The 66,567-nt window shown below is 38.2% G+C and overlaps 4 protein-coding genes across 6 annotated transcripts in view; 3 read left to right on the top strand and 1 right to left on the bottom strand.

The window, feature by feature from the left end:
- The window catches only part of LOC102226072 (lipoprotein lipase-like), an 8,361-nt gene extending 2,470 nt beyond the window's left edge, over positions 1 to 5,891 (top strand). The window contains exons 3-10 of the mRNA XM_023339901.1: positions 25 to 204; positions 674 to 785; positions 1,500 to 1,742; positions 2,163 to 2,405; positions 3,017 to 3,137; positions 4,189 to 4,371; positions 4,461 to 4,568; positions 4,667 to 5,891. Of these exons, the coding sequence (XP_023195669.1) occupies positions 25 to 204; positions 674 to 785; positions 1,500 to 1,742; positions 2,163 to 2,405; positions 3,017 to 3,137; positions 4,189 to 4,371; positions 4,461 to 4,568; positions 4,667 to 4,718 (1,242 nt within the window). The 3' untranslated portion in view covers positions 4,719 to 5,891. The remainder of the gene's footprint in view (positions 1 to 24; positions 205 to 673; positions 786 to 1,499; positions 1,743 to 2,162; positions 2,406 to 3,016; positions 3,138 to 4,188; positions 4,372 to 4,460; positions 4,569 to 4,666) is intronic.
- Positions 5,892 to 14,343: 8,452 nt separating this feature from the next.
- LOC102225809 (lipoprotein lipase-like) lies at positions 14,344 to 21,577 on the top strand. 2 transcript variants are annotated; one of them, XM_023339396.1, is made up of 11 exons: positions 14,344 to 14,439; positions 15,131 to 15,248; positions 16,151 to 16,344; positions 16,459 to 16,638; positions 17,764 to 17,875; positions 17,976 to 18,209; positions 18,827 to 19,069; positions 19,274 to 19,394; positions 19,633 to 19,845; positions 20,743 to 20,847; positions 20,925 to 21,577. In XM_023339396.1, exons 2-11 carry the CDS (start codon positions 15,149 to 15,151, stop codon positions 20,944 to 20,946), a joined length of 1,524 nt encoding a protein of 507 aa, XP_023195164.1. In that variant the 5' UTR covers positions 14,344 to 14,439; positions 15,131 to 15,148; the 3' UTR covers positions 20,947 to 21,577. The 2 variants fall into 2 exon arrangements, with proteins under 2 accessions (XP_023195164.1, XP_005806436.1); XM_005806379.3 differs by lacking the exon at positions 14,344 to 14,439 and having other exon boundaries at positions 15,028 to 15,248.
- Positions 21,578 to 21,862: 285 nt separating this feature from the next.
- Positions 21,863 to 52,879, bottom strand: LOC102232731 (disintegrin and metalloproteinase domain-containing protein 10-like). Of its 2 annotated transcripts, XM_005806407.2 has the most exons (15): positions 52,649 to 52,879; positions 51,998 to 52,145; positions 51,151 to 51,269; positions 50,687 to 50,839; positions 43,510 to 43,589; positions 42,596 to 42,715; positions 39,701 to 39,793; positions 39,296 to 39,464; positions 32,603 to 32,766; positions 28,989 to 29,160; positions 28,765 to 28,909; positions 27,844 to 28,027; positions 25,773 to 25,872; positions 25,273 to 25,493; positions 21,863 to 23,885 (listed from the first exon to the last, which is right to left on the bottom strand). In XM_005806407.2, the coding sequence occupies exons 1-15, from the start codon at positions 52,707 to 52,709 to the stop codon at positions 23,745 to 23,747; spliced, it is 2,070 nt and encodes a 689-aa protein (XP_005806464.1). In that variant the 5' UTR covers positions 52,710 to 52,879; the 3' UTR covers positions 21,863 to 23,744. The 2 variants fall into 2 exon arrangements, with proteins under 2 accessions (XP_005806464.1, XP_023195163.1); XM_023339395.1 differs by lacking the exon at positions 51,998 to 52,145 and having other exon boundaries at positions 52,649 to 52,878.
- A 4,752-nt stretch (positions 52,880 to 57,631) lies between these two features.
- LOC111609664 (zinc finger protein OZF-like) lies at positions 57,632 to 60,138 on the top strand. The gene is made up of 2 exons (XM_023339177.1): positions 57,632 to 57,746; positions 58,159 to 60,138. Exons 1-2 carry the CDS (start codon positions 57,683 to 57,685, stop codon positions 59,700 to 59,702), a joined length of 1,608 nt encoding a protein of 535 aa, XP_023194945.1. The 5' UTR covers positions 57,632 to 57,682; the 3' UTR covers positions 59,703 to 60,138.
- Positions 60,139 to 66,567: the final 6,429 nt, after the last annotated feature.

Genomic DNA, 66,567 nt, shown 5'->3' with positions numbered 1-66,567 from the left:
CTGCTTTTATGTTTTTCCCTGCAGGTAACAGGGATGTTTGAGAGCTGGGTGCCCAAGCTGGTGTCTGCCCTGTATGAGCGCGTGCCAACTGCAAACGTGATCGTGGTGGATTGGCTGACTCGCGCCAACCAGCACTACCCCACCTCCGCAGCCTACACCAAGCTGGTTGGCCGAGATGTGGCCAAGTTCGTTACATGGCTGCAGGTGAGCTGTTGGATCACCCTCTCTGCATTAGTTTTTTGAGTGCTGTAAATATAACATGTGACTATGATGAGTTCAGATCATCGACTAAAATCGGCCACCACATGGCCTCTCTTTCCAATGAGGCCATGTGGTTATGCTTGTCTATGCTATGAGATTTTAAATGGCTATAAACACATTTTATAGTCATGTCTGCGGCTATCGTTGCGAGGCTTAGTGTTAGCGAGGGCACGGCTTTTGCAACAGCCTAAAGCTTTCCCTTTATTTACGCAACTTCAAACTTTAAAAGCAGTCTAGAATTTGGCATAGCATGAAATTGCACCAAATCCTTTTTCTGGATTGTTTCCCACATCCTTCCTTGGGCAGAATGCTTCAAAGCCTGGCCAAGTACAGCTTGCATTTCTGCAGGCCTCCCTTTTGATTGTGTTAAGGCGTTCTTTGCACACATCTCACCTGTTTTGTTGCTTTGCAGAAAGAGCTGCAGTTGCCCTGGGAGAGGATTCATCTTTTGGGATACAGTCTGGGAGCACATGTGGCTGGCATTGCTGGAGATCTCACTGACCATAAGATCAGCAGGATCACAGGTGACTCCTGCTAAATGACTACCAGGATTTCTGTACAGTTTGAAAAAGTCAGCAGTTTGATATAAGGGTTTTGCAGTTTAGATTTAGTATCAATCCATCCGTTAATGACATAACTTCATATAAAGTATTAGATTTATGCTATTTATATGCTAAAAATGGTTAAAGGCGGCTGAGAACTTTGAAAAATTGACTGGGAAATAATTCAATTTTGACATATTAGGAACCTTGGATTATAATCTAAATTTAAAAAAAGACCTCAGTAAAGTTGTGAAAATGTTGCAACTCAAAATTGTTTTAACATTCTGTTTGGTTATTTTAGTATTAAATTGAGTTTTTAAGGTTATTGATGCATACTTTCATGTATATATGTCTGAGTCTGTCAGCCTCTCCATTCCAGGCCTCCATTGTGTGTGTGCATGCAGCCAATTTGTGTCAGATTTAGAGCTCCAATTTGCTTCTATAAAGTTGATCCAGCTTTAAAATCTCTCTGACCTCCTTCAAATAATGGTGTGTTTACTAGATCTGAGAGCAGTGGGCCATTAAGCACCATCAGACTTGTTTTCTTTTTTGCCTGCACAAATCAGAAGGAGGTCAGACTGAGTACAGACTTTCAAGCCTTTAATGCTTTGAAACATACGTGTTGCAAATGGTAGCATTTTATCTCCAGTAATGTTTATCTCCACAGCTAATCGATTGTTTTGTTCTCGTGCCCAGGTCTGGATCCCGCCGGTCCCACCTTTGAGCACGCAGACGATCAGAGCACTCTGTCCCGAGGCGATGCTCAGTTTGTGGACGTTCTGCACACCAATACCAGAGGCTCTCCAGACCGCAGCATTGGCATCCAGAGGCCAGTGGGCCATATTGACATTTACCCTAATGGAGGAACCTTCCAGCCGGGTTGTGACATCCAGAATACCTTGCTGGGGATTGCATCAGAAGGGATCAAGGGCCTCCAAAGTATGTAACTCAAAACCTCCCAGGCTTCTAGAGATAATGAGATGTGCATAAATTAGCTTTTTTTAAAAGTTTACCAGTCTTAGGAATACTATATTGTTAAGAGATTTTTGTCTCTTAACAGTTTCTTAACTTTGTCAGAAGTCAGTGAGGTACTTGCTAAAACAAATGGTTGCAGGTTAAAGTGTTTTTGCCTCCATTCATAACATTCCAAACTAAAAACACAAAGTGAGCAAAATATCAAGTGTATTTCCTCGATATTTTGTTGCTTCATGCTTTTAGAAACCAGAACTTTCCTTCTGGGTCCTCTTTTGTGACTATCTATGAATGAAAAAAGGAGAACAAACACCAGGAAGTAATTTTCTGCCTTCACCAGCATTTATCTGCAAAAACCAAAGAGCCTTCTTGCCTTCTTGTGTGCAGATATGGATCAGCTTATCAAATGCTCCCATGAGCGCTCCATCCACTTGTTCATCGACTCGCTGCTGAACACCCAGCAGCAGAGCATGGCCTACCGCTGCAACTCCAAGGACGCCTTCAACAAGGGAATGTGCCTCAGCTGCAGGAAGAATCGATGCAACAAGCTTGGCTACAACATCAACAAGGTCCGGATGACCCGCAGTGCCAGGATGTACCTCAAGACTCGGGATATGATGCCTTACAAAGGTAAATCTCCATAGAAACGGTGTAAAACTAAAGTAAACCTGACTTTTTCATGGAGAGGGAAATTTGTACTTGAATGTTGACTGCAAGTACAGAAAGGAGATCTATGTAACACCTAAGAAAAGTAGAAAAGTCTTCCTGGATTTACATTCTTTAGTCTGCATTACTGGGAGTTAAATTGTGCACATGCCTTCATTAAAAGTAATCCTCAGATTATTAGCTACCACGGCTCGATACGGTTAGAGTAAATGCGTCTCCTTGGACCTGACAGTGATTGTGGAAACTTAATACAGCTTCACAAGGACAGCAAGCTCAGTGCATTCATGAGCTCATGGGTATTTTAGTTGCTAAAGTATGTTGAAGTAAAGTGGTGACTTTGCATGACTTTGGCAGTGGAAAAGTTTTACTTTTGAGAAATCACAAATCAGCAAATGTGTAAACATTTACTTGATAAATAGCAAGCTGTTTCAAGAGCTTTTAAGGGTCTGCACATGCATGCTAGAAGCCAAACAAGAATATACTAATCTGTGTTTAAAGCTCTAAACAAAGGTGAAATAAAGCCTAAGTAAGAATATATAATTTCACTGACAGTGAATCTTCTTTCCATCTTGCAGTTTTCCATTACCAAGTGAAGGCACACTTCTTCAGCAAGGACAAACAGAGCTTCAGTGAGCAACCAATCAAGATTTCCCTGTACGGAACCCACGGAGAGAAGGAGGACATCCCGCTTGTCCTGTACGTACATGAGGCTGAGCATACAACACAGCGTCACAGAGACATGCGACTTAGCAACAGTGTTGTTCATCTGCATATGTTGGTGGAAATGAGGGACTGAGACCGATTTCAGGTTTTGTGAGAACATCCCAATTCTGGTTTTAGATAATTTTTGAAAAACTATGAGCAGCTTTTTTACCAAGAACACTAAACTGAACTCGCAACTGTCCTAATAATAAAACGCTCATGGTAAACTAAAATAAACAAAATTCTCATTTGCATCATTGAAAATCCACAAACATATTGTGGATATATGTTTGTGGATAAGGGTATCTATAAATAAAATCAGAGCAAAAATAATACAAAAAAAGTGTATTTAATTTACTCCTTTACATACAGATTATAGTTTGCTAATAAATTTTGTATGCTTCAAAATACAGAAGTGGACTGCAACAAAATATATTCCTTTCTTCCCTCTATATTCATTTAAAACAAATAATTGCTGTTTTAACATTAAAAACAACTTAATATTTGAGAGGAAAGAGATGTGATCTTACACCTATGTTAGATAGTAAAACTGCTCTTTCCTTTAGCAGTGTTTCTACGGTCGATCATTAATAATGTACAGCAGGACACCAAGGGGGCGAAACAGTGTGTTAGTTAGAGAATGGGTGATGTTTCACAGTTAAACAGGATTTAATTAATATCATCAAACAAAGACAAAAGGATTGCAGAAGGGATAATCTAAATGGTTTTCTAGCATCCTCTGTTAGAGCGACTATCAGAGTTATCTTGGTTAGCATAACAAAATGCAACCAGTTGTCCATTTGTTTTCCCTGTAGCAAAGGTACACCCTTACTTTACCTAAGCTTCCTGCAGCTTTTAGGCCTTTTATGACTCCAACAACTCAGTGGGACTAAAAATAGCTAACTTTCAACCTCCTTCCTTCAGTCACTACTTCTACTGTGAAGAGAATTCTGGTCAGCAGCCAGTTTCTCAGTGAATCTTTACATGTAATAAAACTAATCAAATTTGCCAATCTCTGAACATATTTCCTTCTTTAACCTATCAGGCCCATCCTTGATAGCAACAGCACCTCGTCCTTCCTGATCACCACCGACGTGGACATCGGTGACCTGATGATCGTCAAGATTCGCTGGGAGAAAGACGCACTTTTCAGCTGGTCCGACCTTTGGGGCAGCAGCAAGTTTCACCTCCGAAAGCTCCGCATCAAATGTGGCGAGACTCAGTCCAAGTGAGTTCTATGTCTTTATACAAACATTCATTTACTCAAGAATTAAATGTTTATTGTTGACTGAACATATATTATCTGTGTGATTGCAGGGTGATCTTTAACGCAAAGGAAGGAGAGTTTGCTTACCTTGTTAGGGGAGGGGAAAATGCAGTCTTTGTCAAGTCAAAAGAAGACACACTGAGCCGTAAAGAAAGACAGTAAGTTACCGTCACTCATCTCCCAACAGACTCAATCCTGATGAACCTAAGCCTTGATCAGCATTGAATTTGATGTTTTCATCTTTTCTTCCCGTCAGGATGCACAGACTCAAGACGCAGGGTAGTCTCTTTGGTCAGAATGAGGCTTGAAGAAAACTTGAATCCTCATCCATCTCTAGTTGCGCAGCCAAAGATGGACAGCACACAGAAACACTCGGGAACCATTTGAGGACACCTGGACACTTAGTGAATGCTCCTGTCTTCCTACTTCTGCCCTGAAACCAACCAAACCTCATCCACAGTTTATGAAATCAGTCTTCTTCTGACTCCCTGTGTTTCTCTTCAAATTCTGCTGCAGCAAAAAAGTTACTGGTTTCAGTTTTGAGGATGTGCTTGTTATTTTTTTTTTAAACAACTGTCCATTTTAAGTAGCTACTGCTGCTTTGTAATCATTGTTTATGCTTGTGTATCGTGTATGAGCTGTTTTTATTCACTTTGATGTAATTTCAGAACCCTGAAATGTTGTGTTTCCTTTGCCTATGTGAACTGGGATTATTGATAACCTGTAAATGATTCTTAGTGATAGGCATGATCATGGCACATTTCTGTTTGTTTTTTAATCAACCATTTTGTGCCCACAGTTACTTTTTTTTAACCACTAATTACCAACAATCGACAGGGACCAAAGAAACTTTTGCTATCTACTGAAGTCGATCATAGTGTTCCTTGTAAATACTGTAATCAGCATCAGCGATCTTTTCCTTTTGAACATGAGCCACATGCTAACACCTAATCTCTTGAAGTGTTGTTTGTTCTTTGATTTTGCTGCGTTTTGTGTAATTTGTCAGCATTTAAGATGTCAAGAATGGTCAAACTGCACCGTATTAGTGATTTGCATTCTTTCATTTCAGTATTTTTAAGTATTGTAAGTCACAGCGATTCATTGAATTATCCAGAAACAGAGTTCCAACTCATAGTTTACGCAGAACCACAAATAGAACCTAAAAGAAAAAAAAAATCACCAAGCAAGCCTTAATGTTCATCATACATTTCAAGAAGACGACTTCACACTGTATTTATTGATTGTACATTTATATATTTGTATATTGAAGCTGTAATATATGTTGGCAGGCTGCATTGCTGCTTGTATTTCTATAAATGAAGCATTTTAAAATGTTTTTGATGGAAAAAGCTTTGGGAGCGTTGGTTAGACAGAGCCAGCTGTTGAGAGCAATGACTTTTTAAATGAACCGGAATCCGGTACACTGTTTCACAGAAAGAGCCCAGCAATGGTATAATAAAGAGCTACACCCCAGATCAAGATATTTTCTCCTGCTCAAGTTGCTTTTGAAAAATGATTGAATTTATAAATACGTTGGACTGTGGGCTTGCACAGACGTTTGCCTAGGGGCTGTGTAAGTGGTGTTTTCATCAGGTGGATCCTGATTTTCTTCCATATTTGAAAAAACAGGCTCTAAATTGTAACAAAATATGAATATACATGCCTTTTCAACTCACCTCTCAACAATTTGACAGCTTCTGCAAATCTGAGCAAGATAATGAGGGTAAGAGCTCTTATCCAGTATCAGGAAATTCGTGAAGACAATTTCATGTAATCTGTAAAATAGTTGAGGCTGTGTAGCTATTGACCTCCAAACACCAATAATAAAATTCACCAAGGCTTGGTTCATGAAGGACTCCCTGAAGATACTAATGTGGCCATCAGTCTCTTCCAGAGATTTCAAAGGTGGTTGCAGTATGCACACAAACTCATAAATATCTAGAAGCTTTTTTCCATTTCCAGCAGGCCAAGATTCTGAAACGAACCCAAAACGGGTGTCTGGCTAAGAATCGCGGGTCAAAACAGATCAAATTTACTACAGGAAGTACTAAAGATCACTATGTGCAATATGGGTGAACGTTTCTGAGAGCCTGGTTCCAATCAGAACCAGATATTAATTTCTATGTGCAAATGGCTTGATTTTGGCATTTTGCTAACTGGTGTAGAGCTTCTGGGTTATTCATTTCAGCTGCTCAATGACATCCATTTCCTCGCAGTCAGGACAGTCAGTACCATGTGTTGGTGTCCGTAGCTGGTGCCAAGTAAATAATGGGTTAAAGTTCGACTGGTTCACAGTTATGTTAAAAATATGAAAACATCAATGTTAAGCAATCATCATTTCATAAGAAGCAAGACCTGGGGTTATTTCATTCCAGCTTTCCACTCAGAAGAAAGTCTGAACTTAAAAAAAAAAAATCTCCCTCCTCAGTCACGTGATACATGGGTTATTTGAGGTTATTTCATGGTTTGGTCAGTGCTCAGCTTCCTCTTGACAAGGGTTTGCACTTCATATATGAAAACCATCAATCCATTGCCTATACCCACTTCTCCATGTAAGGTCACAACGGGCCCAGTGCCTTTCTCCTGGTGCCTGGAGAAGTCACCAGTCCATCACAAGATAACACAAAAAAACATAAACACACTTACAAGGAAACAACGGAGAGAGACAAGGAAACCTAAGATGCAAATATCTGAACTGTGAGAGAAAGTCTGAGTCTGAGAAAGAACCTACAAACCCAGCCTAGGGATCAAACCCAAAGCCTTCTTGATGCCAATCAGCTGTTTTAAGAAGTGCACCACCATTCAAGGTTAATTTTAAACATTGTGACATTAATTGTAAACTTTGCTAAATAGATTTCCATATCTGTTTAATATACAAAACTATATAACAAACAATGTGAATAATAAAAGACTATTGATAGACAAAATTACTTGCAAATAGGACAAACTATGGATGATACAAGACAAATTAAAAACTTCGTGCCCACAGAGAAGACTGCAGCTCTACCATGCAGCTCCCAAATAAACCAGGAATAAAGGAAAGCTGGAAAATGAAAGAAAACAAGAACATGAAACAAAAGCACTAAGCAGAAATTATGATGAGCTGCACAAAAAGACGGAAACAAGCCCAAATATGCAAAATCATGAAAAACGGAACAAAACCACAGAAACCATAAAAAACCCATTAAGACCGTAACAATCTCAAAAAACCAAACCTGCATGTGGCTGGTGTCACTGAACTCAACTAATTTGGTTAATTACAACTTATTTATGATTTACCAAGAGTGGTGACTGCATTTTCACATGGGACCAGTTTAACGCTTAAATAACTTTATTCCTTTCTGAAATTAAATGATGATTTGTAAACCTTTAGTATTTATTTGGGGTATATTTATCTGATAATTTTTTGATGATCATTTAAATGTGACAAAAGCGACACTGTGAAGAAAAAACAGAAAATCTGTAAGCTGACAGATCCATTGCAGCACTATTTCTTAAGAGATGATTTTTGTGCACCTAAAGCAGCATAAAAAACATGAAAGCTTACGTTTTTAGCTTTTGCTTGGTGCAGGAAGCTTGAGATGCTGATAAAAGGCTGCTTTTCCAAAGGCCTGTTGACGGAAAGACAATGCCATGTCCAACGTTTCATCGCTGTGGTCCAGAAAACCAATTCTGTCTAAAAGTAATGAACTGTACCATGACAAATATGAGTGGGAAAAAAAAATCCTGAAACATAATTTGAACCTATAAAACCAGATGAAAGATTGTCTAACTCATTTGGTCAGTAAGGAATGATTAATTAATAATTGTGGGTGTCATCAGCGTAGCGGCTGACATGTTTATCATGTTCCCTGAAAATAATACAATCAGGAAACCAGAACAGACAGAGCAAAAGTGCATGGTCCAGAATCCTGTGTATCAACAAAAGTAAAAACATGTTAGGTAACTGATGGACAACATAAAAATAGACCAGAAAAAGCAAAAAGAAAAATTCTGCAAAGTTCAACCAAGCACAAAAGAGGAGTTGAGGCACTGCAGGGACAATAATAGACTTAACACCTCTAAAAGTTATAAACACAACATGGCATTCATAAAAAAGAATAAAAAGACAAATTAAAAAAAAAATCTAAGAACATCACAACTCAGGCAAATAAATCAGGGAAACACTGTTAATAGCTGTCCAAATATCACTTAAAGTTGTGATTTCAAGCTTTGTGTTTTTCCAGCTGTGGGCTGGAAAAGATTGTTTTTTACTTTTCCCTGAACAACATTTGATTGGAAAAAGTTTACAAAATAAGTGGTGTTAAGTGCTGAGTTGTTTAACAACTCTTAGTCACACCAGGAGATAGTAGGCCTTCGGTGATTCATGTCGTCACGATCCTGAAACATCTGGGATTCATCCCGGCCCATAAATAGTTGAATTAGTTTCAACAAATTGGTCTGGGTTTTAAAGGATTTGATATTAAAAATGTTGCACCAGGGGAGAGTTTTTAATGAATGTGAAATAGACAAGAACTTTGGTCAATTTATTTTCCTGTTTTTTATTGTTAGGCACTATTGTTTATTTCCAACAATTTGTGACATATAGCAAAATTGTAAAAAAAAAAAAAATAAAAAAAATTTAATAAAAATGCATTTTTGTCTGTCAAAGGCTGCTGCTCTTATCACAGAAACTTTTATCACTTAATGTCTGATAAATGTGATCCTCTTCTCTACTTTAAGTCAAATTTAAATCTCATCCAAATGTTCAACTATGGCCAATTTTTCATATATTTTGTGAAGTAACTTGATTTTTCTCCTGTTTTGTCAGATGGCTTCAACACCACTTTTTTTATTTTTAGTTTCTGGAATCTCACCACAGCTTTGAAAACAAATGGGCCTTAAATTAAGTTTAATGCAAAAAAGGCCATATGAAAACCCAGGACTGCTGTCAGCCATTTTCTCCTGTTGAAGAGATTTCTAACGACTTGAGATAAAACTGGAAAGTTGGGAACTGGATGAAGTTAATGAACTGAAATCAGTTGGAAGAGTCTTAAAAAACTTATTTACATTGGCAAAATGTGGTGGTCAGGCACCTCAAAGTCAGATCCAACCTTCAGCTGACAGATGCTTTGGAGCTGATCAGATCCTCAAGTGAGAATATGATCCAGACAAAAACATTCACTTGGACTGACAAGTTTTCCAAGCCTGAATACTCAGGAGAGTAAATCCAAAATGATAAAAGACATCTGGCCATGTCGTATTATCAGCACTGAGAGATTTACCATTGAGTTATTTGCTTCTTTCACTCTTTATAAATCGGGATTTTATCAGTTTATAACATTTCACAAAACATTGCCAGACAATAAACACCACATAAAACCCTTATCTGTTCATCAAAATCTCTACATGTGAAAAGAAAGAGCTAAATTCACAAACTCGCTGCTCAGAAGTAAACATCCACAGTTTCAGAGGAAGGAAGCTGAAGTCAGTCGAAGAGAAAGCTGGCCAGAAGATGTAAGCCAAACATATTTTCAGGCTGATTATACTCATAAAGATGCAAAGATGCTCGAGTTTTTCTTCCTTTGCCCTCTAGTTGACTCGCATGCGTCTCCTCCAGCAACAGGGATTCCCATCTGTCTCTATGGATGTGTGCTTCCAAAAGGCAGTGGGACTAAAGGCTTACTGGGCCAAATGGTTTCATCTCCTTGTTCCAAAAGGTTTGCATAGACCAACCGCAAACAACAACTATCCCACATAAAGAAAAAACTTCTGGAGATTCAGTTATTGGCCCGAGTTAGTGAGCAACACCAAAGCTTTATAAATTTACCTCAAGTTGCGGGCAGTTCATTAGTGGATGCCATAAAAGACCGTAAGTTGCCGTCTCCAGTGAGTGCAATGCACCCTTGTTAATCCTGCATAACAAAGAGTCAGACGACAAAGTATCATTATTTTAAACCACCATAATGGGATTCAACAATGGAGGATTTTTCATTTTGATCTTTCTTTACTCTGGAGTCAGAGATGGTGCAAAACCTGAACCAATCATCAATCTATTACAGAAGCTGAACACAGACAAACATTCACACATGCTCATGTTCTCTACTGAACTACCACAACAAGACCGGACTGAAAAATTACCACGTGTACGGAAAAGTTCAAGCTGTCTGGACGGACCGCATCAACCCCGAAAGACTGTTGACCTGTTTGTATGCTTCAGACATGAAGTTGATCTTAATGTAATATTTATGTTTACATCATATAAAGCACTTTGAATTGTTACTGAAATATGTCATACAAGTTTGTTGCTCTTAATTGCAACAGCAACAAGTCTTCTGAGCAAAAATGTCAATGAGTAAGGAGTAAAACAGTGACGTAAAAATATCTCTAATGTACATCAACAGTGCAGAGGGGTATGAATAATTCTGGGCTCAACTGCATCTGATTAAGAAAACCACATGAACTAAACTTACAGCTGTGTACATGTGAGAAATGTTTAAACTGGTTTCTTTCTATAAAGTGTTTGTGTGAAATAGCAGGATGAAACCCATAAATACTGTTTACTTCTCCTTGGTCTCTCTGTATCTGATTTGCGCAAAACAACACCATAAGCCATTCCTAGAAATAAGATTTGGAAATAAGTCCTGGAAGATCATAAAATCAAGAGACATTTTCTGCAAACTTATGAGAGCCTCTCCAGGAGCCTGTAAATCTTCGCCGCGGAGCTCTGGCGTCGGATTCACGCTCCTCCTCGGCTCCCTCTCCTCTTCAAGTCAGAGTCTCTCCCCTGCAAAGCCCAGAACCAATCGGATCTGAACTGCAGCACCAGTGGTGGAAAAACAAATGCTGTCACTGCTTTTCGAAGAAAGTGTTGACATGTTCGAAGAAGGATAACAGCTCTTCAGCCAGCTGGCATTCACCGGGAGCAACATCTCAAAAGCATACTTACTTACATTAATGGAAGAAGGCTGCCCTGCATTTGTGAGCTGTACTTCTTCAGGTGTGAATAAAATTGTGTAGGACTCTCGGTTTAAAGAAAACTTTCTTTCCATTAGCCAAACGAAACCAAGCAAACATTTATTCTGTGTTGACAGCATGGTAATTATTTCAGGCTATAACAGCCAAAGTTACAAAGTTTACTTTCTAGGATTAACATCTCAACAAACTCACACATATTTTTATTTGTAAAACAAAATGTTTCATGTAGTCAAGTTGTAGGTTCCCAAACCAGACATTGTCTTCATATCCAGGCCATGAACTTCTCTGTCAGCCATGACAGAGTCCAGCTCACATTCGGTTGATGCCTGAATGAAATGGATCCTGGATATAAACTGCTGAAATCAACTCCTTTCATAGGTTGACTGGCCTTATCAGTGCAGATGGGGTAATTCACTGGGAGTTTGCATCACATGAAGACACACATCTCTGGAGGCTTTCAGGGAACCCTTCAGTTCTGGACCTGAACCAGAACTTTCTGAAGAGAACATTAATCTCCTCTAGACTGTGAACACCTTAGGATTCTCCAGAATAAGTTTGAGACAAATGTCCTTACTGGACATGAGAACTTCTTTTGAGTTTCCGTTTAGGGTTTGGTATTTTGCAGTTTTTCTTGTTTATATGTATTTTAGATTTATTTACGTAACTCTTTAAGTGAGCAAATCTTTTTCTGCTCCCACATTTCTTATGACGTTTACATTATTAGTCATCTTTCATTGGTTTGTCTCAGTGTTTCAACTCTTTTCTCCCTTCACAGCTTTTCTGCATCAGTGCATCAGTCACTTATTCATTGTTCTAATCGTCACCTACACAACACTTATATATTTATATTTATTTTTTGCCATTTCAGTCAGATCTTCCTGTAACTCTCCCAGTGGTTTCTCTCCTACTTTTCCTCTGTGGTTCATTCAGTCTGTATCATTTAAGTTCTTTTTTGAGCTCACTAAAAATCTCTTCACTGTCTTCTTATCACTTTGTTGGTGTGCAAACCCTATACATAAAGACTGATGTGTCTTATCAAGGACACTAACTGGCAGAATATCACTTTCTAATCATTCAGTCATTGTCTAAACCTGTTTAGTCTTGCGTTAGTGCAGAGAGTCTGGTGTCTATTTCCAGCAGTCATTGGAGATGAGGAGTTCACACTGGTCAGGTTGCAAGTCCATCGCAGAATATTACTATAATGTTCTTAAATAAAACATAGCAATGTGTATATAAAATCAAAATGCTGTGGTTAAAACTATATATATTCATCAAAGCTACTATTCAGTGTAAATGTGTACAGTTTTGAGTAATGTGAGATCCTTTAAACATGTTCCTTAAAACCTTGATATTAACTAAAGCTACTTTGATTCTTAAACTACTGTTGCAGGAGAGCAGCTACTCCATTGGACCAGCAGATGATTGTCAAGCCAATCAGATGTCGATGAGCCCCACCTGCACCATATAAAAGGCTCTGGTGGCTAGTAGGAAGAGGTTTTGTTAAACTGTCCCCCAACTTTGATGCTTGTAACTGCTTTTAGGCAGTTTTGAACTACACTGCTCAAAAAAATAAGGGGAACACTTAAACAACACAATATAACTCCAAGTACATCAAACTTCTGTGAAATCAAACTGTCCACTTAGGAAGCAACACTGATTGACAATCAATTTCACCTGTTGTTGTGCAAATGGAACTTTGTACAGAACAAAGTATTCAATGAGAATATTTCTTTCATTCAGATCTAGGATGTGTTATTTGAGTGTTCCCTTTATTTTTTTGAGCAGTATATTTTGTTTCTGCTTGTTCAGTTAAGCAGTTTGTGTCTGCTCTAGATTGTTTTGACACAAGCTAGAAGCATTTTTTATGTGTCTGCCCCTGAACCGCTAGACCTTGGAGGCGTAACAACTACACATTAATACATAGTGGGGTTTTTTGTTGTTGTAATTTTAACTTGTTTATTCTGTTTAAGTCACATGAAGGCTGTTTCCAGCATGTAGGCGTAATCATGAGAACTTTAATGTTCAGCTGAACTTTGGACCAATAACTGTGGGACCTCAACCATCACCTCATTGGCCTCCTGCCCAACTTGTCTTGCATCCAGTGCCAGAACTCTGGGAAACGAAATTAGCAGCAGTGAATTAAAGTGCCTTCACTCATCTGTGAGCATGTTGTCTTTCAACAGCATGCAACTACATTTAGCCTTGAGTAAAATGCTATCTGAAGTAGATCAATGGTCTCAGGTTGTAAGTTGATGCAAACTAGGAACTACAGCTGTTTTTTAATCTTATTCACTTCAATCAACCTGGACTTTAAATTAAATAAAAATCTGTATCTGTAATGTGGATAAGCTGGGATCTTTACCTGCTCAAAGCTATTCATACAATGAGGTGAATTATTGACAAAACATTCAGAAAGTAGAAACAATAATCAGCTTGCTGGTTTGGAGCAAAATGCATCATAAAAACAACTTTTACACTGGCAGTTTGTTGCTGTTGTGATTTTGCCCTCATTTTCTCTCAAAGAATGTGTGTGGAAGACAAGCTGAATGAAAACCTTCAAACTGTCTATTGTGCAAACAAATTGAACTGGAAAATAAGAAAAACATTTAATTCCTATAGCTTAAGTTTGTTTGATTATAGGCAGATAACAGCTAGGAAATGAGAGAATGTGTTTGATTTATCAAAGATAATATTCAGGTGGACGATTTGAGGACCCAGGGAGACAAGCGGGGAGCGTGGATGATCTCTCATATCTCATGTTGTTCCCTGCCAGATGCCGCCCTGGGTGGTTGCAGAATCGTCACTGTCAGGAAGTGACAGATAAAAGCAAATGAGGATCTGATTTGATGCCAGGATTTTTCTGTTGTCCAGACTCACCACCAACAAACTGTACAGAGCCAGTGATTTACATTGAGATATCAGACTGATGACATGCATTTGCTATTTGTATTGAGTCATCTGGATTATATAACACTGAGTCCCTAGAACAGATGCTTCAGAGAGCTTTGTTTGTCCAAATGGAGGAAGACTTTCAGTCTGGAAGAGGGATACTATGTTTTCCCCAACATGCAGGTAGTGTTGCATCGCCTGTTTCTCTCCAGAAAATGTGCGTTTGTGATTGTTGCCATCACTTTTAATTGACACTTTATTAAAGAGTGTCAAAGTATCTCTTTAAAGTGTGCAATTACAATTCTTGTAATTGCACACTACTAAAGCAATTACAAGAATAGTCTGAAAGGTTTTAAAATTGAAACTATGTTTTGATATAACTCCATTGTATTCCTGAAACATGACCAAACTTTTATTTAAGCTAATCCTACAAAAGCAAGGTTGTCGTTTCTGCAAACAAATGGTGTAGTTTCTGTATAATGTATACGGCTCAGTGTTTATCTAATTTACATGTGAAACTGCAAATGAGCATAGCTGGTAAACAATCCCGAAATGAAATAAATTCCTCACGCCTGGCCTGTTTTGTTGCTGAATGTAACTTAAAACCTTGACTAGCAGCTATTTTTCATGAAGCTACGGTCTTTATGAAATTAAGACGCTCGCTAAAGTCTTCCCATGACGCAGCCCAATCATTTACCTTCCGCCCGGAGGTCCGCAGCCAATGACGAGGCAGAAGTTCACAGGCGCTATTTAAGACGCTTTCAGTCCCATGTGGCTCAGATAACAGCGCTGTACGCCCACCAAGACGGAAACTGTAGTCTGTACAACCAGCCGCGGCGTGGGACTCACATTAATTAGAGGTTTTCTCTCAAAGGATTTGCGGCTGTAAGAGATGAGAGCCTGGCAACTTTGGTTTCTGTGCTTCGTGGTGTTGAATGCGGATGCGCAAAAAGTGACTTCCCTGGAAGAAGATCTCGCTGATGCTGCGTTTGGTGAGTTTACGTTTACTCTGGTGCATATTAACGAGTCTGCAGAGCAATAAAGCATACAGCCCAGCAATCATTCACTCATTAAGTAATGATTAAATGTCTGTAGGATTGCGTGCTACTTTATCGTGCAGAAAAGTTTAACCGCGTCTAAATCAACTTTTTATGCCTAAGCAAATCCTTATCTTCATCCTAATAACTTCAGTGTAGCGGGCATACTTTGTAGCAAACTGCAACAAAGTAAATCATTCTGAATAATTCCACATAATCTGAAATGTGGGATGTGCTTATGATCAGGTCCCTTTACTCCAATAATCCTGAAAAATAACATCCAGTAAAGGTAAATTAACTAAAATAACCTAATTAATTAATTTTGTAATTATGCTCCAAGATAAGGTAAGATAAAAAAAAATATTACTTGCTTTGCTGACATCCAAGAAGCTGTGCTGGTCCAAGTCACTCTGTGGACACCATCCCCACTGTGAAACATGGTGGTGGCAGCATCATGCTGTGGGAATTCTTAAGAAGGATCAACGTCTGGTCAAAGAAGGTTAATAATGTTGGAAAGCTCTGATCAAGTTATTGAAGTCAAGACTTTACCTACAACTGTCTGAGGTTGCTGTTCTGAAAATCAGCTCAACATGAGCTGAGTTGGGTAAAATGAGCATACAAGTATCTCTGCGACCAAAAAAGTAATTATAGCCTGAGACAGCAGGAACAAAGGTGGGGAAAAAAATTGAGAGAATGTGGAAGTCTGTCCAGACCCAGTGAACCACTGTCACCCCACAGCTCCGATTTGATCTAATCTAGCAACTCTGTATTCTGGGACTTTTTGTAGTTAGTTATTTAGTTAGCCTTTCTGCCCTTATGATTTGCTGAAAGTAAATCCTTTTAACCTTTTTATTCAGGCAACTTCCTTGACCCTCTGAAAGATTTGTTTGACGAGGATGAACATCACTCGGCTATCGCAAAATTCTCCCTGCGTAATCCGTCCCATCCCGACGACGACCTCTGCTACATTGTTCCCGGAAAACCAGAGACCCTGGCGGCCTGCGCCTTCAACAGCTCATCCAAAACCTTCCTGGTGATCCACGGATGGACGGTGAGCACAGCAGCTTTTAAAACACATGCTAGAAATTACTTAAAAGTTACTCATTTAAGTAAATTTAGACTTATTTTAAATTTTTTTTAAACATTTGAACTGTTCTGCTAACAGCTGAGCGGTATGTTTGAAAGCTGGATGCCGAAGTTGGTGTCTGCGCTGTACGAGAGAGAGCGGACGGCCAACGTTGTTGTGGTGGACTGGCTGAGCTCGGCTCAGAACCACTATGTGGTCGCAGTTCAGAAAACCAAAGCAGTGGGAAGAGAGATTGCACGCTTCATTGACTGGATCGAGGTGAGTGGTCCTCTCTTTCTTTTTTACACTTTTTTTTAAAATGATTTTTGCTTTGTGAATAATTCATTTGAAAATATTTATTATATCAATTGAAAGATGTTGAATAAGTACTCCAATAATCTTGATTTAATTTCTCACCAGTTTAAAAATGTTCAGTGTTTGGAAAATGTATTTTCTCATTTTCTTCTCTTTTTGCTTTTTTTTTTTTTTTTGTTAAACTGGAATGTTTCAAATGATTAAATAGATTTTACTATCAAAGGAAAATCACTAAAATGCAGACATTAAATAATAATTTGACTTATTGAATGGAAAAAAAGCTCTTTGGCAACCTGGTCTTGAGTAACCTTAAATATAATGGTTGAGGAATTTTAGGCCAGTTTCCTTGTTTTGAGGCACATTGGAGGGATTTGAAGTCTCATCAAGTTTATGCTAAGATTTAAGTCTGAACTTGAAGTAGGCCACTCCGAAGCCATGTTTTTTTTTTTTTACCATTCAGAGGTGGAGTTTCTGGCGTTTCTCTAATAATTGTCTTACATTTTTTTAGCTTTAAATAATCAGTTTGATATCCAGACATTAAACCCTTTTGCTGCCAGAGAACAGAATTCATGGTTCCATCAACTCCAAGTCCATCATAAATCTATTTTCTTTAGCTGTTGATGATGTTTTTTTAATAAACTGTATTTGTTTTGCGCCCAATGTAATGGGATGCACATATACCAAAAAGTTCCTCTGTGTCTTTTCAGTCTATAAATAAATATTTTCCCAAGGTGTTTGGGAATCTTTAAGGTCTCTTTTGGTCTCTCCTTGATGTAATTTGCCTCATCCATCTTTTTGTTGAATAACAAACACTGACCTTAACTGAGTCAAGGGAAGCCTGCAAAACTTTAGACATTGTTTTGTGTTTTTTTTCCCTCTTCTTTTGTGAAGATGAGTTGTTGATGATCTTTTCCCTCTTGTAGTCTTAGTTCGCTGTCCGCTCCTGAGAAGATTGACCACTGTTCCAAGTTTTCTACATTTGTAGATAATGTCCCTCATTGTGATTTTTCTTGAGTCCTAAGCCTTAGAAATGTTTTTGTAAGTCATTCCAGACTGATAGGTTTTTATTAAATATTTATATTTTCAAAGGAAACCACCAACCTGCCTCTTGACAAGCTGCACCTGATCGGCTACAGCCTGGGGGCGCATGTGGCTGGATTTGCTGGCAACCATGCCAGCAACAAAGTTGGACGGATTACTGGTAAACAACTAAATTACAAAAAAAAAAAGAAAAGATGAGCAAAGTGACTAAGTGAAATCTTGCTAATTCCACTCATTGCATTGCTTTTCCTTTTCTGAAGGTCTGGATCCAGCTGGACCTGACTTTGAGGGCGAACACGCCCACAGGCGCCTCTCTCCAGATGACGCCCACTTCGTGGACGTCCTCCACACCTACACTCGGGGTTCTCTGGGTCTCAGCATCGGGATACAGCAACCCATCGGCCATGTGGACATCTACCCCAACGGGGGCAGCTTCCAGCCGGGCTGCAACATGAGGGGCGCCTTGGAGAAAATCGCTAACTTTGGGATATTTGGTAAAGATTCTGTTGATAGTGGGGCTTTTAAAAACACTTTTGTCTTCAAAACAATTTTGTTCTCAGTAAGACAAGTTGACATTGTATGCCTTGGACAGGAAATACAATATTAAACTTTTTTAACCAGCCACTAAGTTTAATAGAGAAATTTTACGAGACAGACCAACTTCTACCAATATACATATGAAAGGTGTGGTGTGCGTGTCTATTCAGCCCTTTTGTTCTGATACCCCAAAATGAAATCCAGTGCTACCATTTGATTTTTAGAAGAGTTAGCTAACAGAGTCATCGTGTTCAATTTAGTCTTAATTAGTTTTGAGAAATTAATTTGATCTAAATGTATTGTATTTAGGGTTGTTGTAAACAAATATGTTAGTAATCAAGTGTTCTTGACCATTGTGGTGGAGATTTACCTTCCAGTGGAGCATCAATCCAACATATTGAACATTTAGACCAAAACACAAGCATGTGTACTTCACACATTTTCTGATATTTTTTTTTCTTACTTGCTTTCTTTACCTTCCGTTGTCTGTCAATAAAGCAAACTGTCTTTATTTTATCGTTTTATCTCTACCTGTTAAGACGTGTTCCTTTATTCATTCTCATTTGCTCCTCAGCCATCAATGATGCGGTGAAGTGCGAACATGAACGCTCCATCCATCTTTTCATCGACTCCCTGCTGAACGAGCAGGAACCTGCCAAGGCCTACCAGTGCGGCAGCAACGACGTGTTCGACCGCGGCATGTGTCTGAGCTGTCGCAAGGGCCGCTGCAACACTGTCGGCTACAGCACAAGCCAAATCCGCAGGCCACACAGCATTCAGATGTACACCAAGACACGAGCTTCCATGCCTTTCAGAGGTCAGTAAAACCGGTCAACAACAAGGGTGCAAGTGTTATTAAGGGTGCTAATTATATTACAAACTAGGCAAGACATGTTTGTTTGGAAAAGAGATTAGTAGTTGTTGAAATTTTGGTTGCAAAACTCTGATTACTAGAAGCTTAATTTACTCCTCTGCACATTTTCATCTTTCTAAATGTCACCTTCTCTCGATGTCCTGATAGTTTACCATTACCAGCTGAAGATCCACTTCTCCAGTAAAGTGAACATGTCAGAGATGGAGCCGTCTCTCACCGCCTCTCTGTATGGAACCAAAGGAGAGGCTGAAAACCTGGAGCTTAAGCTGTAAGTCAGCAACTGTAAATGCTTCATCTAAGGGATTTATACCACCATCATTGCAAGTCATGTGGCGTTTTGTAACACCTACACAGTAGCTTGAGACGGTAACATTATCATACACACATTAACCTAACCTCATTTGGTTTTGCTTTATCAGCGCTATCATGTTTTATGATGCCCGTTTCTCAAGCCGGAGATAAAGGAAACATTTTATTAGCAGTGGCTTTCCTTTTTGTGTTTTTAGGAAGGAAAGACTTGAGACAAACAGGACACATTCGTTTCTTCTGGTCACTGAAACGGATATCGGCGACCTGCTGATGTTGAAGTTTAAGTGGACGGAGACAAACAGCTGGTCGGTGTCCAACCTCTTAAAGATGGTTTCCTCTTGGTGGTCTGGGAACGCAGACGGTGTGGAGGTTCACAAAATCCGTATCAAAAGTGGCGAGACGCAACAAAAGTAAGTTGAGATTTGTGAAACTTCTTCCATTGGTGCAAAAATGAAATAGTTTTTTCCTAAAATATTATTGAAATCTATATATGATTTTTTTCTGTCTACAAAATTGTACCAATAATTTGTACCTTCATTTTGCTGATTGATAAATAATTGTTTCTTTTTTTTAAGAAGATTTAGTTTGGCGAAAGGAGTGGTTTGTGTTTGGTTCTACATCTGTCATTGGTCGGAAGGTGGGACATGAACCCTGTCGCCAGCCAATCACAAGTCAATTCACAAACAAACAGGACACAGCGATACTGGTGCACAATTACCTTTAGGGGCAATTTGGAGAGACCACTTAACCTGACTTGCATATTTTTGTACTGTGCAAGGAAGCCGGAGTACACAGAGAAAACCATTAGCATTAGCTTTTAGCATACGCTGGGTTTAATTTATCTGGGTAGTTGGAGTTCAGAACAACTTTAGATGCAATTTAATACATCAGACAAGCAGAAAGATTAGCTTCCCGTTGTTGTCAATCACCAGGCAACTTTTACTAGCTAGATAAAAAAAAAAACAGTAACATAATATTAGAAAGCAGTTCATTTAAGCACTTTAAGTTTTTGACAGTACAAATTCAAAGTGTTTTTACTGGACAATAGATGCAACTGATTCAGTTAGATACAAAGTAACAGAGGAGGTTGTAGATAGTTTGTTACTGCTGCTGATTTCAGTTTTTAAAGTGAGAGAATGGCATGTTGGGCTTTGTGTTGAAGTCAGAAATGTCAATTTCTGAACAGAAATGATCACAATAGCAAAGCAGCTTTGTCATAAAGTCGGTATTGGCATTTACTTTACTTTGGAACCTGTTAATGAAGATTGATAAAGCGTCACATCAAATCAACTAACCTTCTTTTTCAGGATGGTTTTCTGTTTGAAAGACCCCGATGCCCACAGCGCACATTTGGTCACATTTGTTAAATGTAAAGATGAATGGAGAATGAAACGTAAACCAATTTCAAAGAGGTGAGTTAGTCTTTGTTTTTTCTATCACTATATTTCTGGAAAGCTGAACAGTGACCATGAGCTCTTTTATCCTGCAGAGTAACTCTGAAGAATGACTGACAATAAGGAAAATATGTTGATAAATGTTTAAAATCTTACCAATTAGGACATAATTTATACACTATTTGTATCTTCCAGATATAAAAAACCTTTGTACATATCCATAGATGTTGTGTAATTCATGTAAATGCTGTAAAATATCTTGCGAAAAGCAGTTTTTTTATGATGCATAACTATTGTCAATGAAATAAAGTAAGTTATTTATGGTACTCTTACACCTTGATGCACAGCAGTGGTATAATTTGAATTCGAAACATTTCTTTACTGTTCAGGCCTGACTATACATCCTAAACTAATATCTTTGTTTTAGAAAACAATTGGGAAAGACTCGTAGTGGCTGATAAAACCTAATCAGTGTGGATGTTTATATGTCCAAGGACTTAAGAGGTTATTTTTATGGGTCATAGACAGATGGAAAAACATGGTTGTTTGGTGTAAAGAGGGTAAAGGTTGTAAGTTTTCAAATGGAAACTTACAAGCTTGGACGTACTTTAAAGGATCACTCAAGTTGAGCTGTCTGACTGGATTTACCAGGTTGGATCTGCAGGTAGTAATGCCATAAAATATATAGATGCAGAAACCATAAAAAAAAAAAAGGCGGCAGGCTCCCGTCTCTAAAGTTAGGGGGAAATATACAATCCTGTTTTTATTTATTTTTTCCTGTAGGGTCTTTATAAAAATACATTCTTTTTCCTGTATTTGCTTTGCCCAGCCTTCAAATCAAGGATTTACCACTGCTTAGTGTGAACACTCGCCTCATATTCTCTCTATGGTTTTCTCAGTTTTTCACCTCGGTGTGCAATAAAGTTGTCATTTCGAATTGTGACTTTTACTGAAGCAGCCAAAGCTGCTGTTTTGTGTTGTAGTTTGTGCTGCTGCTGTGACACAAAGATGTGGCAAACTGATAATATCTATCTATATATTTCATAAGCATGTGATGCTAGTTTGAGTATTTTCTGTTCTTTGGTTCCCTTTCATTCATTCTACAGAGATCGGTACTGTTATCATTGTGACTTCATATTACACATTATACATTTGCACAAAGAGAATATTTGTCATGTACTGTAAATCTATCTAAATACCACAACAAAAATGTTTTCATTAAGAACCACTGTCTTATATTTTTGTCTGTAGATTAATGTTTTTCTAAAATTTTTGTACATATTTGTAAAGGAGTCAAACACTGTGCTGTATAAATTCTTTAATAAACAATATTTGCCAAAGTTAAGCTGTTTACTTCAGTTTGACATTGTGTTGGAGAAATCATCATTTTTTTTGCCAACAGTTAGTTTCACTTTATTAACAAAAACAAATCTGTTTTTGATTCAAGAAGAACAGGTTAAACTCTCACATGGCCATTTCTGATGTAAAAGAGCAACAAAGCCTGAGATTACCCAAACTGGGATGCATTATTTCTTCACGTTCTTACTGTTGTGACAAACACGTTTTTTTTTTCTCCCTACTGTCTCAAGGTGACATAGAGAGGAGTCAAACTAAGACACTTGAGTTGGCAGTGACCTGAAAACTTTTTTTTAGTAGTCATAATGACCTAAAATGATGTTTTTATTCCAAATTATTCCCTGGTTATTTTCTCAGATTTGTTACATTCCATGTATTATACAATGCCTTGAGAAATGCATTCATTTTGTTCCCGTATTCCACATATTACTGCATTTTCTTGTGAATTTATGCAGTGTTAAGAATAGAAAGTTGTGCAATATTGTGAAGTGGAAGGAAAAATCGAACTTTGATTTTTTTTTTTTTACTAATAAAAATCTGAAAGGTCAAACTGGAGGCCAAATCCAGTCTGTCATAAAGTTTTATGTGGCCCAAAAGGACACCTGCATAGAACCTTGAAAATAATAGTTGCATGTTTAAATAATATTTTGTCAATCAAATAAAAGCAGTTTCCACCGGAAGAAAATTAGGACCACAGTATAGAAAATCAGAATTAATTTTCTTAGAATTTTGACTTTTTTTTTCAGAATTTACCAGAATTATTCTGACTTTAATCTAATTCTGAGAAGAAAAGTAATAATTTTGACATTTTTCTTAGAATTTTGACTTTTTATCTCAGAAGATTGAAGCCAGAATTCTGTTAGAATTAATTTTATTTTATTTGGGAGTAAAGAGGGTTGAAGACAAATGCAGCAGTTTAGGTAGAATGTTGAGAACTGTATCATCGTTTCCTTCCAGTTATACCGGGCTACTTTCTGTTTTTTCACGTGAAATCCCAATTTCTTTTGAGGAAAAATGTGAAAAAATAAAGTCTGAATACACACAAGGACACAGAATAAACCAGGACAGCTCTGCCACTCGTTTGCCTCGTACACAATTAGAAGCACAAATTCCTGACGTCCTGTTCATGTGCTCATTAATTTGCACTAAGATGGAAAGCTGGTAGACATCCAAAGCAAAGGTACACTCTCTCCCCTAAAGTGTTCAGGTGCCTTTGCATTGCGACTTCAGAGTCACAGCATGCGGCAGCCTTTGAGGGAACCTGCACATGCCCAGGGTTGCTGGAAACATTTTCCACAGCACATGTATCACAGGAGCCTTACTGAGAATCATCCCCTCCAGGGATAAGCAAAGGCAGAAACATTGTGACGTACAAAGATCTCTGGTTACAAACTGGCATGAGGGGAGCTGAGCAGGTGCTTGGCCATCACAGAGGTCATTTGCAGATCTCCAATTGCAACACAACACAAGGCTGTCTAAATGCATCATTCTAGTGCGGCTCAGATACTTTATTTCCCCCCCTCATCAGCAAACAAGAATAATAAATGTATTTTTATATTTTAATATGTATTTCTTGAAGTGGGAGTAGTTGTGGGTGTGTCCAGGTCACGAGTGTTCAAGGGACTGCCACACAGGCAGACTATGCAGCCCATCACTCCAGACAGAACCAGGATAACAATCAGGATGGCCCACCAATGAGCCTGCAGAGAAAAAAACATTTGTTCAGATTTAAGTATAAGAAGCACACTTTATTAACTCCAAACAATTTGTGTCTGCAGAAGAGGATGAGTCAGTATTAAAATCTTAAAAACAGGCTAGTTATTCTTTCATGCCATACATATAATTTCACCCATTTCCTCCTTTTATGTCTTGCCTATATGTCTGCACTTTGCCCACGTTTTCACCCTGCAGGTGGAAAGAGGCGCATGGCTAAAATGTGGCAGTGCATGTTTATGGGATGACACATCTGCCAAATGTAACTTTTCTGTCATATAAACCATCAGTCTAAACAAAAATAGGCATGATGCAACAACAGTTTTTTATTTTGACACTTAATGAGTTATTTTACCAGTTGGAATTACATGTTAATTGAAAACTCTTTATTAAATCCCCATCGGTTATTTATTTTAACAACAGTCTTGGTAAAACAACACCAAGAGTTGATAAAGAAATGGGTTTCAGAAACCCTGCAGTGCCTTTAAGCCTAAATGAGCATTCCTGATTCTCAACACTGTGGCGTAAAACTAAACCTCAACGACAGCTGCAACAGAACCGACACAAACAAACAGGCTCAGGACGCAACAATAAACAAACATTTGCTCATTTTCTTCTAAATCTGACCTAGCAAAACTGACAACATGTAAACATATTAACAAACGCTGACAATCTGTTACTTAAAGGCAATATAGGAAAACTAAAGCTTAGCTATTCATCTACACCAAATTATTAAAAGTGGTAAACCAGTCCCTGTGAATAATTATTTACTTCAGTCGTCATGATGTCTATCATAAATTTGGGAGTGTCTGTAATGTGGGCAAGAACAGCAAAAAGAGACTTGCTCAGTGAAATGTTGCTCCACTTCTCAATTTTTACATTGAAAAACTCAAAAATGTGACCTCAAAAGTTACATTATGTTGCTCAATAAAAAAACAATAAAAAATACATGATGGCATATTGCAGGTGTATTTGCTCATGAAAAACAGACTCTGTCTAGAAGATAAAGGAGTTTGCTAATTATTGAATATTGATTAAAAGTACAAGGCGGATTAAATCCACTTGTTACAAGTGAAAAAATCTGCCAGTGGAATAACTATGTTATATTAATATTCAGGAATTACTGACTTAACATCAGCTCCTACATCTTGCTGAAAAGTTGCTTGTTAGTTAGTTTTGTCTTATTTCAAGTGTACTAAAATATGTGCACTAGAAACTGTAGATTTGGTTAGATTCAGTTTTTCGCTGAAACCTTTCTACAACATTCAGCCTTTATACTGATGTGTAGTCAGTTTTCAACCTCTTTTGCTTTTTGTTTAGATGCTTGGTGTCATTATCATCTGAAAAAAAGAAAAAGATTTAATAAGAGTTCACCTTCATCCACTCCCCCACATCATCAAAATCATCCAAATGAAGGAAAGAGTTCTTGAGTCTGGCGATTGGGCCGTCCGCATCCAGGAGGCGACACACGTGGAATCTGTCGCAGTATCCTTGGTTCCCTGAGCATGGCGCGCCGCCAACCAGGGGCAACAACTTCGTCTGGAAGTGACGGGACAGCACAGAGGAGGAGGTGCTGGCACACGTCATGGGCTTACCTGAAACATACACACAGTTAGCTTTATTTGCACTACGCAGGCCAGTCCCAACATGGATTACATGCTGTAATATTCAGAGTTAAGATCTAAATCCAGTCTGTATGGTTTCAAATCTCCGTACAAAAACAGCTCCATTAGGAACACAACTTGTTTTATTGCCCAGAAAACATCAGGTCAGATGGCGGTAACATCTGGATGAACTGACACAGTCCGAGCTGTTGGGACACAGAGTTGTAAACATGTTGCTCGGCGGTGGAGGACACAAGGTTCTGTGTTTACCGGGCTGCTGGCAGCACATGTGGCATTTCTCCTTCATGCTGACTCCAGGACAGTCACACTGTTGCAGGCCGTGCTTCACACACACAGACTCAGCGCAGAACTGCGGAGAGAAACACACACTCAGACCTCATCCGCACAGGTGACGAAAAGTAAGGATGGTAAACCATCGGTCCGGTTTTTCTATTCACTTAACGCATTAATGCATTCACGCCGATTGAAAGAGTAGGTCAGCACCTCAAGCTCGGGTTACACCATCATGCATTGAACAGATTGTAGAAAATGTTCAATATTTATCGACATTTTCCAAGAATCTGGTTAATTTAACCAGATGTTGTCAGTTCATCCCTCCACCATGTTGTTGTTTTGCTGTTTTTGTCTTATGTTTTCTGCTGATCGGACATCAAATACACAGTAATGGAGGTAAAGCTTAGGATCAACTCCCGACAGTACTGTACATGTTGACAAATTCACCAGTCGCAAACATGCTAAGAGAAACCTTGAAATTGTTTGAAAACTCTTTTAAAATTTCTGCTGCTTAGGTCTGAGCTGTGAAATACTTTTATATACCGTACTCCACATCAGTTTAGAAATAAATCTATGATTAACAGTATCAGTTTTTTTGTGACTTAAAATGGAAAATATGTGAAATAATGTTTGAAATGAGGGCTTTATTCTAATTGCTGTTTTTGAAGAAAGATTTGAAGACTTTGTCAAATAAAATACATTCTGCAAATTTTGATTTATTTTTTTTACTTCCCCTTTAATTATAACCAGCTATGTTAAATGTAGCATGCAAAAGAGAACATAAAAAAATCAAGACAGGAAAGTATAAAAATGCTGAAGGATGGGCGCGACGGTAAAGCACAACCCATGGATGGAGGCTTCAGACCTCAATGCGGGTTAAAGACCTCCGATGACCTTGGCCACAGGTCTTCTCTCTAACCCACAACAGCTAAATAAAGGCCACTAGCACCAACCAGACCTTTCAAAATAAATGCTAAAGAAGTCCCAAAATGGCTCAAAATAGTCAAATCAGACCCACATACGGCACAATGGTTGTAGAAAACACAAACTAAATGAACCAAAATAATTAATTAAAAGCGTGAATATTCAGTGGAGTATCATAACTGCATGACTAAAGAGAAACTATGTGCGGTGGTTTGTTTCTCTACTTGACCGAAATGGAAAGAGGAAGAGAGGAAATGACACTGTATGGGATCAAGCCATGTGATCAAATAGTGGAATTTGAAGAGTTTCATTTATTTCTTTGTCTTTGCTGATGATTGTTTTTTATGAATATAAATTAATCATCTGCTTTTGTTTGGATCATCTCTGTTTAGTTTTTTTGCTTTGGTTTCATCTTCCATGTTGATGTTTTTCCACAATCTGTTCCCTGGTTTGTTTCTTTCAGCTTCGGTTCCTAATCTGGTTCTAATTAGCTGATAAACCAAAATGTATCGCATCTAGATGAATATTGCAGACAAAATTATTATTAAAAAACATAACTGAACACCTGAAAACTTGCTTTATTTCTTTATTTCTATATAAATTATGTTTCCCTGAAGCACTTTTTATTCAGGTCTTGATAAATTTGAACAATTTGAAGAGAGATGGCGCAACAACCACAGCTGGAGCAAATTCCCCAAGAAAGAAAAGTGTATTGAATGCTAGAGAAAAGTTTGAGGAATTGGATGTGTGGTAAGATGGATTCGGTAATTTCTCAGTAATTTCCTGCTTAATGAGGCTGTTGTTTGCAAACAAAGCTGCTTTGCTTCATCTAATTAATAGCAAATGTCTGAAGTCACACAAGCTGAAACCAAAACATAACCAAATCAGAAAAAGTTAAAATTAATGTTTAACATACATGGGGTAACCTTCCAGAGCCTGGAAGTAACAAAATGTGCTCATGACAGCGGGGGGGCTTTTCCCCCATATTGCAGCTCCAAAGGTTAAGCATTTGCCTTTGCACACCAGCTTTGCAGGATTGCTGCACACTTCCAAATGCTGCCTGATTTGTTGAGTAATGGAAATAGTGTGTTGAGTCACAGTTTGAAGTGTGGCTGAGCCTCACCCCGTTCAGACAGACGCGCGTGCCCTGGCTGCAGACGGTCAAGTTTTCCTTGGGGTCTGGTTTGGGGCAGAGCGGGGAGAGGCCGGAGCACACGCTCTCCTTCACACAGTCTGTCTCCTCGTCGCACATCTGGCCCAAAGGCTTAAACTCACAGTTCTGACCGCAGCACAGGCCCTGACTCGGACTGGTGGAGGGAAATGAAATATTTTCACACACATTCACATCGTCACAAAAATCTTCATACCATCTTGGACATTTCCATATATTGTCACTTTAAATTTAAGTTTAGGATACTTCCTTGGGATTTTTATATGCAGTAGTTCAACACATCATTTTCAAGATCTTTTACGAATGGAAATCTGGAAAGTGTGTCTTCAGACGTCACCTAATAAATCGTCTGATTTGACAAACAGAGTCCGCATGTTTGTAACTTAGTTCTCCGAATAAATGCAGCTGTACTGTGAAAGCCCTATTTCTTAGGGAATATTAATTCTCTAATAGAGCAGAGCTAACAAATCAAAAGAAAGTTTGATCTTTTGATCAAACTTTTGGTCCACTGTATATATATACAGATATACAGTGTATATATATATATATATATATATATATATATATATATATATATATATAGTATATATAGAACCTATATTTGGTCTATGTATACAGTATATATATATATATATATATATATATATATATATATATATATATATATATATATATATATATATATATATATATATATATATATATATATATATATATATATATATATATATATATATAAGACCAAAAGTTTGGACACAACTGTGTGTCCAAACTTTTGGTCTGTACTGTATATAATTTTATCAAAATGTTTCAGGCAAAGCACACTTATAGAGGATGATGGAGAATTTGACCTGGCAGATAAGCAGCAAGTACCTGCAGAGTTTACCAGGCTTGAGTCGACACTGGACTCCTGCGGCCTCTTTAGCACTGTAGCAGCAGAGGTCTGTGTCATTGTGACCGACATCACACTCCTCCTCTTTCTCCACGATGAGGTTGCCACAGATGGGCTCATCGCTGACTGAGGGAAAGAAATTACGTTGAAATTAAACCTAAAGCCTGTATGTTGACCAAGCCTAAACATGGTATCAGTGTCTCACCCACGAAGCAGTCGTCTTTCTTCAGGTTCAGGATCTTGCTGATATGTTTAACGCTGCAGGTCGAGAACTTGTCATTGTTTTCTCGCACCTCGTCTGTGGCGTGTGGAAACATCAGGTACCGACCTTTCCCCCCAGAAGAGCCAAGGTTGCCGCAGTTCGAACCCTCGTCATGCTGAAACACAAACAAAATGACAGACCCTGTTTTCTGTCTTATAAATTTCTCTTTAATCAGCTCACGTCAGAAACAGCAGGCGAAAACAAATCATCTAACTGAAGCTGGAACTATGCAGCTCCACATTTTTACTACAGATGGGGAAATTAAGTCCCTGTGTTGTTGACCTCAAAATTGTCGAAAGGTCAGAAAAAATGCTTGCAGCTGCGTGTGGTGAGAACTGAACCACTTGTTTGGTTATCAGAAATTTGAAGCATATTCTGAGCATTTAGCAGTCACATTTAAATATGACTTTTCTGAACAGAAAACAGGAGGGAATGTGATGTTCCTCATGCAGAACAACAAGGACAGAACAGAAGATTCCTGTTTCTTTGGAAAAGTCTCATCCTCTCTTGTGCATCAAACCTAGGCGGGTTCCTAAAGACATCCAAGTATTTAAAATAAACATGAACACATGCTGATAGAACAAGTCTGTGGATTTTATTGAATCTGCTTCTGATTACTGTGATGGATGATAGAAATGGCACTTTTATGACCTCTTCTGCATCTGTCAGAGCCTAAATTTCTGGGTAATAAGAAGGCGGTGTGACACAAAAGATGTTTGTGCTTTTTCCTTAAAATAGTTCCTTTGTTTTGTTTCTTGCTAATTCTGAATTATTTCCCATTATATGGTTCAATACAGCCACCTAAATGACAATTTTACTGCACCTTGTGGTTCTATTTTATATTTTCAGAGAACGTCAGCTCAGTGTGAAACTTAATTGAAAACAACATTTTTATGGATTTGGGAAAATTATGTTAAGCTGCTAGAAATACCACATTCCAATAAAAATGTCTACTCAATGTTATTAGCTTTCTTCTACAGTATGTCTGGCTTTACACATCTTTACGGCTTCTATACGTGTTTTTCTACAAATGTTCAACATCGAAATGGTTGTTAGTGAGAAACACAAGAGAAGACATAACATTTATGTAATTCAGGGTTTTTTTACATGTTTGTAACACTCAGACTCTCTAATGTTAAATGTATTAGATGTAAAATATACATCTAATACACATAGAACTATGTGTGTACTAGACATACTTCGAATATAAACATACTCTATATGTTAGTATGTTCTCTAAAGAGTTCATGGTCACATTTTTGGAAATTTACTATTATTTTAACGTAATAAATGTAATTTTTGAACATGTAGAAAGTTTTCAGATTGTCTTTTTTCCCATTTTGGTGGTTTCAGATTTTACTGTGACTCTGTTTCATTTATCACAATAAAACACATCTGTGCAAAAATGTAGCCTAATGACCTTTGAACTCACGGTGTCCTTTGACACCAACCATTACATTAGTTATTGAATAATAGGGCTTTAAAGAATAAAAATAGTCAACTGAAGCAGAAATTAGCTTTTTTTTTATCCAGTAGACCTATAAAAGTGCACTTATGAGTCATAATGAGCATACTGTGCCCTCCACAAATAACAAAAACGATTTGCAAAATGCCTTAAGATGAACTTGTCCTTTTTTGATAGCAGTAAAGTTTATTTATTCAGAATGAAAAAAAAATCATTGCAGGAAATAAGTATTTAAAAAATATATAACATAGCATATTTTATCTTTATTTCACTTTGAGTTCATAAAAATGTATCTGAAATTTTAATTTACAAGCCATCACTTCCTGTTTCTCTGGGTCTGAGTACAGTTAAAACCAGAGGTCCACCAAAAAGTAAATAAATATAAATGAAAATAATTTCAGTATATATTGAAAATGTTTTATCAGGACCAGTCTGTAGTGATTCCCTCCTGACAAATCTGTTTTAAATCTCCTGAATGCTATTTTTATCTGTGTTTGATAAGCAGATGGAAAGATTACAGGTTTCAGTTTGATGTGTGTAAGGCAGAACATTTATGTGCAATCAGCTTTTACTTTAGCAAAGAGTAAATGTGTCATTCCCACCATGACTATTGAACTGATTTAATAATCAGTGTATGTAAGCGACATCAAGGCTCGTCTGGTGTCCCTTTCAGACAATCCAATCAATAAAGGCCAAAGTCTCTAAAGTCTATTCTGGTAAACAGGTCGGGTACAATTTGTTCAAGTACGCTGCAAATACGCACGCATGTTTAATGGAAACATTTACTTTGAGTCTAATCAGAGGGATGAGTAGTGTTAATTACATAATCCACAGCTTCAGGTAGAGCTTTGTGTTGTGAGGTTTTTACTCCCATTCACCACAGATCCACTTAGGCATGTTTGGTAGTGTAAGTTAAGGAAAAGGGATGAAAAATAAATATTGGTTTTCTTTTCACCTGCAGATTTTCTACAGATTAAAGATCTTTTTAAAGCATACTTCTCCCATGGGAGACATATAACTATATCTTATCTAATATTAAATGAGCACTGTTGCTACATTAATAATGCAAAATGTGGGCTGACAGGAAGGAAAGCTCTAGAAAGAAAAACAGACGACACATGAAATGTAGGGATAAAAAAACCTATTAAATTTATGAACAATGAACCATGAAAGTAGATAAGTAAAACTAAAGGAAAACACTAAATGAAGGCATTTTTAAAGCTTTTTAGGATCAATCGTTTTATGCTATCAATAAGAAAAGATTAAGAACATCTAATAAACTGACTATTTTTGCAACAAATATTTGCAGATTAAGGAAAGTCAATCATGAAGGTCACAATATTTAAAAAATACATTTCATATCTGTAGCAAAAATCTAGGATAAACTTTTAAACAGGTAAGTTGGTTTTGTATTTGCTAAAGTTTTAAAGTGTTTTAGGTATAAACCTAAAGTGCTAATAAACAAATCAGGCTTTTGAAAATGAAGCCACTTCACTTACTGAGATAAAACCTGTTTTAAAAGAAAAGTTCTGCAACAGAACATACACCTGGGCTGCACAAAACATTGCAAGTATATCATCATTGCGATATTATGTGTGCAATCTTCACATTAGTGGCATGACCCAGCATTAAACCTAACCCAGCAATATTTCTGGCTAATATATTCCAAGCATTATCAACTTGTGCTTTACATGGTTGGACACAACAGCAGCAAATCCTCACAATGGTCACAGATGACATTGCTCAAAATATGAAAGGTGAGTGTAGGAAACTGAGAAGAGAATGAGAGGAAAGAAGATCATAACCTTGATATTCTCATCACAATATTTACCAGTAGCAGCACAATTACAAGATAATAAAATATTGTGCAGCCCCAGTGTACACACCTGATGCTAACCTGTGGCTAACAAGTCAATAAGTTGCAAGACGGGTGGAGTTTTAAAATTAAGTCAAGCATGGAGCGTTATCACCTGGTTATTATTGGTATAATCTATGTTGGTAAATTCTCAGTGAACAAATAGACTCAATACCCAAATATCAGAGTATTGGGCTGGTGTAGATGATGGGTGTAACGGGAGATGGGAGGACTGACCGGAGATCCCAGGCTGTGACCCAGTTCATGTGCAAAGGTGAGCTGGACCTGTCGAGGAGGCAGGAACTGTCCGTAGTTCTGAATCGTGATCAGTCCCGTGTTCAGGGTGGCCTTACCGCCGTTACGCAGGGCAGTATACTTGGAGCATATTCCTCCCCAGTTACCTAATATGAAAGAAGGAGAAGCAGAAACATAACATGTGTTTACATTGAGGTCCTCTAGTAAATTTAATTTAAAACATTGGTCCAGATCTACTTCTAGGTTGAAGGAACACAGAATACAATAATTAATGAAAAAAAAAACAGACTCTATTTATAGGTTTTTTAAGCAGATAAAGGCACAAGCTACAGTACAGATCAAAAGTTTGGACACACTTTCTCATTGAATTCAATGAGAAGGTGTGTCCAAACTTTTGGTCTGTACTGTACATCTTGTGTTTTTCAGGTTTTGAGCAGATCTATATGCAGAGTCATGCGTACACAGACAGTGCAAACTCTAAGGCAGAACTAAAATGCAGTAAAGACACAGCAAAGAATTGCTTTAGAGTGAGAAGTTGTTGGATAAGTGTTTATTTTTTTGCTACTGGAAATACCCTAAGCCAACAAGACTTAAAATCCTTCCAGGCCCCGCGCTTCGGGCTTCTACTCAGTACATTAAAACATGCAGATCCATTTTGCCCCAGCCCGTCTTCTTTCTATTTCAGTCAGGCAACGGGTTCAAAAGCCCTCCTTACAATAACAAACAGCTGGATAAATTCACATGGAACGATGGATGGCACGTGACATTATTGTCAAAAGACCAGCTATTAGATTCACAGCAGCAGACCCTCTCAGTCATGCAATCAATCTCTATCTGACCAGCTCACTGTCAGATTGTATGTTTCTAAGATCCACAAAATACATCAAATTGTGGGATTTTATTCCTGTGGGTTGATGGAAATCCAAAGAAGTCTTTTATAATAAAATGACCATTTAAGTTTGTTTTTATTTTAGCCCCTGTGTGGGCTTCAGGTCAGAGGTCACAGCAGGAGTCACGTGAGCTTTACATAAGCCCTCTTACGTACTGTGGTTAACAGTCAATATGATGGTGAGGAGTGTGTTTAGGTATTTAAAGGAAACTGAGTTCACCAGGGGTTACTCTGTGGGAACCAGCTGCAGGTATATGGATTATTTTATTCTACCAGCATGTTATTTAGTTGCACAGTGGAAAGAAGAATGACGTTCAGGAACAGACAGAAACAATTAGAGATTAAAAAAACGATAACCTGCTCAATTTATCGCATGTCGTATAAATACGATTACCATTTATGATGTGGAAGAGGTCGACAATAAGAACTTCTCTTGGCATAAAGTCGTGCTCAAACAGTTGAGCTTTGGGAGCATAACAGAACAAGACAGTGCTTTATTACATTCCCATCAAGAGCCAAGCGTCCATGAGAGACTCCTTTGGTCACATTTAGCGAGAAATCTGTGTGTGTTTCACTTAAATCCCACTTTTGACCCTAAAACAACCCCCAAATGGACCATTCGAGGAACTGGGATTCTTAGAAAGAGACTTCTGGATGCAGATACTGTGGGTTTTGGCAGCTCTGGCAGAGAGGGGCTGCAGTATATTTTCGTCTTCTTCTCTGTCTTTGTCACAGAAAAGAGCCAAAATCTCAGCTCCCTATTATTAGTTCTGATGGTAAACAGTCAGTCAGCTGCATCACTTGCACTTTCTGCTCACTTATCAGTTGGGAACATGCATTACTTCAGCAGAGGTGGTTAAACATAAAGCAGTTCACACTCAAATGGTTTAATATGTGCAAACAATGGCAGTGCTTCCTCAGCTACATGTGGAGGAAGTTGGAGTCCATAAATAAAACAGTTGACAATAAAACAGACAAAGCAAAACGTCTTACTGATAACATAACGTTTTGAAAACCTCAGTTCGTCTCTGGAAATCACCCGAACGCACTGTAAATAATGTAACTGCATCCGGTGGCTTCCCATCACAGCCCTCCTTTGTTTCTGCAGTCCATTGACCTTTTCACGGCAAAATAATTCAAAAGGATTTAAACTGCCCTTTTGTTAAGCTAATTTGACCTTTCCAGTGTTTAAAACAAAATACCTAATCCGCCTGGAATGCATCACAGGTCTTGCTCAACTTGAAACTTTCCTTTTGTGTGTTTGATCTCGGTAATGTTGCAATAACTGAACCACAAACAAATCATGGTTTCATTTCGTAATAAGCCACAAAAGGTAGGTTAGTTGAGGCTGGACTCTCCACCAGTGCAGAAGTAGAAGGCATCTGAACCTTTTCTCGTGTTTCTTGACACATTTAACCTCTCGTCTAAGGCTTCTGTAGTTCTGAACGTTGTTGGAATAAAAAAAAGAAATTAATAAATTGAAGCCAGAACAATCCTGTTAATGAGGGACTGTTGAGACAAGTGAATCACTGGCCTTGCCCTCTATTCAGTCCAATATTTGGCTCACTGATGATCCACACATGTCCCTAATGATGCCAGGAGGGAGGTTTTGGTGAGATGTCCCAAGGTGACTGGGGGAATGAAATTAGGCTAAACTGTTGATGTTAGACAGAGGAAACCTGACACTAACTACTTTGCCTCTACGTTTGGGTACTAAAAGATGCTGTTAAGGATTACATAGCCCAAATTAAAAAAAATTTCAAATCATAACCACGTAGCTTGGTTTGCTAAAATTAATTGAAAGTGGGAAACGTAAGCATCGGAAACTCACTAAGGAATGGAGGACTGTTGTTGCCCCGTGGGCAGGCTTGGACAAAGTGTGTTGAAAACAAACACTTAAACAGCTATTTTCAGCCAGCTATTTACGGCCCGCCATCCTCTACGGGCCGTGAACAAATTTATGCAAATCCACTGCATAGTTTTTACGTCATATCTTGCTCCCTGTACATTATGGAGTTCTTCAGGTCGTTAAAATGCACATTACAAGGAAAAACTCCTGCTGTGCAGTACATGTGTGAACAGGAAAGTGAAGACAAAGCTTCTAAGTCACTCTGTAAACACTCAAAAATAGTTTCAAGGTTAGACATGCTTGCTGATTTGCATTGCTGCCAAATTACAAAAAGTGCCATATTTCTGTGTAGCCAGAGAAGATGGTTGAGGCAGATTCTTAACTTGGAACGATGTTTGTGTGCGTGTGAATAAATTGTATGGGTTTTTCAGGAATTCCTCTCACACATATGAACTTTATGTAGCGTTAACGCTGTGGTACTGTTTTGTGGAGTGCCGGTGTTTCGGGTTGAAGTGTGTTAACTTGCTTCAGTTTATTACACTTGCCACACTATTTCCTATCTGAATTTAGTTCAAATGGCATTAAACTAAATTAAACTAAGGCGTCTGAAATTTCCTTACAATGATGTTTCTGATATTCATCAGACATGTCAAAAAACTGTCTCTTCTCAAATTTGCTACAGAATTGGTGAAACTGCGACTCAAAAACGACGGCTAACACTCAATAATAACATGACTTAATGATGCATTATACTATTATTCTTTCACCTAAACATACTTAATGTATGTAAAAAAAAAAACAATACTGATGGCTGGAACTATTTTGTGATTAATTTGACCAATATTTTGGAGAACTCAGACATTGGAATTGAATTACCATTTGGTTTGTTGATACATAAATCAATAAGTAAATAAAATAAGACAGGAACATAAGGGAACTTTGTCAATTTAACCCATTCGATCCCAACACACATCCATTCTTCGGAGATGCATTGCTGCAGAATGAGTGAATGGAAAGAATGTTTACAAAATAAATTTGTTTCTAAACGCCAGGTAACGCTACATTACGACAGAAGCTGAAACACTCAGAAAGTTGCTTCATAATATCATGATGTCATTTTCATCTATGCAGGTAGAGCATGTGCATGATGCTATAAAATGAATATAAGCAAGGTTAATATCAGTCACTGCTAACTTTTTGGTTGCATTTAAGTAAATACAGAGATTCCTCTGTGCTGTTTGGTCTCTCATCCCACAAGTGTTTGACGTCTCAAAGATCTGTCAGTGTTTCTTAGCTGACACAAGACTGAAGGTAAAAAACCAGCCTCAGTGCTGAATCATGAATTCAGAATGTAATTTTTTCTTATATTTATCTGAAATGCAGTGTCAGCGCAGTCAAACTGCATTTCTGCTGCACTGGTTTGGACAGATTTTTTCCAATTCAACCTGATCTTCCTCTCTTGTAAAAACAATGAATTTATGTATGCTTCGAAAATGTCTTCAGTGAGAGTGAAGTGGAACCAAAGTGACATTCCTTGTTTGAGTGCTCAACCTGATTCTGATATCTGTCCAAATGTGCTTTGAGTTTTCTATTTTTGTATATATTTTTTTCTATCTTTGCAGTGCACTGAACGACTTATGGTTACCAGGATCTCAAGGTTAAAGCATATTCAGTGGAAAACGTATGTGGACTTCAGGGTCTTTGGGTTTATGGTCCTGTTGTTTGACCTTTCTTTATTGCAGACCTCTAATGAACCAGAGTAAGTAAAGATACAGACTGTGGGCGTATTGGTTTCCACAGGTCAGACATAATCCACTCATGTGAGGCTGAAAAGTCACAACACTTCAAGTAATACGTTCACTGTGTGCATGCGGGGTGTGTGTGTGCGTGTGTGTGTGTGTGTGCATGCCCACCATGTGAGACGTCTCCATGGTAACTGCACTGTGGAATGCAGCCATCAATCCTCAGTAAGAGGCCTAGAAGCTCCATATGACGATCATGTGTGTGTGTGTGTTTGCGTGTGTAACAGAGGTTTGCTGCACCCTGGTCACATGTCCCTGTGGGGGTCTGCTGCCTCCACACCCCCCAGTTTGACCAATGGAAAACTGCATGTGAGATTAAGACAGTGAAAGACAAGGAGGAAGGACCTCCAACCAAAACAACTTCCTTCTGCACAGAAATAATACTACACACACACACACACACACACACGCGCGCGCCCACACGCCGAGAGAGTCCCCTCTGCAGAGCTGGCTGATGTTACTGGGATTGCTTCATACTTGTTTTTGTTCACTTTACGTGTTTGGGTTCCTGGACTCTTTGAGCTCTTGCAGGTACATTTGGGGAACTGGGAGTTCATTCGACATGATGTGAACGCTACACTGGAACACTGTTTGTCTTATATTAGCTGACCTTTTCTGACTCTGGTTTTAACTCTAAGTAAACAAAATCTAACTTTAACAAATAACTGAAAGTCATTGAGAAATTTCTGTGGAAGGAAACAGAAACGGCTAAATGACTTTCATGCAAATCACAGCAGGAGTCCTAATTGTCGGCTCCCCTCACGTTGTGTCTGGTGGTTTTTGAGTAAAAACTTCCCCAGTAGCAGGATTAAAATGTGACGTGTGTTTTGCCACAGACAAACAAATATGCTGTAGTTTCACGGCCCTGTTAACTTCACATTGAAACTTTTCCAAATTAAGTAAAAGACTTGTTTCAGACATAAGTGCAATGATGATTTCTGTTTCAAGTAAGTGATTGATACCAACTGAAAAACCCATGACTATTTTCTGAGATGAGCCTGTAAGTAAAAGACAATGATGTGATTTTAGAGATCTGCACAGACTCACACTGAGATTCCCACAGAGAAGCAAAACAGAAAACTATGATACACTTTATTAAGCTTAAAATTCAGTGTCTCATTTTTGTCTCACATTTCTGTTTGCTCTGGCTTTAGGTCTTGACACAGTTTTGTATGTTATCAAAACACAATGTGTTTTTGATAAAAGTGATATATATATATTTAATCCATCCTTTTTTTTCTACGGGTGCTTAAGAGCTGAACAACTGCTGAAAAAGCTAAAGAAATTTGTCAGTAAATAAAAGACCATTAACAACATTGTCTAAGCAAACTTGTTAATGAACTTGCATAAGTGGATGTCGGTTTTGTCCTAAATGGAGAACACTTTTCAACACAAAGCTTATTTTTATGCCCAGAACATCGTGTTCTGGAACTAATGTCGTGCAAGTGCATCTGTGGTTTTGTGTGTCTCTTCTCAAACCCACAATAAATCATGATTCGACTTCTTAAAATCAAATTATAAATGCTTTTATGCTGAGTCGTTGGTCTGGACTGAGAGCAGTTTAGGTGTTGTCTATTTAAGTCTAAGCCAATAAAATGTTATGAGGGAGGCTCCTGTGTTATTGTCTGGTACTTTATGTCTTAAAATATTATGTATTTGAACTATCAATAGTTTCTCAAAAATGCATAAAATCTGGTCACAAGTTAATGTTTTATTTAGACAGTTGATCAGAAAACATCCTTCTTGACATAGTTTAATCAATATTATCACTGGGACAAAAACCACCCTAATATTTACAATAGTATAAAAGTAACAACAATTAATCATTGTTTATAACTAAAAGAGCAGAGGAAGTGTCCTGTTAAATTCATTTCTATCATACTGTAGAGGTTGAAACATGAGGCTAAAGTCATGCTAAAGAACCAGCTCAAGTCAGTGACTTCACTTGTTATCCAAGCAATCTGTTGTGTTAAATCTCTCTTGTGAAAAGTATATTTTTTTACGTGCCTACACAGCAGAATGAAAGACTTGCCTCGTGTTTTTCTCTCTCCACATAATACAACCAAAACATAAATGTTATTTTTAGTGTTTCAGTTTGACAGCTTCTGACTCCTTGTGCTACTTTTGCAGCTTACCGGTTTTGCCCTCCCAGGCAAGCCCCAGCACTCCGCTGTAGTCTCGGTTAGTGAGCATGTAGGCCAGGCAGAAGTTTCCCCAATTTTTCTCAGAGAAAAGACTCAACAGTTTCTCCGGTCCGATAAACAGAGGATGCAGAGGATCCGTCTTATTCGCTGTCATCATCACCTGGAGAAACAAAGGCAGTAAATTAATTGTACAGGGAAGCACAAGAACTACCAATAACTGAAAACGCTTCTGAGAGAATGTCCCTCAAAATGACTTTTGTGTTGTAATTAGATTTAAATGTGCATCATAAATAACTTCAACATGTTAGAATTAGAAATGTATGTGTTAGTAAATTATGTTACAGTAGTTATTTTGCGTTCTAATCATGCAAAATTGCAGAAAACTCTCCAACTTACCTTGAGGGATTTGACTTTAAAGTTGATCAGCTTGATTCCATCAAAGTCAGCCTTGTCGTAGATGTCGTTCACGGCCCACATATAAGAGGAAACCTGCAGAAAACAAGTCAACCAATCAACAATAAGCTCCCCTCTTGATTTTAGATCCAAAACTGAACAATGTTCCAAGAACCTCTGGTATGAAATGTAATGATGAAAAGTGGCTTGTTACGCCTTTGAATTTGAATAATTAGGTATTGACTGATACCAAAACTACCTTAAACATGTTCCAATTGTAAACGGGAAAACTTTAATGACATGCTAATAGCGATATGCTAACTGCTACTAGCCAAACTCACTAATGATAGATTATAGTACTTCATGCACATGAAGTATTTAGGGAATTGTATAATTATTCAATTCTCTAGTATTGCATGGTATTATATGCACTGAAAGATTGAATCAACTCACTGATCTACAGTGATGTCAAGATCCATTTTTTACTTTTTTGGTATATATTGAATGCTGTGCAGATAGTTTCTTGTTCAGAAGTATAACTTTGCTTTTTGGAAATCAGGTTGGACCGTTCCAAGAGCAAAGATGGAGGACATGAGGCTTTTTATGCTTCCTAAAAGATATTTTGCTTATTTTATGGGCCTCTTCATTAGTGGTTTAAAATAGCATAATCACTCTAGGGCACAGCTGTCAAACTCCAGTCCTCAAGGGCCGCTGTCCTGCAGTTTTTAGATGTGCCACAGGTGCAAAACACTGGAATGAAATGATTTAATTACCTCCTCCTTGTGTAGATCAGTTCTCCAGACCCTTGCAATGACCTAATTATTCTATTCAGATGTGGTGCAGCAGAGGCACATCTAAAAGTAGCAGGACACCGGCCCTGAGGACTGGAGTTTGACACCCCTGCTCTAGGGTCATAAAACAGACCTCTTAATGTAATTCCTAAAGAAAGGTTATCATCTGAGCATTTTCAGTCTGGCTGGTGCATTTCGTCCACTAGATGCACATGCTAACATGTCATAAGCAAAGGTTTGTCTCTTTGCAGCAAGATATGTGCGAATAGGAGAGTCTGCTCGGAAATTTCCACAACTTTATAGATCGGCACCTGTAACCAGGTCAGTAGAGACTGAAAACTACAGCTTGTTTATTTATACTCCACTCTTCAGTCCTGCCCAACAGGAGTCTGGCTCTGTACCAACAACAACAACAAGAGTGAAGTGGAAAGAATATGAAGACGACATGATGAGCTGATGAAAGCACAGGCGTGAGGAGGAAGCCATCAGTCTGACCACAGAAAACAGCCAACACCTGACTCACTCACTGACTGCTTTCACTGCAGCGCACTGTATCAAAAATCATGTATTTGATAAACTGTTCGGGTATCAAGAGAATGACCCTGAGTCAGATTAAAATTAAATAGCAATAAATGTCTGCAATTATCATTCTGTGCAAATATGAAAAAGGTGAGACTCTTTACTGGTTCTATCAATAAAACATTTTAAGCAAAACACAATTTTGTTCAGACAGAAAACTTAATGTCAGTCTGTGAAGTAACTCCAACTGGACCGTTGTGGTTTAGAACATCAGTAAAAAACTTTACAGTCGTATCTGAGCTTAGTGTCCCTCACTCTCGGTTCAAAGGTGCAAAAACATTCACTTTACCATTGGTGTGGTGTAGATTTCCCCCAAAACATATGACTTTAATGTCATTATTATAACCGTTGTCTAATTTTAGCTTCATTATGAAAATAACATATTTTGTCAATAAATAAATATTTTTAAAATATATATATATATATATATATATATTTTTTTTTTTAAATCTATATATTTAAAAAAAATTCTTTAATATATATATATATATTTTAAAATATTTAAAGCTGGGTTGCACACTGAGTTGGGTTGCACTGACCACGCAGTGCTCAGTGCTTACCAGCGTTTCTCAATTCCGGTCCTCAGGCCCCCCTGCCCTGCATGTTTTAGGTGTTTCCCTTCTGCTACATACCTGGATTGAATCTATGGGTGATCAACAGGTTTCTGCAGCACTTGATGGTCATGCAATCATTTGAATCAGCTGTTCTGGAATAGAGGCACATCTAAAACATGCAGAGCAGGGGGGCCTGAGGACTGGAATTGAGAAGCACTGGTTACACCCACGTGAACACCGATGCAAACAGATGCGCATCTTTGAAAAGCAGAAGTGGAGCCTTCTGCATACCAATCCAGCAAGTGATTGTAAGTCAAGTACAAAACACTCATAACTGAGCTGGAGCTTTGTTTGGGTTGCTGGGTGAGGGGCAGTGCCTGTTGATTTGTGACGTTATACTTCGGAGATTTAGCAAAAATCAACTTATTGCCAAAAAACGGCTGACAGATTCTTACATCCTCTGGCTGTTTGTAGAAACAGAAGAGACCTAAATGGAAGTGCAAAAATGTGCATAATGTGACTTTTTATAATAAGTTTTCTTTAAAAAATATATAAGAATAATTAAAAAATCCTTAATCTGGTATCAGATGGGGTATTTTTTTTTTCAATTGATTTAGCTAAAAAAAAAAAACAAATGTTCAAGAGATTGTAGCATTAGGGAACAGATTATGTGAATTTTATTGGAGCAATCCAAGGTTGTGAATTTATAGACTTCAAATAGAAGCACCAAATTGTGCTCCTATTTGAAGTCCTATTATTGTGAGTCTTACAATATTTCCTCTCACAAAATAATAAAAACATCCAATTTCATTTTGTGAGCTCTATTTAATTCTACAAGAACATGGGAACTCTTTTTACGTTGTGATCCTTTGACCACATGTTGAACTATATCTATCTTCTCTCTATCTACTATATCTAAAAATGGAACATTAGCTTTTCAGCTACATATAAAACGTGATATTAAGAAATTTGACCTGAGCCACAACAGCTTCAACAGACTTGAACTTCTTGTAGTAGAAGTGGTCGGCGTGGAGGTGGAGCAGGCAGCTGGTCTTCAAGTTGTCAACCTTTCTCTTTGAACGGCTCACTGGTGCCTCATGTGGGGAAAAAAAGAAGAACATAAAGAACCACAACCATTTGTTTGGGTCTAGATTTAGACATTGTAAGATGATGCAGCTTTGGTTTCTGTTTAGATTCAAGTCATAGAAATACTTTTTCTGCAGCAAACCCCCAGACTACTCTTCAGATCAAAACAAATGAAAAACCGTAGCCTGTTCTAAGATAAATACTGACAGCGTCAGTATGTGCAGCAGGAACACCTCTTGGAGTGCAATCAAGAAAAAAAAAACATCTGCTCAGGGCATTTCATAACCAAACAGGGGAAATGATCTGCCTCAGCAGGTATGTAGTTAAAAATGGATCCACAGCAAAGTCTCAACATCCACTTTTCACAATAGACGTCGAGGCCCCCAGTCCTATGTTGGTCAAAGGTTAATGATTAGGAGTGAACCCAAGGGGAATATTTGCCTAATACATGTGGCAGATGTTTTTGGAGTTGTTTTTATCGTCTTGCCACATAGTCAAGGTTGTCTGCAAGGAGCCAGGTTTCTGTTTTGTGTCTCACACGCTATTGTGACTATGGCACAACATCCTGCTGCAGCTTCTACCCACATTTTGTTCTTGGTGACTCAATGAGGGTAATAAATGTGACCGAATGAATGGATGTGCGCATAAATTGGGTGCAAATGATGAATCTGACACACAAGTGAATTTCCTCCATTATTCATCAATGAGTTGATTTTTTTTTTTTTTTGTTTATTAATAGCACTGAAGAAGGAACTCTCGTCAATGATGAAACAGAGAAAATACGGAGAGAGCCACTTTGTACCTGGTTGAGGTTTCCAGCGAGGGCATTAAGATGATCTGAACTACAGAATCCATCAGAGCGGGACATCGCATGTGGAAGAACTAGACCAAACAAAACACAGATGTTTAAAGTTGCACACAAAATTGCACACATTTGGAAATATTTCCTCTCCTCATTCTTCTCACAAATATGCCAGAACAGTAAACAGCCTGGAGTAAAACCCTGAATATATTCTTTGAGTTAGAGTTCACAAACCATGACGAAAACATGAGCAGAGAACCAACGAGACATTAGTTCAGCTAAAACTGTTAATTTTGTGGAGAAAAACACAGAAATAAAACTGTGAATAAGAGCATAGATACATAATGTGATAATGTCCCGAGGCCGAAACATCATCAGTGACCCCTCACACCCCCACCATGGACTGTTCTCCCTGCTGCCCTCTGGAAAGAGGTTCCGCAGCATCCGGTGCAGGTCCACCAGGTTCCGAAACAGCTTTTTCCCACTTGCCATCAGACTGCTGAACTCTTAACTGGGCTGCACTTAAAATCTGGTCTCCACTTTATACCTTGCACATGTACAGAGCTAAGTAACTTCCTTTTTACTGTCAGTCCTGCACTTTATATTTTATATTTATATTTATATTCATATTTTATACTGTATTTTATTTTATTCTGGAGTAACCTCACAACATTGGAAGTTCAAAACATCGTCCTGAGCCATATGCAACGAAATTACGTTCTGTATACACCCTGTGCATGCAAAATGACAATAAAGTCAGTCTAAGTCTAAGTCTAAGTCTAAGTCTTTCATAGCTACAAGCTTATTTGTATTAAAATATGTTGTAAATATTTTCAATTTCTGCCAGCTTTTCAGCATCTTTACTTTTAGTTTAGGACATGGTATATCTTCAAGTTTATATCAGATCATTTATTTACAACACACAGTGCTCAAAGATAAGTTTATGTACAATTAACCTAAAAGTCATGTTTTTAGACTGCAGGAGTAACCAGAGAGAACCAAAAAACGCACTGGGAGAAAATGCAAAGACCCAGGATTAAAACTCAGGATCATCTTGCTGCAAGGCAACAGTGCTACATACTAAACCACCATAAATACAGAAAAGGAGATTTTCAGTAATTAGAGAATACTTACAAAAACCATGTCATTAAAGAAACTGAATGTTTTTTTCTAAAACTAACCTAAAAACATGATGGAAACCGGTCAATGAAGCTGCCAAGTGATTAAACAAAACTGAAGCAACTGCAAGAAATCCTGGTTGTGTTTTCCTTACAGTATTAAAAGTGTTTTCCATATGTCTGGAAACAGAAGCCTTTTTTTCCAAAGTATGTGTCCAAGCCTGGCTAAAGTATCCAAAATCCTTGCAGAAGGATGAATCGTCGTCTGATGGAACACCATAAAGTGTGGCAGTGACAGTATCATAGTCTGGGGTTACTGTTTCTTTAAATAACCCTGAAGTTCTTGTCATCTGAGATCAGAAAAGGTCTAAATACAAGTTCACTCTGACAGGAAAAGTTACATTTTGTGCAAATAAAACTAAAGATATAATAAGTTTTGATTCTAAGCATCACAGTGAGTTAAAACCAAAGCTTTGGACTGACAGAGCCAAACTAAAACTACATTCAACACAAACTCTGTGGGGTCACTTGAGGAGGACAGTGAAGAAAAATGTACTTCCAATCTGATAGATTAGGTGAACCTTTGCAAAGTAGAGTGAGCAAATTTCACCATGGCAACATAGAGGATGCTGTCAGACTCAAAGCACAAACTTAATGCTAAAACTAATTAAAAATGGGCTTTAATGAATACTTTAAAGATGTGAACACTTGATTATTGCCCCTTTTGTCAATATGTTTTTATTTTCTCCTGTATTAGATTTAGATTTCAGTTGAATAATATACAATATGTGTCTCACTAAAAGTCGAAATTGGTTCGAGAGAACATTTAAAACTTTTTTTTTACACTCAGTGTCCAAATGAATGAAATTTCAAGCTCATTGTGCCAGAAAGCAGATAGCAGGGTCACATGAGGTACAGCTCTGGGAAAAAAAACTTTGCTTGTATTTGGTTTTTACAGGCACATGCAGATAGCAGGTGACCTTCAAAAATGCTTCGCTGGAGTGATTCCCCTTTTCATTCAGGCTCAAAAATCACTTGAGATTCCACAGAAGCAACTGAAAGTTTTATTGGGAAAAATCCATCTTTAATACTTCCCAAGACTTCCCAAGATGGATGGTACTTTATCTAGAACCAGCTTCTTCTTTTTTACAGTCTGTGTCTGCATGAAAAGTAAACTGAAGGTAGAGAGTAGCCTCAACAGAGTCCAAAACGTCCACAGAGCCGTAGCCAAGAAACATTTCTTTTCACGCTGAGTGGTTGTAAATCTTAGGTCCTCAAGCAGACAGTTATCTATTTTTCCTGCTACCTAATGCCACATTTAAATTCCCTCTCTCACCCTTATAAAAGCAAAGTTAAATAAAAAGATATGCAGAATTATTAGCAATGTGCATGTTTGATTGACGGTGAAGCTGGAGTTTTACTGAACTTTTTTAATTTCTCATACACATGTCTGCCTTCAAGATGCCTGGCTGTGAACAAACTGTAGATGTTATTGGCTTTGTTTGCCATGACCCCAGCAGCCAATAAAACACTGAGCCAGCAGCTGAGATCATCAACATCCTTTTGGTTTCATTTTTCTTTGACCAAAGAGGTCACAAAGTAACTTCTTTGATAAACCTGGACCTACTGTTTTGATGTCAGCTACCAGGCAAGCTACTACAGGAAAGGGAAGGGGCTAAAAGTCTCTTAGTCTGCAATGCTGCTAGTGTGAAACGGTTAGTTAGCATTGAGAAATTGAATTTGAAGCAAATGAGTGAATTCAAAAATGTCATTTTTGTAATATTGATTATATGGATATATAATTTATTTTGACCAGTTTACTTCTCAAGAAAACAGATTACTTTTGAGATTTAGCATCATGGATAACTAGCCAATAAATCCGCATTACATGTTACGACAGAGGATGTAAAAAGTGCGATGTGCACTTAAAAAAGTCAAAGGTTAATGTACAGAACTGACACAATAAGGGCAATTAAAGGTGAGACCCTTTGAGAGAAGATACCTTGATCCCCACATTCTCAGACATTCAAAAACTGAACTCCAGCAATATGAAATCAACACGGCAGACTAAAGCGGCAGCTCTGACAGATCTCGCTGTGGAGATGCACTACTGCTTGTATTTTATTAACAAACTGTTGTCTGCAATTTGCAATACCCTAGAGACTTGTGTTTTATTTAAAATTGATGCAACAGCGATAAGACTGGAGTCTGAAGAGACATGTCCCGAAGAAAGATTTCACAAAAGTGCAAGAAGTCAAATGATTTTGTAACAGAGTTTATTAGGGTTATGTTCAAGGTCTGAAACCTTGCAGCAACTTGGAGGAAATTAAGAATTTATGTGTAACATTATTAAATGCATTCAAGCTAGAATAAATCAGACTTAAAGAAGTTTTAAGGTTTAATGCAAAGAGTTTGTAAAGTCAGTTCAGTCTTCCCGGCCCGATTCAATCAGCATAAGACAAGGCAACACATGACTGAATCACGCCATCCTCCTGAGGTCCCTCAGCCAATCACAAACCTCACCGTAAGGTCTATGTATGGCCTGAGTGGGGGAGGGGGCTGGATGTGGAGGCCCTAAACGCTGGGTGTTGACACAGAATTGCTTCCAGATCTTTCTTCATGTCCACTTTCATATTCTCTTTTTGTCAGCTTGCCCCCCTTTTCCATGCATTAGAAATTCAATCTTTCTGTCTTGTGAAGCCAAATATTTTCAAATAAATCAGATATTTGATCTCTGAAAAGCAGGAAAGCTTGTCCAAACCTGGCCGGCCCGACTGAGATTAATTAAGGAGTCCATTTGTTTCTTTGAAATATAAAAGAAAAAAGGATTTCTCCCATGTGAGGAATTGGCCACATTTGAGCCTCAGGAGTCGTGTTTGCAGCAGCTGCTGGAAACGGTTCACGCTGAGCAGCGTGGTGCAGAAAGCTGATGCCAAAGCCTCAAGTCTCAAGACAACTTTAGTTGTGACATCTGAAGAATGCCTCACCAAAGCACTCAGCAAAAAACAGGAATTAACACTATTATGCAATATTTAAGGGTTATTTAATACTGAAAAAAAGCAAAAAAACTTTTTCTTGTTGGAGAAAGGGGTTTGTTTAATAAGTCTGGATAACCATTTAAATGACCCATCATTTAATCCACTTATACTTCATTACTACCAGCATAAGCACCTTGAATTGTAGGAAAACAAGTTTTTGTCTAAGACGCTGCTTTCTGTCTGAAAATGTTGTTTTTTTTCTCTGATAAACACAAATTCACCCTGACAGTTCAAAAATAAAATTTGAAAATTGTGCAGGTGTTGGTTGAGTCATAGTGTGGAGATTTCCTAAAGCTGCCTTCCAGTTTGTCCAATAGCAGGTCTGCATGTCCTTCAACTCTCAGAGTGTGATTCCCCTGTCTTGCCAATGTCTGGCAGCGTGTCGGGAAAAACTCCAGAAACTCTGATAAGATCCTTGTTCTTACAGCACAGAAAGGGCAGCAAAGTCTGAATCATTTCTCAAGCACAGTCAGAAGCAAATGGTGTAGGACTGTGAAAAGTCTTGACACAGTTGTTAAAATAAAGAACTGACAGGTTAGTTTTGAGTTGGACAAAATTACTTCCTTTATTTGTTTATTAGCTTAACGATGTCGGATACATGGCTACTGCTCTATTCACAAGCCTATACAACATGTCCCATTTCATTTTTGTTTTAATAAATTATTTAAGCCACTTTTTAGATTAATTGATTATGAAGGATAAAATGAATTATTTTCCTTATAAAATTGGTGCATAAATGTGGATTTGCTTTAATCCTCCTCTCATTGCCAAACAGGGCATAAATCTTATTACATTTAAACTATAGAATTTCTTTTAACAAGTTAAATTTATGGCATGTAGCTCATTTTTAAAGCTGTTCTGTATATTTTTCAAATAGTTATGGTTTGAACCAGAAACTTAAAAGCTATTTTTGGGATCATTTCCCTGTTTGATCACACATTGTGTTAAAGTTTCAACTATGTAGGCATAGATTCAAAATAAAGTTGAAGAATTTGGAAACCCTCTTTATTTTTCACTTCAGCCGGATTTTTTGCAATATAGCAGAAAAACCATCAGCAAAATTCCCTCAGTATGCTGCTGACACCACCGTGCTCACTTTGAGATTTTAAGTGCAGAGTGAAGTATGTAGCCTCTGTATATATGCCTATGTTCAACAGAGAAAACTGCAAGGACTTAAAACTTCACTGATCAAACACAAATCTTTGATCCCTTTTGTGTAACATCACCATAAGCACGAAGGAGAAAGACTCATTAACGTCTGTGGTCAAACTGCAATGGTGTCGTCTCCTTCATATTGTGACAAAACATTGATAATATTTGATTAATCAGTGATTTTGAATCTTTGACTTCTACTCTCATTTATTCTAGATTCACTATTTTCAACACAATTAATCTCAAGACATTATATCAGAGGATTCTGAACAGAGTTGATAACAGGACTCTTTGTGGTCATAATAAATGTCTAAAATATCTACAAAGAGACTAATTGAGTCAGAGAAAGAGCAATAAAAATATGTTTTGAAATCAGCAAAAGCAATATGTATGAACCCAGTAAATGTTGCTGGACATTAGGAATTTTACTACCAAATGTAGGAAGAACAAGTTACAGCTAACGGCCTACTTAATCTCTATCTATTTTACTGGATAATAACTTAAAAAAAACCACATCTTCCTGCTTAAATTATGTGGTTCCTCTGACTATAGACTCGTTGTTACTAGTTTTTTAATGTTGATTATGAATACACACTAAAACAATCTGTCCAGGTATCAGGATATTTTTCCAGTAGCCATTTAGTGAACCACATGACATCCAGGCTCCCTCTGGAGAACAAAAGTTCATCAATCAAAACCGAGGGCTCCAGACGACAACCGCAGGAAGGAAAAATGCACACATTATGTCACCACCTGAAGTCCTAATCAAGCATTCTCTGTGGAAGCCCTGATTGTCTACTGTAGTATCACATGGTCAATCTTTCCCAGTTTCCTGCAGATATGTGTGGGTCTGAGGGGAGGGGATGCCGCTGATGAACCAAAGCTAGGTTTTACTACACCTGGCAAAAAGAAGTTGTGGTACGGGTAGAGAGGAAGGCAGACGCAGAGTAGATTGAGGAACAAACGTGGGAGTTGGGGGTGGGGGGAGTTCTGGCACAATCCACACTGCGTTTCCAGTAAAATGCTTTCGTAGAGCTCAGGTTATGCTAACACAAACATGCAGCCAAAGAATCGCACGCACGTACAAGCAGACATGCACTTTTACATTTTGATGATTTCTAATTATTTTCATACGGATAAATCACGAGAACAATTTAAAGTTGGATTTAATTTCAGTTTGTTGTGGAAACTGTCTCTAAGGTTGTGAAAAGCTGAAGAAGCGCTACTTGTGTCATTCTTCTGATGTTGGTTGTATCAACTCACATATATTTTTTCCCTTCTTTCTCTTTATAACTACTTCTGAAATCTCATAGTCTCCACCTCATTCAATAATCCCAACATCCACATCTTATCTTTTCTTTGGCCAGAATACAAGTGGAGAGAACCTCAAAGCCCATTCAGAGCCCTCTGCAGGCACTGTTGGCACTCTGTAGCTCCTCATACTTCCCAGTTCACTGACCTCTAGTATTGCAAGTTGAACTGGAGCTAGAGGATGCAAGCACTAAACCTAAAGCTAAACAAATATTCACCATTTTACACATTTTGTCAAATAAGATTCTAAGAAAACAAGATGAAGATCTCACAAAAGGCCAAAACATTAAAAGATCTCACGAAGCGTGGGGAAATGTGTTTTGGTCTGCTTATTTCTTTTTCAATGAGACAGTGAAGTATGCAGCAGATCATAAATTACATTTAATGCAGCAAATAGTTTCTCTATGCGTACTTTCCCATCATCTGCAAAGCGTCTGGACACATTCTCCCTCCAGACACACATTGATCAGTCCTGGATGCTGAGTGATAGACGCTGCAGAGCCATTTGGAACCTGAAGCATCTGTAAACGATTTCTCCTTGAATAAAATCAGCCTTACCTAAATCCTCCTCATGGTAGATTATGGAGTGATGATCTGTCAAGCTGTCATATCTGTGCAGAGGCTCTATGTGGTAAGTGCCACTCTGTGTGTGGATGGTTCCCTCAAACTGTCCCAGCATTACAGAGCCATGGCAGGATGACCCATCCTCGCCTGTAAGACAGAGTAATGGGCGATAACAAGGCAGCACCAGAAAAATAGTGAGAGGTAGCGGACATGTAGGCTGATTTAATTAGTTTAATTTCGCAAAGCAAATAGCTGAGATAGGACTTTGTATGTATTGCGTACTTTATGTTAGTAATTGTTAACTTCTCCAACCAGATCCAAGCAGTAAAAGAAGTTCAGTGGAGGAGGACTGCAGTATTAAAGTCCAAAAACGCCACTGACTTTAATGTCTCTCTTCATGTGAACAGTCCTGTATTTAGGGTCAGGTAAACATTTTGCAGGCTTCATATCAGACTAACCTTCAACTGTTCCTGAGTATAAGTGGGACAGATCGACTGATGTCGGGCCTTTTTCATCGACCAGCGTGAATTCTTCGGAAAACCCAGCAGAATCCTGTTTCAGAAGCAGGCGGAACGTTCTGATAACAACAAAAACACGAAAGGTTCGCAGATGTGGTCAAAGCCTTGTAGCAACGCCAAGCATGCAAATCAGTTAGCAGCTGGGGAAAAAGGGATAATAACAACAATTGCATCTGTTGATGTACAAAAAATGTAGACTGTTTACTTTGAGGCTTCTTTTTCAGAGCAAGATCCTAAAGAGCTGCTTTCCTGGATGTTAGTTGTCATTTTAGTCATTCAAAATCTTGGCTCATCATACAAAATCCAAAAACTTCAGACAGAGCGGGGAAGTTTCCTGTATGCACCTCACATCTGGAATGTGTTGCAACAACGCTTTGAACTTTGTTTATATCAATGGGTTTCACTGTCAGATTCAGTTTTCAGTGTCTAATCTTAATCACTGAAAGTGTTTTTGTCTTGATTTTCAATTGTTAAATTTTTCTGTATTCTGTTGTATAGGATGTGCCTCGATGCCATTGAAAACTAAAGTTCTCCCTCTGTCTTCATCCACAGGGTCTCCGGGTTGAGACACACAGGACACACCAGCATGCACATGCCGTCGTACTGAATGGAGAGACACATTAACTCAACAGTAATGTTTTTGGATTACCCGGAGAGAAGACGCATGCATGGGGAGCTGATGCAGAAGGACCTCCTTTCTGCAAGGCAAAAGTGATACCGACTGCACCACCGTGCAGCCCAGATGAAATAACGAATAGAAATAAAGTGACATTAAATGGAGATTTACCGATTAAAAGCGGTAAAATCCAAATCCAGTGTATATGCCTGAGGCTGTGAGGCTCTCCTGGCTCTTATGTGCTTCCTGTGGAGATCCCCTCTGTCATACGATAAGACTTCGTAATGTTTTATAAAAGGACTGATGCTTATCCCAACACCTGGAGGGAAAAATAGGGAGAAAAAAAATCTGAATTTACATGTATCATCAAGCTGGAAACTTGTTGGAAAATAATATTTATGTCAGTCTTGAAACTGCCGGGCAGATTTGTTTTTAGTCAGCTAGGGGGAAAAACCCTTCAAAATAGTTTATTCGCTCCTCTCCGTGTTGTTATGGTGGTGGCTTATTGGAGGCATTCTTAAATAAGTGTGCACCCGCCATGGATCCTAGCTAAGCTGGTTAAGCACCGTCTGCGCTGTTGACAGGTTTTGCATGTATTTTTCGCCCTGCATTCCTACAAGGACACGTTGCGACATGTCCAGGGCCAAAAGAGGCCAGTCAGCAAGAGTTGAAGCAAAACAATAATTTCATGGACAATGTAACAATGGACACAAATAGAGGTAGATGGACGCAAGTAACAACTTCACTTATTCAAGATGAAGTGTGGGTTAAAACCCACACTCAGACAAACACACGAATCTCCACATTCCTGCTGCACCCTACCTGTAATCCATTCATGGCAGCTGATCAACAGCAGCATCAGCCAGTAGTGTTGGGCCGCCATGTTCTCCTTAATAAAGTGCTTTTATCTTCTTTCCTTTTTGCATAATGTTTTCTCTTAATCTTCAACTGGTCCCTGCCTTCCTTTCTCATCCCTTTACTCCTGTCTTCTCTGTTCAACAGTCTCATACCTGCGGTCTTACTCCGCTGGAATGTGTCTGGATAGGAGGTTCAAGCCACAGCCAAGCTTGGTGCAATGAACAATCATAATGTGGACGGGCATACTCAGACTTGTTTCTCTGCATGTTACACAGTCATAGGAATTTTTTCGAAAATTAACTTGGAGGAACGCCTTCAAAGAAACAGAAGAAAGTAGAAGGAGATTAGACGTACAACTTTGAAACTATTGTCATTGAATTTTATCTTCCCTTTTATTCTGGCAAATCTCAAAATGTTTTTATGAGAGTCAAATTACCTATCCAATATTTTTTTGGATAGGTAATTTGAAGAAGATTTGTTCCGAATAGTCCGAACACACAGAGAGATCTGTAAAATGTATAACTTACAAAAAGAACATTTTTATGTCCCCATATCGTGTTTGTTTTATTTCTGTGATCACCTGACTATGCAGTTCGATGCACTACAGTCAGTCTATGAGTGCCACCAAGTGGTAAGATATTTATTTTTTCAATTATTAGAAAGGTTTGTCACTGTCCTGCTGAGTGAACCACTTTTAAGCAAACAGCATGCTGAGGTGAGATAATGTTTTATCAATGCAGACACAGTGCCTAACGCAGCATGAGATTAGAAGAAGTTATCAGATTATTTCTACATTTGAAAACCATCTATGTACATTTATTAGTGGGGTTGTGTGTGGAGAACATAGAAAATTTTGTTTCTGGTGTGTTCAAATAATCTCTGACTGAGTTGATGCTCAAATTACATATGCTTCATCAGAAGTGTTGCTTACTTGAAGCCTTGTTTCATCGTTCAAGTGCCAGCAAATACACAGTAGAAATAGAGATAAAATATCAATTTTGGATTCAAAGATTTATAGTTTTACTTGTCCAGAAGATGTCATCCAGTCATCACAATCACCATTCAGAAACTATATATTCCAAAATATCAGGCCCTATTCTTCAGATGTTTGTTATCCTTAAACATTTTACAACTGACTGACTTCTGTTGTCATGAGAAACTTCACTGGGACACATCTATGGCTTCATAGCAAGTACAAACACGCCTATATTTTAAATCCAATAAAGAAAGTGGTGGTTACATTAGAAATGTCAAAAGTTAAATATTGTGAGTTATTTTTCCCCATATAAACTGCCTCAAGCAAAAACGCCTCCCACTTGTCTGATTAATAACTGAGGAATTGTGCAAAAAGTGCTTGTAAATGTAATAAGGAAGTACTACTTTGTGTTATTCACACTATGTGAAAGATATTGCCTTATTTTAAACTGAGCGTGACTGTTTTGGATAAAAATAATATCCTGAAAGGAGGAACTTTGACATCAGTTGACAGAAGAAGGAAGTGAAGGAAAAAGTAAGACAAAGGTTTTTGACCTCGAATAAATGAAACCGCTTTTCATTCTGCCAGAAAACACAACAGATGTTTTACAGCAATAGGAAGAGCATTAAATATTGCGTCCAATAAAATAAAATGTATGTTTATTCTGCTCTGGGACATATGTAGTCATACATAGGAGTAAGAGCGGCATTATATCTCAACATTTATAGCAGGAGACCGTTGTCAAATATTTCCTTTGTCTCGCTTTACTGGCTCGGTGTTGCAGACTTTTGTCTCACAGATCATGCTAAGTACTTTTGATGTTTCTAAAACGATGCTTTGTGTGACATGGGCTCCTTTCTGATGTGTTTATGTGAGGGTGGAAATGTGTCAGACCTAGTTTCCCCACATTAAACGAATTCTTCACTGAAAGGCACTAAATTGCAGCGGCTTGCAATGTAAAATCATCAACACCACAGGCAGCTGAGCTGGACAGTCTTCAAAAACACAACTCCTGTGTCAAAACAAAAAGATGAGAGCTTCAAAGACTAAGAAAGTCTGATGATGATGTTTATCACACAATGTGCAATAAAACATACTTGGATATTACATGTTTTCTTGAGAACTGAACAAGGCAGGCTTTGGATGAAGGGTTATTGATGTCTCTTGCCAAATTAGGCCAGAAATGAACAGACAAGTTAGGATTTTGGTCTAAGGTTATAGTTTTACGTTTTGAAATTGAGATGATCGAAGAATAGTCACACCTTTGCACTTTCCATTCTTATAAAAGCCCTAAAAAGCTCTTGAAGTGACTTGACATTAAGTTTTTTCAAAGTGCTCACGCCGTCCCCTAAAGAGTGTTGCCCTAAGCAGGGAGTCACATCACCACAAAACCACCATTGCTCTTGTTGAATACAATATTATGTTATTGAAGCAATCTGGGGCTCAAGCAAGAGATAGACTTTCTTCCACCAAACAATTTGCAGGATTTTTTTTATTCCCTCAGAGATTTACTTGTAATTAATAATTACATGATCAAATGAGGAATATGTACCGGATTAGAAAATCTAGAGTATTTATAAACTTGCTAAAAATGTCATTACACTGTTTACCTTAAAGATCACAAGTCGGCCTGGACAGACAATTTGTGAAGCACACTAAAATTAACCAGAAAAGTTTCAGAGATCAAGGTCAAAGTTTGTAAAAAAGTTCTAAATCTTTGGAACAAAATAGTAGCTCTGTTCATAATACAACCTACTTTTAAGTTATGATGAAATTTTGTTTTCCATTTTCACGCGATTGAAATTTTTGATAACCAGTTGAATGGACTTGGCTTGTTTTGGATCACAAATAAAGTTATTTAACATCCACATCTACAACGCTACTATTTTCGCACTGTATCAACAAAGGCTGGTGTCCAACCTAGACATATCAACCTCATAACAGATTTAAAACTTGAGACAAGATGTTGGCAGCTGAGAACTTCTATATACGTCATAATACACCTCTCCCTTTTTAGGCTCGGTGTTTTACAGCCTAGTTTAGAGTTTAACCTCCCCCAGCCTTTAATCATTTACTGACAACCCCCCACCCAAAAAACCCCTCCTGCTTCAATCTGATTGGCCAAGAAGGAGTCACCCGGATCCAGACCATGACATCGCACACTCAAACACACCCACAGCCACACATTTACCCAGCTGCAACCCCCAACACACATAATCACTATGATGTAAAAATATGATTCTATATTTTAGCATTCAGTGGTTTCATGTGACCTTTTGGAAAAAGGAAACGCATCTCATCATTCATGTTTTTGTTCTTGCTCCACTTATGAGCAATTACAAGTTTGTTTTCAGTTATCTATTTTAATATCTAAAACTACATACATTTAGCTCTCTCACTTGCACAATGAATACCTGCAAAATATCATTAAAACTTTACCTTTAATATCTGTATTTTCAAGTGCTATGAGAGTTCTGGAGGACGTTGACTTCAGACAGAAGGGTGACTGAAGCTCAAGGCTTTTTTAGGAGATGTGATTTTGTCTCAGGCTCAAAAAAATACTTCATTTTTTACACACACTGTAGATTTTTATACAAGTTACAAAATGAAATCCTTGATACATCTGAAGCATTTTCATGTGGAATTTATCACTGCAAATTTTTCATACATGCCTCAGTGTGAGCTCATGTTACTTTTTGGCAAATACATATTTGCCAGCAAAGAAAAACATCTCTGTAATTGATCCTGTCAGCTCTGGGAACTAGTCCATGTATATATTTTCTGCTCAAAAAAATATGCTGTTGTCTCCTCCTCTCATTCTGCGGGTGGTAAAATTCTCTTGAGGTTTTCGCATCTACTTGCCGATATTTTTCTGTGTTTTTTGGTTTCTTTTGAGGCTAATTCAAGCCAGCACCACTCATGTCATCCAATCTGACTTTCCAAATGTCTGGTATTTGGAGCCACACGAAGATCATGGGACAATTAGTACGACCCAAGATAGTTTTTTTCCTGCTTCTCTGGGAGTTCACAGGTTATGAGAATTATCAAATCAAATCGTTCTGCTGACACAGCCAAGTGTTAACCCCTTCACAGACCTGACCTACTTTACACAAGGTCAAGCCTTTCCCTTCTTTTGTATGTGGGCACAACACAATACCCACCCTGTGGAACACTCATAATGAGCACATTATAGCCGAGGCTTTGACATAGATCTGCCATCCGTCTCTGTCTGCACATCATCTGATTTCTTTGCATGGACTCTGACAGTGAGGAGCGTGGCAGCCATAATGTGGTATTTTACATAATTGTCAGATAGATACTAATATTACATGCTAAGGTATTTCAAAGTTACAACAACTCAATGCTGACCTTCCAAAACTGGCAAATCTAACAAAAAAAAAAAAAAAAACGCTTTAATTTCTTTTAAATCTTTAGCTTTGGAAAATCTAAAGGTGAAATATATTTTATAGCCTGATTTTTTTTGGAGCACAGCAGGTTTGGAAATAGATTATGATGCAATGCTGCCCCCTAGAGGGAGAAGATGCAAAGAAAGCAACAACAACAAAACACTTGATTCAGGTTGTGTATTTATCTCTAAAGTTTTAAATGCTTAGATCAGCAATGATTACTATTACTAGCTATTAGACAGACTCATTTGTAAAATGAGTCAAATTAATTTTAAATATAGTTTCTCATTCACAGAAAAAAATTTGTTTTACATTTTCGAAGTAAGTAATTATTTAATCATGATCAAATCTACCACACCCCAAAACAAATTTCCATTCAATTAAACCTCTGGTGATGTTACAATTATAAAACGTTTTTGTCTTTACTTCATCAAATACAACATTTTACAACTTTTGAGAAGATTGTAGTAGTAAAAGCATCTGATCCATACTCCAATCTGGAAGATGGCGGTAGTGCACCAAAACGTTGTTTACCAACCACAATAAAAAAAAAGAGAAGAAGAAGGCGACCACGCAGACGACAACAAAGACGCGTTCTTCTGTCAACCGTGAGAAATGAGCAAGCGGGGAAAAGCACTGGAGGCAGATTTCAACCCCAAAGTTCTTCTGTACAGATTAGGTTTGTACGTTTTTATCTCAGTAATGGTTTAGGAACAGTTTTCTGTGGGTACTGGATAGACGAGCCCATTAGAGGGAATGTTATGGATTCCGTGTCTTTCCTTTAACTCTTTTATCTGCTTACACGCACACTGCTGCTGCTTACGTAACCATAATCACACGAGGCTGTCGCCAGTCAGACATAAACAAACTGAAACTGATTGCACTAGCTTTTAGGAAGGGTACAGAATGAGGAGACGAATAAAAACTAAACTGGCGCTGCTGTCTTTGCTTCACCTAGTGTCATCCGTTCAGTTCAGGCCGAAGTCAAACATTTTGGTTTCAGAGCTGCTAACACAGCACAGGTATTGTTGATATGAATATAAAGTTGCAGTGGTTTATGATGTACTTAATGATTTTCAATGGTCCTGCAGATGTTCAGCAGAAGTTAGTGGTGAAAGAAGATGCTCCGGAAGAACACAGCCTGAGTTTTGACCTGGAGGGTCCAAAGCCCCTCATGCCAGCTATAAGCGAAGAAGATGGAGAGTCTTTTCTGTTTTCACACCTTCGTCGACACCAAATGAAAGATGGAGAATTTCCAGAAGACCGCTGTGGAGCTGCAAGATCCACTAGAAATCAAGGTCGTGCAGATTACTCCAACTCCTCAGAGACTGAAGTCACTGAGGACCAGGGTGATAATGATGATGATGTAAACAATCAAAGCTTTGAAGAACTGAAGCACTTGCCAGATTCTAGGCCAAAAGCTAAAGACAGGAGAAATGACTGGAAGGGGAGCCCTTCAAGCAGAGGTTCTTCAGTCTCTGTGGATAAAACCAAATGTTTTACAGCAAATAAAAACACAGACTCAATGAGGAAAGGTCAGGTAGAAATGACGTTTAGGTCTGGTCACAATGGTAAAACATGTAATAGAAATCTGAACTCAGAAAGACACAAGCAAACAAACTCAGAACCAAACCAGTTCTGTTGTAAGTTATGTGGACACACATTTGGCTACAAAAGAAATTTAGACTCACACATGAGAATCCACACTGGAGAGAAACCTTTCAGCTGCGATGTTTGTTCAAAAATGTTTAGTAAGAAAAATAATTTGACCTCACACATGAGAATCCACAATGGAGAGAAACCTTTTAGCTGTGATGTTTGCTCAAAAATGTTTAGTCACAAACATCATTTGACCTTACACATGAGAATCCACAATGGAGAGAAACCTTTCGGCTGCGAAGTTTGTTCGAAAGTGCTTGGTCACAAACATCATTTGACCTTACACATGAGAATCCACACTGGAGAGAAACCATTAAGCTGTGATGTTTGTTCAAAAATGTTTAGTAAGAAAAATAATTTGACCTCACACATGAAAATCCACACAGGAGAGAAAAATTTCAGCTGCGAAGTTTGTTCGAAAATGTTTAGTAGGAAAAATACTTTGACCTCACACATGAGAATCCACAATGGGGAGAAACCTTTTAGTTGCGATGTTTGTTCTAAAATGTTTAGTCAAAAATATAATTTGACCTCTCATATGAGAATCCACACTGGAGAGAAACCCTTCAGCTGCGATGTTTGTTCGAAAGTGTTCAGCCACAAACATTATTTGACCTCACACATGATAATCCATACTGGAGAGAAACCGTTCAGATGCGATATCTGTTCGAAAATGTTTACTCAGAAAAATAATTTGACGTTACACATGAGAATCCACAATGGAGATAAACTTTTCAGCTGCGATTTTTGTTCGAAAATGTTTAGTAAGAAAAATAATTTGATCTCGCACATGAGAGTCCACACAGGAGAGAAACCCTTCAGCTGCGATGTTTGCTCGAAAGTGTTTAGTCACAAACATAATTTGCTCTCACACGCAAGAATTCACACTGGAGAGAAACCTTTCAGCTGTAATGTTTGTTTGAAAATGTTTAGTCAGAAAAGTAATTTGACCTCACACATGAGAGTCCACACATGAGAGAAATCTTTCATCTGTGATGTTTGTTTGTAAATGCTTAGTCACAAACATGATTTGAACTCACACATGACAATCTACTCTGGAAAGAAATATTTCAGTTGTGATGTTTGTTTAAAAATGTTCAGGAAAAAAGTACACTGGGTGGAAACTGAATCATGTTTTAGAGTTTGTCTCCAGATATGTTGTGGTGTTAAAGATAATTTTTACTTATTTGTTCATTTCTCTTCCACTTGGTTTTCATTTACATTTAATCACTCTGTCCTTAGTTGCAGGACACTGACTCTGGAGGACCTATAGCTTTAGAATACTTTATTTGTATAGCGGAAGCATGTTTACTTGCTAATTAAATTTTTAGAATTTGGATGTTTAGGTTAAAGCCTGCCTGCTGTGGATGTTTTTTGTTCAATAAAGTAAAATGTCTATGTGCTGTATTTTACTTTCATGGCTTAAATATGCATCATAGTAATATAAAAAAATGGTCTGATCAGATTATTTAAAGATCTAAACCAGGGAAATTCAGAGATCGATGATTGGCTGATGCTTGCATGACAAACTGATCTTATCCACTGACCTTATCGATCTCCACAAAGGTCTGAAAATCAGCCACTGTCCCCTTCTGCTCCGCCGTGATGAGGGATCACTGACAGACCCACCCACAATGTCACGTCTTCATGTGCTCTGTACGCCTCTGTTGTTGTGTCCTTTGGCAAGACACTTCACCCACTTTGGTCAGAGAGCCCTGTGGTGCCGGTGCAGACGGCACCAGAGCAGCTGTGGCTACTGTCCAGTAGCTTGCCACCATCAGTGTGTGAATGTGTGTGTGAATAGGTGAATGACTGAATATAGTGTACAGCGCTTTGGGGTCCAGGAACCATTTACCATTTTAAACATTTTACCAAGGCTAAAAAATATCCTACTGGTAATCTCGAGCAAAGGTCTTCAAATCCAGGCCTTAAAATATTGAAATTATCTACATGTGCTAGAATAGCTTTGCTAAATCCTACTGAAAATTTGAAACATTACAAAAGCAATGTTTACAAAACTATATATGACATCTGGCTGACTTTGAGCTGTTTAACAAAGAAGAATCAGGAAGTTTTTAAGACTAGATTTTATTAAGCTGGTTGAATCAACAGTCAAAGAAATGCAGCTGTACTGTAAAACATGATTGTATCAAATGTTGTCTTAGGATGGCTGAAAACATGCACACTACACTTTTTATATTGTTATATACATCGGAGTTTGAAGTTTAATATAAGAATGTGGGCAATTTGAAAGTATAGTAACAATATTGAAAGAGTAAATGTTTATTGTGTACAAGAAAAAGAATTGGTGTAAAATCAGTATAATATCCTGGTAATCCAGAAGAGGGAGCTGCTCACACATAGTTACTGTACTTGGCATCCAAGCAGCCCAATATTAAAGGGACACCCCCACAAGTAGAAACCAAAATTATTTCCTACCAGGGAGGCAGGGGGAATGGGTGTGGCATGCCAAAAGTGAAATCTTGCAGTGCAAGTCATTCTGGTGCAGCAAAAGAGTGGAGAAATTGGATTATGTTAAAATCTAAAAAAAATCCAAACAAATTTGAAAAGTTGCATGTGAAACAAATAAATAGATATATGTATCTTTGTTTGCATGGAAGAATGACTCTTGTATTAGTACCTAAATGAAACCATATGTTAAAAAGTGCATGAGTATGGCAGTAGACGTCTCCACACACAGCTACACTTTCTGATCAAGAGGGCAGAAAAGTAAACTACAGATAGATTTTTACACTAACTATGGATTGTACAACAGTGACAATATAAATGTTGTGGGAACAAATCTACTGAACAGGAGCAGAACAATCATTAAGTTATTTAATAAGCTGTTATTCTGTCCAGATGTCATTGGGAAGTTCACGCCCTCTCTGGGTAAGCAGCTGGGAGGACTTTCCGAGGCCTGGCTGGGTGGATTAAAGCCCAGGTTGAGACAGAGTGGGAGGACCGCACTGCCAACAGACGCAAACTCGGCCCCCACAGTGGCTGGAGGGGAAGGATGGTCATCTTCTGCAAGCTAATCTTCAGCATGAAGATTAGCAGCCTGGGGAAATTAAACAAGAGGGGGTTGGGAAGAGAGAATTTAGAAAATTTGGGAAGAGAGAATTTAGAAAAGTGACTCAGGGAGCTGCTGAATCGTACAGTAAAGACTTCTGTGTGAATAAAAAAGCTTGCCTCAAGAAGTAAATCTGTAACAGCTGTTCAGTGTCATTTGGCTGCAGGCATCGGCAGAGGGGATTTTCTCATACACCACCTCTTCTACAATTTGGCTTTCATTTCTAATCCAGGAAGGTGTTGATCTATCACAGTACGACCTTTGACCCCCCACATGATTTGATGGCAGTGGCAGCACTTCATGATTCACTTCACAGGGCAGTGCTGGCAGTTGTCAGCAGCATATCAGCAGAATGATACTGCTGCTGCTGGGCTCACGTCATGCATTCTTCCTACTCAGGATCTTGAAGGCTGGCCCTGAGATAACCTCTCTAATACAGCTTTGTTTAAATGGGAACAGCTTTGGCTTCCAAAGCTGTTCCCAGAGGTCAAGAGGTCAAGCCTAATATCACTCACAAACACACAAAAAAAGAAGGCAACTAAATGTTTTAGATCTCTTAATGAGCATTGTCTTATCCTAAAGGCTGACGGACAGGAGCTGTTAAAGCAGAAGAGATTAATTATATACAAACTCTGTGGCTTTCCTCAGCGCTATAGAGCTTTATAGCTCATTATAGCTAATTGTTTTGGTTTTACAGCCCACATCGTTACAGTTTTTCTGCTCTTTCACTCTCATCAGCCTCTTTTCCAGCAGACTCAGTAATTCAGCACCAAGTTGGCAGCCAACTAAGAATCTGGAGTATTCTGATGCTAAACAGCTAAATATTACCCCCAGGAGAAGGCCTACGGAGGTAAAGTAGTCTGGCTTTCAGTTCAGGTGCAAGTTTGAATTGTTTGCAAGAATTTACAGTTAGTTAGAAAATGCAGAAATTAACGATAATATATGTATATATATCCTGAACTATTATGTTTAGTATATTTTGATGTATTTATTGGGATTTTATGACCACACAAAGTAATGCATAACTGTGAAGTGGACACAAATTTCTTTTACAGCAAAACTAAAAAAAAAGAAGACATGTTTTAGCTTTACATTATGCTATAATGCCTTTTCCCTCATAAAAAACATACCTAGAGTGTTATCTTGATTCTTTTATGCGTATTTGAGAAATCATTTAATCTCCCGTGTCAACCATTCAGCTGTGCAAAAGTCGTGGGTGGACCGAGAGCTGTCTTCGAGATGGAGCTGTCACATTTCACAACTGTATTTGCAGCCAAAGGTATTCTTTATACATTTCTTCCATTTTACAACTTTATTGCATAATGTCCCAATAAACAAAATGCAAGTTTGTGATTTTAATCAAGGGATAATAATGGTTTTGCAAAGGATGAGTAACTATTAATTGCTTAAACTTATGAATTGAAGAAGTTATACAAACCACATTAGATCAATCTTATAAGGTCAAACTCTGCGTTTTTTGGTCCGGACAGAAAACCTCAGGTCTTCGTTCCTCCCTCACTGTCAGCCCATCTTTCTGAGAGGGAGCCTGATGAGGAGATAAAGTCTAACTGTGAAAAGACAGCTGTTCATCTGCAGGTCATTATTTACAGAACCACCGTAAACAATGTCAAACAGACAAATGTTGGGTGAAGATAATGGCAGGCGTGTTGAGACAACTCCAAGGTGGGGACACATGCACATACCCAGTGTTTTTGATGACAAAGATAATGATTTAGAACAACAGACGGGTTGCACCATATTACTACAACATTGAGAGCTATGTCTGTTGATTTTTGTCATTTAAACGTAGAGCAGAAGAAATCTTTGGGATATGACAAACTTTAAATGCTGACAGATTCCATGCATCATGATAACCCACTCAGACGGCTGCTTCCTCAACCAGCAGGACAATAAAGACTGCCTCACTGCAAAGGATTCTGTTTCCTTAACAATGTTTTTCCTTTCTTGAGGAAACAGACAAAGATCCCCAGATCTTTGCCACATTTGTGGCATGGTCACAAATATCAGCAGGAAGCTCCAGAACATGAATGATCCAACGAGGCTTTACCTCCATAACCCACACCTACAGTATTGTGAGTATTGAACACTGAAAGGGACAGACAGGAACAAAGTGATATGTTGGTTGTGTTAATGTTTTTTGGTTTATGTTCCATTACATTTGATATAATATGCAGGTGCACATACAGTAATTTCCAATATACACATATTTTTACCAGATGGAGAAGCACATCTAGAGATTCAGCTGTTTTAAATGTTAGATTAAACAGGTTATATGGGTCATCCAAACACTTTCCAGCCAACGATAGGCATGAAGCAAAATACAACCAAACCTTCTTCTGATGGGCCTTTCACACAACATATTCAGTCCAGTTGTGAGAATCTTGTGTGCTGTATGTTGGAGTAGCTAAAAATACATTCTGTGTGGGTCCAAATGCAAAGAAACCACATTTAGTAAAACATTAAATCCTGTCATGTATGCATGCTGTTTGCTCACTTTCTTATGTGACTTTTTGCCATGATATACAGTACATGTCCTATGCTTTTCCTTTTCCATACTTCATGATTACTTGACCATCTTGGGCTTAAACTTTCAGTTTAGGGGCTCCCCAAGTGGCTGAATAACAATTTGCTTAATTAATCTAAAAGTAGATCCTGCTCTCATTCTAGATCAGGAACTTTAAGGGTTCAGCATGTCGAGGTGAGTGAATTTTTATCTGAGCAGAGAATGTCTTTATAGCACAAAGTTAACATTTCTGTAATGTTTGGTTAGTTTTTACATTCATTTCGTGGCAGTGTACCACATTTCCTGTATCTCAGAGTTCTGATAGGCAGGCAAAAAAATTTTCAATGTGCAAAAAGAAATTCTGCCTCATCAGAGGTTGATGTTACAACCTTTGCCTTAGCTGGAGTTTGAAACATAGTAATGCAATATTCAAACAGTTATTTTCTTACAGTAAGGTAGGGCAGTAACAGTGTGACACTGGAATTCATTTTAAGTCGCTGTTTAGGGTAAAATGCAGTCCCTAAAGTTAAAGTCCCTAAAGTTTCATTAGAAGCATAGTGGCTCAGAAAGATTACAATAACACAAATCCATGCTATCTGGTAGTATAAAATGGCATCATTTCATTCTGCTGCAAGACTATATCAAGCCCCAAAACGTCAGTTTCCCTGAAAGCTATGTTATTATTTGAGTTTAAACTCAAGAGCAAACCTACACAGTGTTTTTTCTGCCTTTAAGCACAAATACAGCATCATAAATATCAAGAGACCTGAAATGTATGTGAACGTGTAATTTCCCAAAGAGCACACTTAACTAAGTGGTGCAGTTTGTGGATGCCCTCCGTTGTTTACAGAGCATTCCAGTTGTAGATAATTCTCCCATGTGGTAAAGACCAATGAGGCCTGTTTCCCACACTCCTCTTAATGTGACTCAGACAGTAGATGAGTGCCTCATCAGTGTAAGCAGCAGCAGTCCAATGACTCTGTCATAAAGATACAGACAGAGCCAGAAGTGATGTTTAATTTCAGTCATAAATGCTGTGATAGTGAAATGCTATGCAAATGTGTTTTAACTATCCACACAGCTCTGAAAAAAAGCCAAACAGCTGGGTTAATTAGAAACGGGACAAGTTCCTCTGTCCAAGTTTAGTCTCTGATTATGAATATGTGAAATTATTTGCGAACTTCTCATAAAATCTTTTGAAACTGCCTGGTTTCCTCCCCTGTTCTTACTGTAGCTTTAAATGTGACTATATATTCCCCAGCGAGAAAAATTTTGGGGAGTTTTTTACCTTAAAAGGCCATGTGGAGTGGAGTGCTGGTTTCCTGTGGGAGGGTTTTCCTCTTTCTTACTCTGGAGCTGGAAGTCCAGCCCATCCTCATCCTCACTCACCCTGCCTGTTAAAGTCAGCCCTCCACCCCCTACCCCCCCTCTCCATAAACACATTCACATACACACACATTTTCTACACTGTGACCGAAGTGGTAAAATCCAGCTACAGCCAGATGTATGAGCATGACTCTTTATGTGAGTACACACAGTTAACAGGAGGTGAGAACACGGTCAAACAGGAAAACTCTGTAATATGAGACCTGAAGTAAAGGCAGCAGGCGAGAGGAGGAAGCAGGAAAGAAAGGAAAAACATTGTTGAGGACTGAAGCATGGGAGGAGACAGGAACTAAATTAGAGCCGTCGTGAATAGGGAAGAAGTGCAGAGCAGTGATAATAACTGCAGCTTTACCAAGCGCCGGATGATTTGTGTTGACTGAACGTCTCATCTACCCGACATCCTCTTTGTGAGCCGTCAGCATGTCAGTCAGTCTGTCTGATAGCGACTCCAAGGAATAATCTCCTTATAAGGTCTGAAGAGGACAGAGTTCCTGAAGCTGGTGTGTCATCAGCATGTCATGAATTTACTTTTATCACACACTTTAACCATGTGATTGTGTCTCCTTTGACCTGTATTTGTAGCTACAGCAAGCTACTGGGTGTTAAGGAGATTTTATTACATTGCACTTCTGTGTACTTAGCACTTTCCTTTTCATTTTAGTCAGTTTATTTTTGAAATCTATGAGACTTTTAAAAACTTTTGTATGGTATACAGGAGCAAATTTGGTAATAATACACTCCACTAATCATGCAATGCTTTTAAACTGACACCATCCTGAAGGAGATAGCTGACAGTATCAAATAAAAGATGTTTTGTGATTTAGTAAAAAGTTATAGATTTACAGAGAAGGTAACAAA

Source organism: Xiphophorus maculatus, chromosome 9, assembly GCF_002775205.1.
Source record: "Xiphophorus maculatus strain JP 163 A chromosome 9, X_maculatus-5.0-male, whole genome shotgun sequence".
NCBI classification, from domain to species: domain Eukaryota; kingdom Metazoa; phylum Chordata; class Actinopteri; order Cyprinodontiformes; family Poeciliidae; genus Xiphophorus; species Xiphophorus maculatus.
This window is presented reverse-complemented; position numbering and strand designations above follow the sequence as displayed.

Coding starts and splice junctions, on each gene's coding strand:
- LOC102225809 (XM_023339396.1), top strand. CDS start 15,149: ATGAGAGCCTGGCAACTTTGGTTTCTGTGCTTCGTGGTGTTGAATGCG. Junction 16,345..16,458: donor TGGTGATCCACGGATGGACG/GTGAGCACAGCA, acceptor TTCTGCTAACAG/CTGAGCGGTATGTTTGAAAG. Junction 19,070..19,273: donor AGCTTCCATGCCTTTCAGAG/GTCAGTAAAACC, acceptor ATGTCCTGATAG/TTTACCATTACCAGCTGAAG.
- LOC111609664 (XM_023339177.1), top strand. CDS start 57,683: ATGAGCAAGCGGGGAAAAGCACTGGAGGCAGATTTCAACCCCAAAGTT. Junction 57,747..58,158: donor AGTTCTTCTGTACAGATTAG/GTTTGTACGTTT, acceptor ATGGTCCTGCAG/ATGTTCAGCAGAAGTTAGTG.
- LOC102232731 (XM_005806407.2), bottom strand. CDS start 52,709: ATGGCGGCCCAACACTACTGGCTGATGCTGCTGTTGATCAGCTGCCAT. Junction 51,270..51,997: donor GATTTTACCGCTTTTAATCG/GTAAATCTCCAT, acceptor TGTTGTTATCAG/AACGTTCCGCCTGCTTCTGA. Junction 28,028..28,764: donor AAGCCTGGTAAACTCTGCAG/GTACTTGCTGCT, acceptor TCCCTCCACCAG/TCCGAGTCAGGGCCTGTGCT.